The sequence below is a fragment of the Sinohyriopsis cumingii genome, chromosome 5, assembly GCF_028554795.1.
Source record: "Sinohyriopsis cumingii isolate HCF-2022 chromosome 5, ASM2855479v2, whole genome shotgun sequence".
NCBI classification, from domain to species: Eukaryota; Metazoa; Mollusca; class Bivalvia; order Unionida; family Unionidae; genus Sinohyriopsis; species Sinohyriopsis cumingii.
The window spans coordinates 54102141-54174229 of record NC_142965.1 but is presented as its reverse complement, the minus strand read 5'-3'; the positions used below and the strand labels follow the sequence as shown (position 1 = coordinate 54174229).

Sequence of the window (72089 nt, the reverse complement as noted above, 5' to 3'; positions counted from 1 at the left end):
GGAATCGAAACTATGATTTACTCGATTTCTCTGAGTCTCATGAATGGTTTAATATCATAATGCAGAGAAAGCATGAGCATTTCCAGAACACGACTACATATAAACTAAAAATGATAGTTATTGCTACCAGCAAACATGTAACCCCTGCCCCGCCCCCCCCCCCCCCCCCCCCCAATCCTCCCGCATACTTTTTAAGCCTTCCTAGATACGTTTAATATAATAGGGAGAAGTTGATCAACAAGGTAAGATAATACAAAAGTTTACGTAGACTGGAGTGGTTGGGCCACAGTGATACCTATTTTCGAGCGGCATTGCACGTGTTTACGATTCAGTACAATAGGCACTGAAAGCTCTTATGTTCACTTTGAGCTTTCCTTGCACACTAAAATTTGTTTTCCAAGAACAATATGACCTTTTACAGTAAGTGTGTCGTTACTATTGTTTTGTGACCTTCTATTTCATTCCTGTATGTTTCATTTTCTTATCTCTCCTTTAGCCTTATACTTGCCGCCACTTTCTCCTCCATAAAACAATTTGTGTTCTTTTCATCCTCCTGTGTTTTACTATCAAATTGTTTGTATTTTTGTATAGATCTATGCATAAAGGTTTGTCTGCACACATAAACGTTTGTCTGCACACTTATGTGTAAGGCATCTTCGCTAGCCAAGGTTCCGATATAATAACCCTATATACACCTTGGCGAATAGAAAAGACATTTTAGTGCTTGGTCCTAGCGACATCAATTGGATTTCGTGAGGTGTGTACCTTAGTATGTAATGCCAACTAACCAACAGTGTCTAACAGCGGTGCGTTGTACACCGGCCGAAAATGGTGGAGGCAATTGACTGGAAAAGGATACTTTGTAAGTTTAACATCGAAAGTATGACTAAGTACCAAAGGGAAGCTATTACAGGTGTATTTGACTGAAAGTAATTTGTACAAACACAGACCGGCAGTGGAAAATGGCTTATTTACCAGTACATTCAAGTTGTGTGCTCCCGTTGTCTCGATCGTGTAGGAAAGGTGGGCAAATGTGAACAACTTCATTTTGATTGGATGCGTTAGCTTGCCGCCTCACCCAATAAAATTCACAGACCCGAAGCACATAGCTATCTGCTTGAACCGCTAAGGTGTATACAGGTTTATCATATCGGAACGTTGGCTAGCGAAGAGGGAGTGGAAGAAGGGATGACAAAACCATTAAAATAGTAATTACGTAAGAATTTGAAAATATTATATGCAATATATTCGTATACAACTTTCTCTTTGTCTCTCTCTCTCTCTCTCTCTCTCTCTCTCTCTCTCTCTCTCACGAAACAAGTTGCAAGTACATGAAACGTACAATATTGCATATTTAGTTTTCCGGGATGGATGGTGAGAGATTATTAAGTTTAGAACCTTTTATGCTGCGAGAAGTTATGTATTCAGTTCCACGTTTAACTGAATCGAGGTGATACGTAGCAGTGTTGTGTTTCCATTAATCATAACAAAGAATTGTAACAGTTAACTTGATAAACAGTTGCAAAGATAAAATACATATTCTTGGTTATATAGCTTATGTTATCTGTCAGCATATATATATATATATATATATATATATATATATATATATATATATATATATATATATATATATATGTTTGTGTGTGTGTGTGTGTGTGTGTGTGTGTGTGTGTGTGTGTGCGTGTGTGTAAGAAAAGCATTAATCATTAAGCATAGGAGCAATTTATTGTTCCGGCACGAACTGATTGACATTTGAATCAATCTTCATGACGTGATTGAAATAAAATTGCATTTTGAAATAACATTTTTTAAGTAGGTTGGTGTAGTTGATTCTGTGGCAACACATTAAAATATAGCAAAGTTAATCGCAGAAAACAAACTTTCGAAGTCATCAAAAATATTATATCACCACATGAAGGAAGATAAAACAATAGTATATTGTTATGAAAATAAGTATTTAAGATAAAACAGAACATAATTAATTCCCACAATCAACGTTAAAGCAGCAAGTAATGGATCTCAATGGTATTTCTTGTAATGATCACACAAAATCAATGGATAATTATGATCAGGTGAAGGGCTATGTAATCTTGTTAAACTAAAGCTTACTCATTCTTGCCTTAGCATCTTGCTGCAAAATGAATCTTATTGTTGTGAACAGATTTTCATTTGAGTGGAATTATTTATTCAAATTATTATTCACTTGAAATGCAGGGTGCTCCTAAATACTATTCTTGGATAGGAACTTTAAATTGGAATTATAGTAAAGTGTGACAAGAACATTATTGGATTTTATATATATATATATATATATATATATATATATATATATATATATATATATATATATAGTGCTACGAATCTATGGGATTAAGCTAAGCACCGGAAAACAGTGAAAACGAACAAGTTTTGTCAAATTCAATAAATAATCGATTTCACTTGAATGCAAAGTGAAAATTAAAAATAACTTACGGAATATTGAATGAAAACATAAATAGTCCTAAAAGATGTCATAATTCCAAAAGTATCGAGTATTCCAGATGAGTACCAGTGGTGTTCCGAATGAAGTTCAACCTATTGTGCTGATGTGCCAATAGTCTAGAATAGTTTGATATGCGAACAGTCTTAACATATCGCAACGATATAATCCAAAATATCTTTAAATGAATTTACATTAATTCCAAAATAGTTCTTAGTCATGAAGTTTATGATCAAATTGTAATTCTAATGAATAATTAAAATAAATAAATAAATCCGTTCAAACAATAATTAAGCACAACTAAAATAACTAATTCTTATTCAAATTTCAAGCTAGGAATAACTAATTCTCAGGTAAACACCTCTTCTATATAAAAATAAAAAAAGAAGACGCAATTTCAGAACCAGAATGATCGTCAAATTTTTATTTCTCGATCATTCCAGCTTGTCAACAAGGTCAAGGTCTTTAGCAACTTACCATTCAGAAATAAGGTCATCTGGTTTTCCCAGGGGAAACCCATAGCTTGAATTCAAATCTCAACAAACAACATTTCTCTATATCCACTATGGTCCAAAGACAATAAAAGCGTGTTTACTTAAAATAAAATGGCAATAAATAATAATTATATATATATATATATATATATATATATATATATATATATATATATATATATATATATATATATAAAGCAATACAGTACTTCTACGCACGTGAAAGTGCGTCCGCAATCAGATTATCTTATTTCTTGGTGTGCTTAATATCAGCTTTTTATTCGTATAACAATAAAAGCCATCTCAACAATCATCTATTCTTGTCTCAGTTTTGTTAATGAAAGTAAGGCGTTGTGATAGTAGAATACAAGTATTGGAGAAAGAGTGAACCAACATACACTTCAAGTTGTTGCAATGCCAATATAAAAGCCAAATTTTCCTTATCGATTGTAGAATAATTTATATGGTGCTTGTTTAATTGTATTTAGGAAAATAGCACACTGGATGATCCACACTAGTTTCGTCTTCCTGAATCAATATTCCACCAACCCGTACATCGTATGCATCACCATTCATTTAAATGATTAACTGAAATCTAGGGTTGAAGAACTGGTGAACTCTTATTGTCAGACCTATGAAACTTAAATTTTTACTAAAACATACTGGTCAGGTGTCAGCAATTATGGACAATTCGAACAAAGTTCTGATAATATCTAGTTATACCGTAAATTGGTACCAGTTGCTTTGTATCGATAGGCACTGGTAAATCAGAGATAGCCTATACCTTAACGTGTATAGAATTAACTTGACCGTGTCCCACAGTTATGTCCTAAAGATGTACCACAAGCACTGCCAAACTCTCCTTTACTTGTATTAATTGTCACATTTGCATTACTTTGGTGATCAAAAGAACTTCCGAATGATTTCCAATTGATCTTTTGATGTTTCAATGTACAGTCAAATTATCAATGCCAGGTCTTAACATGTTCATTATAGGTTGGAAAGTTGACGACAAACCTTTAATACCAAACAGCATCAATTTATTTTCATAAAGTCCATCTGAAGTTAGAAATTTATCAAATCTCATCGCTCTTTCCGTGCGTGGAGTTTTCCAGAATGCTTGACAACTGTTTGACATATTTTTATCAATGCAGACATCGATTTCGCTATGGAAAATGGTTGTTTTGGTGACACTGCTCACTTTTCTATAATCAGTAGACATGCAAAAAGTATTATCTGGTTTCGGCAGAAGAATACATCGTAATCTCAAGGGTATGAATTATGGCGTGTTGTCCATCGTCTGGCGTCCGTCCGTTCTTTAATCAAACCATTTTGAGCATTTCCATACAATTTCACACAAAGAAATGCACACGCATATTTCTCTCAAGATCTACTTGGTTTAGTACGATAATGGCCTGTTTTAACACCAAAGGTGACAGCCACAAAAGAAACATCTTGAAAATCATGTTAGAGCTAATTCTCTTGAACGGCAAAGTCCTATGACACTGAGTTTTCACTAAAATATTTTTCTAATACCTGGCTGTTCCTAAATGAAATTGTGACGCTAAGACACCCAAGTTCTGCCCCTGACTGAATGGTCATATTTGCATGACATTTACTTTGTTTCAATGAAAACGGTACCGATCTTACATCCAATATGACCGCCACTATGGTTAATTTGAAAAACATGTTATCGCTCAAGCGTATCCGACATGATTTCAACGCACAGGAGTTAAGAAAAAATGTTCTTATCTTCAGTTCCTGTAAATTCTTTTCGGACATTAGGAGGGTCAGCTTGTATGACGGATTCCTGCTTAAAACAAGGGCGACTCGTGCAATTGGGCATCCTCGAACAGATCTGCAAGATGACAAATTCTTTTCCGACGTAAGTTGCAATCTTCAATCTGTTATTTATTTTGGAAAGAAAAAAAAAGCACTACTTGTTTCGTTACTAATTTGTATGTTGTAAAAGCGTAACATAGTATCCACGTATAAATGACTGCATTTGCTGTGTAAACATGTATACTCACTGAAAATACGTGTTGCTTTTACATTTTATTTAGATTTGAGCTTGGAGACCAATTAAGAGTATGCAAATATGAGTTGTTTTAGCAAGGTTGCCTCAGAGTTATTTAAATTATAAAGGATGAAATAAACCAATGATTCGTGCGAGGGTACTTTATTTTCTTTTTACTTACCGATGTCATTGCCCTTTTCTTCGTATGTCTAAAGGTATATTGTTTTGTTTATCGTCTATGGTTTCTCTTTCATCATATTTCATAACATTGTTTATTGATTTTTAATGACAGCATCAATCTTATGGATTATTGCCTTTTGTTTATCGTTCATCGTGTATTATTGTGCGTTTATTATTTATCGTTGATAATTTTATTCTTAGCGCATCAACGCTTCGCATATGATGCTTTTAATTCGGTCTGTATTCATTTCGTGTTCGTTCATCGTTCATCTTCGGATTCCATTATCACTCGCTGAAGTTTATTTGTCCCTTTTGGTCAACATTCCATTTGCATTTCAAAGGAGTATCTATATACTTTAACGTTTGAGGTTCTGGTTTTTTTCTCGGCTTTTGTGTTAGGTGTTAAATTACTTATGCATGATGATTATTTCCTTGATGATGAGCTTGATTAGCTCCATCTGTTGGAAAACTGCCTATTAACTTGCCTTCTTACCAATACCAATATGAACAACATTTGCATATTGCGAACGCTTAGCTTAAAAAAAAATGCATCAATTAAATTCCAAGCCTTCATATAATTATTTTCCTCAGCCATGGTTCAGTAGTAATTTCTGTAGCAAAGCATGTGATGTAAATTAGTTCAACAATATCCGACTTCCTCTGATGCATATAATGAACAATATATCTAACTACACGCTGAGTTATACATATTTAATTTATATTGTTTGCTTGACCTGTGTCCGTAATTGAAGGTACAGTTCACGACCTTATTCATTTCTTTAAAAATGTTTTCTTCAATTTGAGCTCAAGGTCTAACAATTTGTGCGAACTTTGAATGTTCTAGAAACATAGCCTTGTTTACAGATTGGTGATATTTACCAAAATATGCCATGCGGTGTAGGGGTTGAGACAGTATATATATATATATATATATATATATATATATATATATATATATATATATATATATATATATATATATATATATACTCATTCCTGTTTAAAATTCATTCAAGGACCTAGGTCAGGTTTTATATTGAGATTGTTCTCAACTACTCCAGATACTTAACTTAGAAGTTATCCTTTGCATCGCAAATTTTACTTCAACCCAAATGTTCTGAACAATTTTATCGCATTGAAAACAAAAACAAAGTAGTTAATGTCACCTATTTTGGCATTGCTATTTGAGGTAATATTTTGCCATTGCAGCTTAAGGAGGGTAATTATTTCGTGTCGCTATAATAGTGCGAATATTATTGTCATCTAAAACCTTTCCAAATCTTCGTATCCTTTTACTACAAATGCTACAAACATAGCTTGATCTATATTTAATAAGGTCAGTAAACATCATTAGTTGTACTACAAATCTCAGATCTGCACTATACACGATATATGAGGAATATTGACTTTTAATTTCATGTTACACACAGATGGCAAAGAGAGATATCAAAATAATTAATAAGAGGTGAGGTTATGAAACTGTCATCCATATTAATTCAAAGAATATAACAAGAACACAGAAAAGTGAAAAATAATTTGCACAGATACATTATGAATTGTTATTAAAAAAGAGAACACGAAATATTTATATTTTGTAAACTTGTGTGCGCCTTTGTCTTTTAACATCAGTGCTGGAAAAATTCCGAATTGTAGAAAAAATGAATATGATATACATATATGGTGTAAATATTTATTTTTAATATACTGAAATGGGAATGGGTAAATTAGTAAGTAAATGATATACTAGTCTCAATTAAAACAAATAAACAAAATGTTAGTCCTAATTGCTGCTGCATTGAAGTTTCGTGTTGACTGTTTTGTCTTGCTCCCTGTCAATACTTGATACGACTTGTGCGCCAAAGTCATGCAATAAAAAGTTGTCGTTGCATATATACATTTTAATTATGTATTCTTGTCCCTATCAACATTTACTGGTATCAGATACACACTAAATGTATCCCATACATAAGTGGCCGTTTTATATGTGCAACTTCATTGTTTCATTTGGTCTCTATCAGTACTTACATGTATATGATACACACGAAATTCATACCATACATGTTTAATCTGCGTGTTAATTGTTTGATTTGTCCTTATCAGTACGTTCAGGTATGATAAATCACACTATACTGCAACAGGTGTGGCTTTCATTGTTCGGGTTCACCTGTCCGAAAATCTAGTAGTTGAGGTGGTGGCTTCTTACGCAATGATATTTTCGTGTTTGTATACAGCAGCAGCAATGCAGGTGGCTACATGAACATAATTTGGGGGTTTTACAGTTGTAAAGCAGTTGTCACTTTGATCGCATGAACATATTTGGCGTAAGGTCTACATGTTATATAAATAATGATTGAATGATAGAGCAATAATACAATAATATGGATTGATAAGTAACAGCGCGGGGGGGGGGAGGCGAACAAGCTCTAATTGATTTACTCGTATTTTACCAAATTACGACCTCCTGGGGATCGCAAAAATCGTAAAAAATAATGCGATATTCAGCGTAAAACGACTTCGTCGATGACAAATTAGTTTACGTGTTATCGCTGATAGGTTTTTTTTTTCTTCGATGCAACTTAAGAAAATACGCGCGGTTGTCGGTGACGCGTTGAAAGCGTCGCCCTCCCTGCTGCTCAATTAAAAATTATTATAACAAATAATGGCCAACATCGGAGAAGCGTATTCCACTAGATTAGCTCGAGAGCGGCTAGAAGCAATTAAAAATATATACCGCTAAGAGACGCTGTCAAAAAAAAACTTCGAACAAGACAAGAAGCGCAAGCTGAGTTTACAGAAGGTGCAGAACAGTTATTTAAACCCATTACAAAAGATACCAGTAAAATTGTGACGGGTATCATGGGAGATATCGAGGCTGACAAAGATGGTCTTCTTCAATTATCAAAAAAAAAAAAAACTGCGGAGGCTACGGCGGCATCGCAAAATGTTATCAAAACCCTGCCAACCCAAATTGCTGAAGCTGTGGAAGCTGCTAATCAAACACGCGCCGAAATCAATGATGTTAAAAATATTGTCGATAAACTACCTAAACCAGAAATAAAAACTAGATATTTTACTCAGGATGGTTACGCGGAAATACTAAAGGATCCTGTTAATATCGCGGCGGTGGGATATCAACTAAGAGGTCAGCTACTAAAACTAGAATTTCATAATACTCCAGAACACGAGTGGAACGCAAGAGTATTTCGTGAGCTTAAAGATATTCCAAAAATCATCACTAAAAAACAAAAGCAAGAATACGAAGATTTTGTTCGTCAGGTTAATAAAATAAAAGGGGTTGAAACACCGTCAGCGAAATCTTGGTCACAAAGACGACGACAAGAATCGCCCGACCCGGGTAAAAAATCCGGTGATGGGTTTTCAGGAAGTGGTTTTATTGACTGTCCTAACAATATCATCAATGACGTGCAACGGTTAGAAGTTCTCATAGGAGGAAAACGAGCTGGAAATAACTCACCAGAAATAATTAATGAAGCGGCTGATATTTGTCGACGATTATTTCAAGGTAGTATCATTGAAGTTGATATTTACCGAGAATTTATTGATGAGCTCGTTGACGATTACAGCGATTAGATAAATAATAATTAGATAAGATGATCACTCATGACTCTCATCATATGCCCCAACGAGTTAGGGTGGTAAATTCGCGATATCCTGTCTACAGTGCGTATTACGGAGATGGATTTGGAAATGTTATTCAAGGATTATTTACAAGAATAGTTTCAAAAGGCGGGGCCAATTGCAAAACAGTTATCGGCAAAAGCTATTGATATTATTCGTGAAAAAGCTCCTGGCGCGATTAGTGATGTTGCTGGTAAGGCGTTTTCGTCAATCAAAGACAGAATAATGCAATTGTTACGACGGCGAAAAATGATTCGGCAGCAACCAGTAAAATTGCAAAGCACAGAGGTTATGCCTGCGGATGTAAGTAGAGTAATAAATCAGGCTGCAAATCAAAAACTAGCAGCACTAATAAATCAACAGGTTGGTGTGCCTTTCTCCAAAGAAACAGAAAAAAATATAACTTCGAGTTTAATAGCAGGAAGTGGTCTTCGTGTTAGACGATGATTTAAATCAACACAATTACAATAAGATGTTTCAACATGTATCCAACGTAGCATTCGATATGGATAAACCAGTTAGAAAAGATGAATCCTTGCGCGATTATCAATATTATTCCTATGATGCAAAAAACCTAACGCGCAGGGGAGAATTGAATTTCAAGTTCATGATACAAGTAGATATTTTCTACCCAGTGAAACTTATATTGAAGTCGTAGGTAGAATCGTAAAAACGGATGATACTGGATATGGAATAGGTGATCGTATTGGTTTTGTTAATAACGGTGTGATGGCGCTATTTAACAGAGCCACATACTCGATTGATGGAAAAGATATTAAATCGTGTTTGGAAAACGACGTTGCCACGACGATACTTGGTCTTGCAAGATATTCCGATGACTACACAAGATCGGCTGGTCCAACAACGATGTTTGTAAAGGACACAACTAATCATCCAGGAAACAGAAATGTAGATATGAATGCGGCTGGGGATGCAGTTGCATCAATGAACGAAAATTTCAACTTGGGTTTTTCCGTGCGTCGAATGATGTTAAACGACAATGAAGAGTTTTCATGTGCGATTCCACTATCTCATATTTTTGGATTTTGTAGAGATGTCCGAAAGGTTATATTCGGTGCTAAACATGCAGTAGTACTCGTCAGAAAAAACTCTGATAATGATGCAATATGGCGAGCTGATGGAGTTGATCCTGGTAAGGTAGTGTTAACAAGATTATTTCTGTGAATGCCAACAATGACTCCATCGGTCACTGAAGAACAACGGCTACTTTCTTTTATGAATCAGGGTGGAAAATCAATATTATCGTGGTGTGCAATGACAATAGACAGCACTTCTGTTAACGCTTCTGGGTTGTTCACGTGGCAAATAGGATCACAACAGGGGGTGTCAGCGCCACGACATATTTTTATCGCGTTTCAGGCAAATCATAGAATAAATAACCAAGAAGAAAATCCAATGATATTTGACACATTTGGAGTTTCTGAGGTTTCGCTAAGAATAAACGGACATCAAGAATCCGCTGAAGATATAAATCTGGATTTTGAACACAATGATGTTGTGCGTGCATATTATCGATTGATGTCTTATGATGGGCGTGATCAAAACGTTGACACTGGGTTGCAAATATCTCAGCGTGATTTTACAACGTTGTATCCGATCTATTACTTTTCGTTGGAACATTTAGATTTATTCAGAAAATCTGTCGTTGATATAACCGTTCGGGCTCGCCTAGCTCGAGTACCAATAAGAGTAGTTGGTCCACCGGAAATTCCTAGAGGCGCTAGAGCAATTGCGGTTATACTTTGTGATAAAACAATGTTACTTGAAGGTGTTAGCGGACGAATGAGAGTTATTGATGCACCAGTAGAAAACATGTAGTTTTCAAAAACATGTAGACAATTAGATCAATCGCGTTTATTATAAAATGTCATATATAATGTCACTTTGACTTCTGGTGAGATAAAGAAATTACAATCAAAGAACGCAAGTGTGTGTGGGGCAACGATAACACTAAAAGACGATCAAATTGTTAATGGTGGCACAAACAAGTTATCGCTGACTAAAACCCAACCAAAACATTTCAATAAAGCAAAGCAAGCAAAAACTGGAGTTCAACTTGATTTCGCTCTAAAAACTGTCAAGGATATGATTAAAACCGATGGTATATTTCCACTTCTCGCAGCAACACCAGCGCTAATAGCTGCTGCTGCCCCAACTGTCGCAAATGCAGCCGCGTTAGGAGCTGTTGGAACCGCTGCTGGGATGACATTAAAGAAAGCAACTGGAAAAGGATACAAAAAAAGGACACGGCCTAAGATTTCCAGGAACCCCGCCTTCATGGTACCCAAAACGGTTTTGACACAATACGAAGTATTGCACACACCGATGTCAAATTTTGATTTACTCGATGCTGTTAAACAATTAAATATAAAAAATTTCGAAGGCGTCTATATAAGAGATCAGTTACCACAACAACCGAATAATCCAGTAACCGAAATTATTAATCTCGATAACAGTGATGGTCCAGGAACTCACTGGGTTGCTTACGCGATCGATTCACGTGGAATTATCTATTTCGATTCGTATGGGTTAGCACCGCCAGTTGAATTTCTCAAATATGTGCAAAGTGCTCCAACTCCAACTCCAATCTGGTATTCAACGCTACCAACACAAACATTAACCGATCCGTCAGTATGTGGCCGTGAAGTATTAAATGTGCTTGATGCGATATCAAAAATCAACCAAACCACCTCACAAAGTCGTGCACGAGTATACCGCGGGTCGATTTAAACAATCCTTAAGAGAATAATGGTAGATATTTACGGAAGATCTCTCATCGAAGCAAACATAAAAAAACGCGGCGAGATAGATTTATCAAAATATGCGACCAAAGATGAAATCGAACATGTTTTAACGTTAACCGGGATAGACCCAGATGAGGTTGTTATTTTTCAGGACCGACATGGCAAGCTAAAAACCAGTAATATCAAATGGAATGACATAGTTCTCAGGGTTCTTGGAGCTACCCCGGATAACATCCCTGTGTTTACTGACAGCGGAAAAATCAGGGATTCAAGTGTATCGTTTACAACCATCAGAGACGAGATGAAAAAAGTCGTATCAAATCGTTTAAAAAATACCGGTGACACAATGACAGGTGAACTCAGCATGAACGGAAACAAGATAACAGTGTTAAGAAATCCAACATCCCGGAAGATGCCTCAAACAAACAATATGTTGACGCGCATTTCGCAACCCTAGAAGCGTTATTATCAAATCGTTTAAAAAACACTGGCGACACAATGACAGTTGAACTCAACATGAACAGGAACAAAATAATAGCTGTAACAAATCCAAAATCTGACAACGATGCCACAAACAAACTATACGTCAACAACGTAGACATTAAATTATCCACGCTGCGGGACGAGTATGACGTTCACGTGGGTGCTTTTGCAATATTTCGCTGAAATCGTCAAAAAAACCGCAGAAGAATTCTTCGGCGCCCCCCACACCGTTGACATAAAACTTTCTGATATCAAAACCCACCTGGAGTTACTCCTGGGCATATTACGAACATAGTATACACGGTATCATCTGGGTTCGCAACATGGTCTAAACAAAATAAAACTATCAAATACACCGCAACAGTTACTGGTGTGTATAGACTGTCTGTGTTCAGTGCTGCAAAATTTGAGATGTTCACAAATTATCCCTGGCGATATTCCACCGACAGGTTTTCCGGGGTTGTTACTATCATATTAAACAAGGGAACCGAAGAGGAATTTATACTGGAAGCAGACGATAAGAAATTAACCGCAACATCTTACTGGTGGTGTTTGGAATTCGTAGCTGAAACACCTCAGTTGGTTACTGCGTAAAATAATAAATGACCCTCTTGACGAAGTCAACGACGACAGCATCAACGACAACATTAGATGCGCAACAATATAGATACGATCAAGTGCGCGAATGGCAATCAGAGTTAAAAACCCAAATACAACCTAAAAGTAAAAAAATATAAACGACGAGCAGTCATCGTTGATGCGTTGGTATACTCAGTATCCGCGTTAGTTGCATCCACTGGAGTAGTATTATCAGCGTTAACGCCAGTAACAATTGCAGTAACAATCGTCTCTTCATCAACTGCCGCGGCTGGGGTTTTTAATATAATCGCAAAAAAAATATCGTGCACGAGCACAAAATTGCACGATTCCGTCATACAACTAAACATAGACACAGCCGCATACTCAAAATTATCGTCGTTGATATCATCAAGCATCGATGATACAACAATATCAGATTCCGAATTCGCGTTAATGGTTAAGATATACGAAGACTGCACCCGCCATTTAAAAACAACAAAGATAAATAATGACAGAATTACTTCATCGAGCTCTGCTCGACATAGTCGAAAATACAACCGCCCAGAGAATTTCAATGATAACGGTAAGTTCGACTAACCCTGAATTTAGTATTTAGTATTAATTTCCTAACTGCAATTCCCGTGAAAGAAATCGCACTAGCACAATTACGAGTATATCACAGTTGGCCCAATATCAGATCAAAATCGTTTGGTGGATTACCAGTGAATAATTCGTTCGTGTTTTCACATAAAAACCGACCCGATGGTGCACCCGACTGGAACGTCATTGGGTTACCAACCGGTCTTATCAAATTGATGAAATCAATGAGAATTACAACGTCGAATAAAAAATATCACAGGAAAAGAATCCAAGATAAAAATAACTGTTCATGAACCAACGCTGTCTTCTGCGATTGAAATAAGCACCCCAGACTACGCCGTAAATATATATCAGAGTTCGATCAGAACAGTGTTAGGATGGCCTGAAATCCCACCACCGGCACCACCAATACCACCAGAACCGAAAAAGTCTGATTATGTCACGGACAATAAGTCATACCACGGAGTTCAACCATTATACGAGGGGTTTTTATATTGTTTACAACTGGGAACGTTAGGTAGTATATTGGAACTTCGCGGTTCTGGTTTCCAATGGTTCTTTGCTTATGGATACGATCGACAGGAAAAAAAACAATATACCAATATGAACCTGAATGTGATCGATCGATACTTTATGGTTGATGATCAGGATCATCAAGCACAACTGCCGTTTTCAGGAGCATCTTTTCGATATGATAAGTTCACGCAGCGAAATCATTAAACAAATTGAGATATTAAATCAGATTATATTCGATGTGGAAAATTTTAAACAGCGATTAATTCAGGCGATAATCGATCATGTTGACAGCGATAAAAATAATTTTAAACAAGTTTTTAACTGCATATAAAATAACAGAAGCAGATCTGCCGAATTTTAAACTTCCCGGGTATAACGAAGCCGAGTTAAGAAAATCAGTCAATGATGTTATTGATGAATATTTTCCCGACATACTTGCTGCGTGGAGAAAAACACTACCACCAGCAACTATCCTCAGACACAACAATGACCCCGAAGGGACAGGCAGACATGTATCTCCGGGTATCGTAAATATAACTAATGTGGTCGCGGTCAATCTTGTGTGTGATGTAATCGATGGCAGCTACAGCACGGACACGACAGTATCAAATCAAGCCCAGCAAGGAGTTGTTCTTTATTCATTCACCCCGAAAGACCCGCCTGGATATCTGATTGTGCAAGAGCCGATCAATCAGGTTTATTTGTAGTGTTATAATCCACTGTTATCAAGAATAAATTTCAAACTAACAGACCAATCTGGTCACCTTCTTGATTAAGAAATAAAACACTAAATATTAATCTACTTGTGAAATCGTAAAGATTTCAATCCTAAGGATTTTCATCCAAAGGATTTCCATCGCAAAGATCTCATCCAAAAATCCTGACAGTCAGCGTGGATATTTTTTTACTGTCGCTCAAAATTATTTTTTCCTGACAGACCCTGATTTCCAATTAATCAAACGGGTATTATATATGTACCACCATATGAAGGTTTTTATTCACGACAAGCAAACACTTGAAAACTACATCAAAGAGGTGTTTATGCAGTCCCCGGTCAGCACAGTTGATTTAGTTATTGATGTATTCGGTAATGAAGACTTTTTATTAACGCAGGAACAGTTAGATGAACTGCGGCAAAAACGTATATGTGTGATCACATGTGACAAAGATCAGATTTTAAATTACGCGCATTCCTGCATTACATTTGATCGGCTTAAGGAAATATTATTTAACTCATCAGATGCAGATCCAGATGCAGATGTAGATGATACAAATGAATCAGATTGATTGATATGCGTCAGATTGATGTAGGTTAGATCATACAAGTGAAAATAACTTATCAGATTGATTGATGCAGGTCAGATTGATGTGGGTAAAAAAAAACCATGCAGGTCAGATTGATGTGGGTGAAAAAGTATTTTTTTTCTGTCAGTACGAGACTTTCAATTTCATTTCCCAATCACCTTGATTTCATCAAGGGGATCTAACTCTCCATCTTTTTTCTCAACTGTCTTGCACGAGTATTAATTATATTTTGATTCGTATTCTTCAGATAATGCTAATCTAATTTTTTCGAGTGCACGGCAGAGAAGGATAAATTCATCTAGTTGATGTTCTTCTATTGTAGCTAGTGATTTATATAACGCTGTCTGGATTTTTTTTTATAAATTTGTACTGAGCAGGCAAAATATACCGACCTTCCAATTTAGCCTCATATAGTGCTTCAAAATCAGACATGATTTTTTTCAGGATTTAATTCATCACATATACTAATTTTGTTTTCTTCTAATTTTTTAATAGCAGCAATCACATCATTGATATTTTCGTAATTCATTATTTCTATAAATATATATTTAAAAGAACAAAAAGAAATAATAAAATGTTGCGCAATCACCTTGATAAAATCAAGGGAGGGTAATTCCATCATTGACTTTTACAGGTATCTAACACCAGTGGAATATAAGAGAACGAAATCAAGGCATTATGCGAGCGTGAAAAAGCCGATTTGGTTATATTTTCTGCAACATAGCGGTTTTAATACCGAAATGTTTGCCAGCTACGCCCATTGACTGAAAAACTATCTCTGCGCCGGTCTCTCTATTGAAAGATTTAACTGCCTTAGGTTCTCTCTTCCCCCAGCACACCCACGTGTAACATTTTGGTGTGGTGTAATAGCTTGCAGGTTAGATACATTATTATTAAGTTTATTTCCGTCAATATGATCGATCACAAGACCGTCTTTGATCTCTCCAATGAACACTCGTACACAAAACAATGACAGAGATAATTTTTCTTCCCGGCACCAAACCTCAGATAGCCAGCATTAGTAACAGCACCAACTGTTTTTTCGACCTGCAATGCCTAATTGTGCCATTGCGTGACTCTTCGTAATTCTTGATGACAGGGTGTCGGACAAATTCCTGATTCATTTTATATAAAAATGTATTTGTCTAATTTATAATTTGTCTGAAAACTTAGTTATATAATCGCGCTCACATTTCAACGCGTTATGATTATATTGTTTTGTTATAATATCTTTTAAGTTCACGGTATCGCTTACCGCAGCAACATGCGCACAATTGTGTTTTACCTCTGACTCCAATACCACATCGCAGACACGGTATTGGTCCCAAACTCCCTCTTCTAACACTTTGGGAATGTTCTCCGCAGAATTCCTTTTTGCATGATTTGTTACAAACCGTTACAGATCCCACTTTAAACCACTTGCACTGATTAGCTTGAGGCAATATATATATATATATATATATATATATATATATATATATATATATATATATATATATATATATATATAATTTCTTATTTAAATGTTTGTCTTAAATATAATATGGAAGAATTTGAGAGATTATCTGCAATCAAATCCCGGAAAGCGTCTAGATTTGATCTTGACAGACTAACCCCTGATTCGCGAAGGCGAGCCCTGACTGATCTGTTTGATATTATCAGAGACGCCAAAAAAGAATTTCGTAATGATGGAGCATCGCACGTGTGGTCTACATCCAAATTATACACGACGACGATGTCAACGTCGACGATGTCATTGATGCCACAATGAACGATACACGAGTTAAAACAATTATCGATTACCTTAATCAGAAATACCATTTCAGAATAAAGTTTATTGTGCAGGCGGATTCCGATACGTGGATTATCCGTGACAAACGTGACCCTGTCCTTGCTAATGGAAAAACCACTCTGTTAAGTAAAGATTCCAAACCAGGAATGTTAACTGGGATTGATAAACCATATTACGCTCGAGCGTATCCTGTGACCGCGGTCATTTATGGAATCTATCAGCTAAATGATATACCTAACATTAATGATCTTACCCCGATGAGATTTTCAAAGCTGAACTGTGTAGCCGAGCGAGTAATAGAACATTTTAAAAATGCGAAGCGTGGAAACGGTTTTACTGATCTGCGACGTGAAAAATAAACAAATGGGCTGAATCGGTTAAGGATACAGGAACGTCAAAACGATGTCGCTGAGTTATCAAGTAAATTAAAATTTCCAACGGTAGTAAAAACGTTAACGGGGGAGGTTTTATATGAATCAGTAAATAAGAAAAATGGAGCGCCAATTGAAATTATTGACCATAACGCTCACGCTTGGACCTCCGCGGTAACAATATTTCCACGAAATCGTGTTGTGAGATATTACTCGTCAGAGCTTTCGGAGTGGAATATTTGATGCTATCAGCCGAATAAGCAAAAACGACCCTGTGTCAGTATGGCTATTTAAAAGTTCCGAAGAAGGTAAGTATGATCAATTTGTAAGACCTAACGGCGAATTATATCGTAAAGAATCTCTCCACGAAGAAATGAGAAAACTCGCACAGAGGTACTCAGAAAATACTGAGCAGTTATTAACTAATTGTTTAACAGTCCCGTCAGTTGCTGCCCATGCCGCGAGAGAGAAACTCATGGAAACCAACACACGCTGAATTCCTTGAAGATGTCCAGGATAGTTGTATCGAATACGGACACGGCGGTTTGTGGAACACCAAGTATAATATCGGTGAGATGATTTCCGTAGACATGACCGCGTGTTATCCCGGAAGTTTTCTTGGGATGGGCGAGTGTGCCGGATATTTTGCGAGGTTTGGTCATCCTTGTCATGTGATGGTAAGAGTATCGATTAATGGTCCATTACCCGATTTTTCCCTGACAGGATTTGCTCGTGTAACGTCGTTTTAATTCACTATGAATCTTCATCCGATTTGTTATGTTTGGTTTGGCAGACACTTCTCGGAGAAACGTTGGGTGCCAATAGTGTTATTACGATATATGTTTGACAGTAAAATATTGATATCGTTGGTTGTCAGTGAAGCGATCATATCATATCGGCCGCAGACTTCGGCTTGGTTACCAACACCGGAGCGTATCAGTCTCGATGAAGTCATCGAAGAGTATTCGCGGGAATATCCAGATCTACCAGCGGATGTCATTGTTAATGATGCTTCTAATATTCTTAAGATTAAACTCAGCAACAGTGAAAAAACAGCAAAAGATCTCGGTAGAAGAATAATCGGTAAATTTACTCAGGGTGGTGCATATAATCATAAACGGCATCACTCACGATTGATTATGGATGATGCTGAATTGGATTTTATAATTAATGATACCACTACGAGAGATATACTTTGTAATCGGGAGGACGCTTACTTGTCTGACGGGAAAAAGTTGGGAACAATTGTTAGTTACATTGATGGAGAAACACCTCAGTACACACATTTAAGATCTTCGATGCTCGCTTAAGTTTCTATAAATTTGCTATCGATGATAAATAGATTTCCTGACACTGCAGTTAGAGTTGCTACGGATTCATTTTATATCGATAAAAAATATTCAAAATTACTGGCTCGTTTCACAAGCAATGATGAATCATCGAGTTCATGGAGAATAAAAAAGGAAATGTTACATTGTTATTGTGAATCCGTTGATGTTGCGGTTAAGGATAGTTATTGCAAATCAGAATTATCAGAAATGTCGAATGCACCATCTGTGTATGATCCAGTATCCAGACACAAAACCGTTTATTTGAACGGGGCGGGAAGTTCTGATAAGACAACTCGAGTAATCGAATTATTTCGACAGAATTCAGATATGACTGTGCTAACACCAACACACAGACTTGCCAGGGAGATGAAACAACGAGGAGTCAATTCTTGTTCTTATCACAGCTTTTTCAAATACAGCGGTGGTGTGTGGACTCCAGATCGAATGGAAGAGAAATATATTCCAAAAACTATTATTTGGGATGAAATATGTACGGTACCGTTAGAAATATTAAAAACATTTCTCGATTGGTTATTAACACAAAATACAGCTGTGATAATGTGCGGCGATCACGGCCAGCCACCTCCGTTTGTTGGACCATCCCCACACGATTGGTTGAAGAATTTTGTTGATTATTATTCGGAGATAACTGATGATCACAGATCTCTTGATGCAGAATTAAAGGAATTAAAAAAATAATCATACTACAACCGAATAAAATTCAATGTGAAATTATGCGCGAGGTGATTTCAATAACTTCCTTGAACGACTTTTGGAAAACGTGGAAACCAAACGATTTGATAGTGGCAAGTAGAAAGATAATCAGAGACACACTTCAACGGCAGTTATTTCAATTACACAAGAAAAAATTTCCAACACTGCCAGTGCCATTGTGTTACAGACCAGCTGATACGCGGTTACAGAATATCGACGTTGATATACCAGGACAGTCAGGGGGAAAGCAGAATCTTGTTGCTGAATGATATTGTCACAGTTGATGTCAATGTTGTTGAAGATGCACTGCGCGCCGATAAATCCCCGTGGACGCTAGGATACGCAATGACGATACATTCATCTCAAGGACTGACTATTACTGATACAGTTGTTTGGATCATTGATGATCGTATCGAGAGGTCAAACTTAGTCTTCTTGGCTGTGTCCAGAGTCAGAAGAATATCTCAACTGCGAAGGATTGTCTTGGATGAGCCAATGGCTGACGAAATTAATAATGAAAACAACAGTGATATAATCAGAAAAAATTAGCCGGTTACAAACAGAGTGACAAAAAAAATAATCGAGAATTTGACCTTAATGTTGAATTTATCATGACACTGAAACAACAGCAGAATAATCGCTGTGCAAGCTGTAATTGTATAATGTTGTGGCAGTATTCGGATAAACATTCAAGACAATTCACCGTGGATAGAAAAGATAATCGTCTTGGACATACACGAGAAAATGTGATGCTGACATGTCTTGAGTGCAACCGGCGTAGAGGCGCTAGTGAAGTGATGTGGGCGGTAATTGTGTGTCCTCGGGAATTACTTGTAATTGTTCACGTGTAAACCCACGTTGAGGAGCAGTTCAATCCAGTCTATAAATTGCTGGTCTACCAGTGGATCTAGTTATGTTAGATATCTCGTGTGTAGTGATGCTCCAAATAGGATCAGTCGCTCTTTTTTTACCCTTTTCAAGTTCACCTGGTTCATATAAATATCTGACAGTGACATCACCCAGTATCAGCTGTGTTGAAAAATCACGTCGTTGTGGTATATTTTTTGGGGATATTGCGTTAATAGGTTTCATATTGGTTGTTCGAGTAATCTCGTTATTTAATGCAGCTATCACGCTTGGTAATCTTGCGACCCATTCTCGAGATCTTTTATCTTGACTGAATTCCTTCGCGTACTGATATCCAAATAACCGCTCAGCAAGTGTTCGATTAAATCGCTCAACAATTTCCTGATCACGGTGAATTTCAGTATGTCCTCGTCTGATGGTAACGTTATGTTGTTTCATCAACGATGATACTGCACCCTGAAATTCTTTGCCGGGATCAACTTGTAATAGATTTGGCCATCGTAGAGGTCCTCGTTGATAAACTCGTTCAAAACCATTGGCTACTTCAGATGCTGTTTTAGTCGTTAACGGTTCCGGATCTTTGTATCTACTTGCAACATCAACTACAGTTAACGCGTATTTATATGTTATTTGACGTCTTCGGATTTTAATGGTATTGTGTGGCAGAAATAATATGTCAGCCTGGTGAACTTCATTTGGCACACTGACATTGAAATGTACAAAGTGAATTTGTTTAGGCCGTGGTTGGTAAATTTGCCATATTGCCTGTTTGGATAACCAGTTTCTAGCAGTAACGCGCGTAACTTTTGCTGCTTCAGCGAGTTTACTAATTGCTGCGCTACCCCTCCAATATCCTTTTGGCGAATAATAAATCGACTCCATTTATAATTAACTAGCAGCACCTAGCGCTAATTTACCTTTCATCGCGGATTTTATTAACCAGCTAGCTAATTTTTCCTTGAGAGATTTATCAGTGATGGAATTTAACGAGTGAATAAATTTCACATCCGCGAGATGTCTGTGCTGCAGATCTTTACTTTTATAAGCTACATCATGCACATGACACGCCTTATCAATAGCGTTTATCGGATACTCACCTGGTTTTGGTTCATCTTGGTCATCAAGTCTGATATCAAGTCGGGTTCCTGGACCGCAGTAACTATATCCTGGAAGATGTTTTTCTCCTGGGTATTTAGCCCACCGAGTCCCAGGTAGTTTTCCTAATTTTGCTGCGATGTCACCCCCGTGTTGCTTTTTTTTTACTTGACGCTGGCTTTGACTTTGACTTTGGTTTTGGTTTTTCACCTGACTTGCCAGTGGAAATAAATTTAAATTTCTTTGTACCGCATCGCTCACACTTGCCCGTAACCGCAGATCTATTATTTTTTGTTGTAATGGTTGTTAGATCACTTGTCGATGTGCGCGCCCTGCATTTAACACAATATAAATCCATATTCTTTTACATATTTTCTAATGGAAATCACTGAATTTTCTGCAACAAGGAAACGAGAACCAGTTAAGCATCATGCAGCGCTACCAAATTCTGTTCGTATGATTATTATAGGTCCATCTGGAAGTGGCAAGACGCAGTTGTTATTTAATTTAATAATGAAGTGGATGAAATGGGATAAATTATATCTGGTAGCTCCATCTGCAAACGATCAACGATGCTATGATGTAATAAAAGATTTTAATGAAAGCGCAAAATCGTTAAATGAGAACGGGGACGATGTTGTTGAATTTATTACTGATATGTAATGCTGGATAGACAATCAAATCCAGCTAGGATATTTTCCAGAGGTAGACACAAAAACACAGATGTCATTTATGTAACCCAGCGGTATACACAGATCCCTAAAGTGATCAGGGACAACTGTAATATTCTTACTGTCTTTAACGGAGTTGATACTCACACGTTACGAAATATGCATCAGACCTGGTGTAGTGGTGATATGGACATAAATAAGTTTAGAAATTTTTTTAGTCGTGCTAAAATAAACCCATATGGGTTTGTAACAATAAATCTACACGATCCTGGAACACGGTATCGAGTTGGTCTTGATAGAATTTTTTAATTCAGAGCAGCAGGGAGGGCGACCCTCTCAACGCGTCACCGACAATCGCGCGTATTTTCGTAAGTTGCAGCGAAGAAAAAAAAAAACTATCAGCGATAACACGTAAACTAATTTGTCATCGACGAAGTCGTTTTACGCTGAATATCGCATTATTTTTTACGATTTTTGCGATCCCCCAAATGTATTCAACTAAATTCAAACTGGCTACTGTTTTTTTTTTAGTATACTGAATTTAATGGTCTTACTAAATTTACACATAAATTTGTAATAATCAAATTTATATGGGAAATAAAATTATGAATTTGTTTTCTCTACCTGGTTAGAATGTGTGACGACTCCAGATCTTAAAATTTGTAACAGAGAGAAGAAAAACCAACAATTTAAATAAACTCAACAAGAATTTTTTCCTTAGGATAAAATTTTAAAAATTGCAGGGACACATTTATTATGAATTACATTCTTAATGATCCCAAATGTCCACTTCTAAATCCCAAGACATAGAATTCTCTGAATGAAATGGAACATTCTGATATATCACAACGATGCAATTCATAATGTCTTTGAATGGTCCAGAAAACCTCCACAGTAATACATTACTCAAAGTCAATGAGCACTTTAGAAATTCTAATGAACGTATTAAATAAATAATTCCTCTCAAATTTCTATACCACTATACATTTTGATCATTAAAGTTCCATCGACTGATATTAAACAGCAATAAATAATGTATTCACCAAGTCCTTTGGTAATAACAAGGCTTAGAATGTTCTGAACTCAAATACCATGTAAACATTCTATTATCTACTCAATGAAGTATATAGGTTATCTATGTAAAGATGCTGTTTACATTATCTACAACTTACAATCATCGATAAACATTTTAACACTTATTAAAACAGTATTGGGAATTTATACATTCCATAAGTATGTAAGTGTTCTGGTACACCTCTATGAAAATCTAGAAATTGAGTAAGTGGTCTCGTACAGAATGGTATTTTTTTTCTTATACAGCAGTAAGGTAGGTGGCCACGTGTACATAATTGGAAGTGTTTCAATTATAAAGCAGTTGGCATCGTGCTGTCATGCACATGTTGGCGCGTTAGTTATATATGTTATATAAATAATGCAGCATGATGTAACAGTAATTTTAATTGATAAGTAAATCATATTATTCTATTTGTTGAGCACGGATGAGAGTTAGACTCAAAAGATCACACTCTTGTAAACCAGCTATCGTCCTCGTGCTCTCAGTATGTACCTGCTATACGGTGCCATGTACATATGTGCAGTCTTATGTAGTAGAGAGCTGGTGGAATTAAATGTGTATATCTACGGAAGTATGCACTTCATTTGACAGTATAACAGGATGGGGATATTTGAATGTAGCAGCTGAGTGTTAGAGTTGCATGTACTTCCTGATGATAGGACATTGAGTCCTTGCACATGCATACGCCTAAATATACAATGGGACTTGCTTCGTCACCATGAACAAATATATTCTGTTTGTGAACTGACTTCAAATAAACCATTCAAAGATCCGAAAAACTCTACGCAACAATATGTGGCTCACGAGGTGTTTTCATCTTTTTGTCGTCACCAAAGTGATCACTGCTGCGCCGTGCGGTAGAGAAAATGCTATCAGTATGGAACTTAGATCTCGAGTCATCGGAAGATGTCTCGAATTCCAGGCAAATACGAAGCTCAGTGTTTCATGTGAAGAACGGTAAGAAGTTATTTTATACAATTTATTATTATGCGCACAGGAACTTTACGAGTGATGCCAGGTCAACAGTAGCGTTTGTGGTGGTGTTGTTGGTGTTGGTGATTGTAGTAGAAGTAGTAGTAGCAGCAGCAACAGTAGTTGTTGATATATTGTCCACTAGTAGGGGACATACCAGTCTGGCACTAACCCAATTTCAAATCTAGTGACTACTCTGGGGCATCATACAGAGGAGCCATCAATACATGTCAGGAAGGCAAATAAAACCTTCCTTCCAAGGTTCACACGTAAGCGTTTGTAAACGCCATAACATCGATAAACACAGGAGGAGTTCTTTGGAGACAAAAATGCTGGACCAGTGGATGGAAACCAAGTACATTGTAAACAAATATGTAAACGGTAGGACCTCACAACAGCAAACGGATGAAAACATTGTAAAATATATACAGCTAAATACACATTGACTACTATGGACCATTGAAAGCATTCTGGAGTTTATTTTAGTATACTCTGTTTGATGGTCTTACTATACATATATATGTAAGTATCAAATTCTTACATTTATTTGGGTCCGATGTGATTGTAAACATGAACAAATACTATAATACCGTAAGTCTATCTCACCTAGACGCTCTATACTCATTTGTGTGTAACGAGATTGCGTTCTATATACATGTGTGCTTGCATCTGTGGGTGTATGTGTGTGTGTTTTCTGTTCTTTTTCTGTGCATGATATTTGTTGTTCCTAGATTATCTGATGACCAGAAATGTTCAATTATAAGGGGTCCATGATGGTGTTTCCCGACTCAGCTGTCAACCTATTACGGAGACATGAAAACAGATTTTAAAAATCTATTGAAATGTAAACGTATGAATTTGTTTTCTCTGCATGGTTAGTCTGTGATACTACTCCACGTCTATAATATGTAATATCAAGAAAAGAAAGCAAGAATTTAAGCAATCTCAGCAGGTGTTGTTAATTAAATTACAAATAATCCTAAGCTTCCTACCAAAAGTAAAAAATATAGAATGTTCCGAATGAATTCAAATAGTCTTGAATGTCCTGATATACCACAATGATGCAATTCAGAATGTCTTTGAATGGTTCCCAAAGAATCCATAGTAATGTTTAAATCCACAGCTCAATGACTGGTTTAAATGAATAATTCCTATCAAATTATAACACAACTGTAAATTCTGATCCATGGATTCCCAAAGACTGATATAAAACAGGAATGAAGAATTTGTCTTTCCAAATCCCTATTTTTACTAAACTTTTATTTGACCTACGACGTAACTGATTAAACATCTCTCCCTCGGGGCCTGTGTTTTGTTGTTTTCTTTTATATTTTAAATTTGTCTTCTTGTTCCTACTTAAGTTATAAATTATACTATGTTACTGCATATCGTGCCCAGGTATTTTTTTTTGTGGTTTGTTTTTACATCCAATAACTCATGGTGTGTGCTTCGTTCTCCGGTGTTTTTATATTGTGTGTAATTCTGCCTTTTCCTGGCCGTTATAAGGACACATTCTTAGCACATGTTTGAGTATTTCCTGAGCCTTGCAGTGGGGACAGTTTGTACTTGCTGTCCTTTTTCTGTATTTCCTGCACATCTGCTTATCCCGCAATTACGTCTTTACCTGTGCTAATTATATTTGGTGTAGTCGTATCGTCTGGCTCTTCATGGTCGGGTATTTGATTTCGAAGTTACGTCATTGCGTCTATTGTATAGGTGTCTACCTGACCAAAACGTGTCCCACAATTGTTCCATTCTTAGGTAACTTTTTCCGGATATAGAGGGAACAAAATAGAATAGGCTGCCCTTTTATGTAAAGCTAGACTGCCCAGTGTTTGAGTCAGTTGCACTGCCTTTGTGATTGGACTTTACACGTGTATACACCTAAAAATACATATGTTCTATTTGTGAATTGACTTCATATAAACTATTCATAGGTCCCATAAACTCTACACAAGAAGATGTGGTTCACGAAGTGTTTTCAGCTCCTTATGTTCACCAATGTGGTCGCTGCATCGGAAGATGTCTAGAATTTCAGGCAAATACGATGTTCGATATCCGTTGTTTTCACGTTACGTCACAAAACGTGTGTACTTCCTTATCCGCCATTTAGAGCCTCTAGCCCCTCTCATCTGCACCTAATAACATTGTTCTTCCCGCATAATTACGAAGGCACGTCTCATTTTGTGAGTAAAAATATAATAATATAAGATAATAATATATCACATTCTGTTGTGCACGTCAACTGCACGAGATCAAATGCTTGACTTTTCTACTTGTTATCTTCAAGTCAAACAATAAATTTCAACCATCTTTGTTATTCTTTCACAAACGAATAGATCGATCGATAAACAAATGCATACACAAATGGATACACAAACAAGTAGAAACATTTAATGATTTTCAATTTTCATGGGCTGAAATCAATAATTTGATTCTTTTTCAAGTTAAAAAGCCAATTGTTAATATATAATTTCATATTTCTAAAAGCATTTCAGGAATACTTCGTTTTGACATTCGACACAAAGTCATGTTCCATTTTGCACGTGTTTCGTTTAAATACACTTAAGGCGGCCCCGAGTGGCCGAGTGGTCTAAAGCGCTCACCGTTACGGATCACTGCCATCTCACCTCTGACTGCGTGGGTTCGAGTCCAAGGCTCGGCTAGCGGGGGTACGTGGGAAAGCCTGCCAGTAGCTTCTCGTGGGTTGGTGGTTCTTTCCTGGGTATTCCAGTGTTCTTCCTCCACCAGTTATACTGGCCGCCATGTATAGCCTATCTTGTGCTGAAAAATGGCGTTAAACCCTAGAACAACAACAACAACAATAAATACACTGAAGATGAAATGTCTTTTTGAACGGTTATCGCTTTCATTCAGTATCATCCTACGTCCATCATCTCCACAACAAATACAATATTTGACCATACTAATTAAACTGGTTTGTCAACTGTCTTTGGCACAAACACCTGTTGTCGCGAAAAGTATTTGTACACAAAAGTTCTGGCATAAAACACATGCTATGAAATTTTAATTCGTAACTGATATTATATCCTGAAAATCATTGTCCGGAAATACTCTTTCAAGATGACAAGCTTAGGGATATGATAGGACACGCTTTTTAAAAATGTCAATATTGTCTGTTTGTAAAATAAGAATGCATTACTATTTGATAGCAATATACATGACTACGGTTCAGATTCACTATTCTGTCTTTCGATAAAAGCAAGGGAACTTCCAGCCTTATTTTTATTTTCGTTCTATAGGGCACTTAACTTCAAGTTTAATCTATGTATTGTTTCAACGAAGTAAATGTCCTTATCGACAGTTAAATTATCATCTTGAATATACATGATGACCAATGTTGACAAAGGTTTATTAGGAACTCAAAATGGCGGCGCAAGGTGTGCGCACATTGCATTGTGGGTATTTGCGTACTCCATCGTTACGTCTGTGAAAACAACCCATTTCATGTGAAGAACCGTAAGAAGTTATTTTGTACCATTTACTATTGTGAATACAGAAAAGTTTCGAGTAAAGCCAGGTCAGGAGTAGTGCATGTAGTGGTGGTGGTGGTGGTTATGGTATTAGCAGTAGTAGAAGTAGTAGTAGTTATAGTTTACCTCTAGTAGGAAATGATGTTGATTGTGTTAGTGAACATGTAGGAGGTGGAGACGCATGACTAATATATTTTATTAGTCATATTTATAATCAGCTGTAATTGTAGTAGTACTAATACTAGTAGTTACTCTTGTTGTTTTTGGTAATAGTAGTTGTGATAAACGGATTATTAACAGTTGTTCAAGTTATTTCTCAGTAGTGTAGTAGTTGCAGTAGCGGCTTTTGTTCTTTTAGTTGTGGGAGGAGGACGAACATGAAAGGGAGGCCAGAGGGTGGCGAAGGAGCATCAGTTGTTTTCGCAGTTTTCTATCTATCTATCTATCTATCTATCTATCTATCTATCTATCTATATATATATATATATATATATATATATATATATATATATATATATATATATATATATATATATATATATATAGTTGCGACTCTATGGTCTTAAACAAAGTAACATAAAATGCAAAACTAGTAAGTTTAGTAAAATTCTATAAATAATTTCATTCTCTTAGTTAAAAATGAAAATTTAAGCAGAACTTGCAGTATTGTGAATTAAAACCCAAATCGTCCAAAACATTATATCACAGGTCTTACTTCAAACTGTATACAGGTTCAGTTTCTAGAACCTAATAATGTCATATAATTCTAATCCAAGAAAACAGCCTATTTATAGCTCACTATGTTATAACAGAATCTACCACCATGGAAAACAAATCAAACACACAATACAGACAAACATAACTATATATATATATATATATATATATATATATATATATATATAGAGAGAGAGAGAGAGAGAGAGAGAGAGAGAGAGAATCAAACATCTGCATGCACTTGGCTTGATACTCCATGTTAACTTTTTCCAATGACGTTCAAGAGATCAGTCATTGCCAACTGAAAGGCCCATAACGCGGAAATACATTAATTTCGCTCTTCGCATGTAGTGACCACCCTTCGCGAAACTAAAACTTCAAACCCACATATTTTGTTTTTCTTGTTTCACATTTGTATATTAAGCGAATTATAAACAAATCTAAAGAAGTAAATACGTATATATGAATTACATCTCATACTTGCAGAAAAAAGATGACCAATGACAACAGAAAATATCTTAATGAATTAAGTCTTGTATGATAAACCGATTTACCACAATTCAGCCGTACTAATTCATATGAAATTGTATTAACAAATATTAAGACTGCGTTTAGTATTAGTTTATCTAACCACAAAACTACTAATATTCTTTTTGGTCAAGAAAAATGAATTTTTAAGTCTCTGTTCCATACATGTAAATGGTAATAATGTTACTAAGAATTCGTTCAATATTCAATCAAATTATACTGATATTATTGCGACATGCAATATTCAATAAAATGCTAGATATTGGTGATAATGCGACGTGCAATATTCAGTAAAATGCCAGATATTGGTAATAATGCAACCTGAAATATTCAATAAAATGCCATATATAACTAATAATGCGACGTGCAAATATTCAATAAAATGCCAGATATTGATAATATTGCGACGTGCATTATGCGGTCGAATTTCAGACTATAACACGTTGAAGTATGATAAGAAGTTGTATTTTGTTGAAAAAGGTCTCAATGAAGTTCAGCATTTGATATTTATATGTCCTACATTTGTTTTTTTAAACCTGACAATCTGAACTGTCATTTGGATGATAATTCTAATTTCTTTTAATGAATTTGTACAATGATCAACAGTAATTTGCATTTTGTTGACTTCGAGATGGTCGAGGTATTACACTTGCTTATTCCGTTCTTGATGAGAAAACCAAACCCAGATTAAGTCGAATTCATTTTGTGCATTTTTCGCACAGGTTTTGTATTTCCCTTTTATTTTTAAAAATTGAAAACCGATTGTAAATACAAAACAAAAACTGATCGCAGTCACTGCGTTTCAGAGTTACTGCTGAATATTTATCAGCAAAATTATACACATAGTGACGCTAACATTACATAACAGGGGCGTTTATATCCAAGGTCATTTGTTGCTATTGTGGGTTTAACGCCTTATTTCAGCACACGTTAGCTATACATGCCAGCCAGTACAAATCCGCACGAATAAATGTGAGATGGCAGTGTTCTGTAGATCTGAGAGCTTTAGACAACTCGGTCACCTGGAGCCCCTCCAAGGTTACTTACGTAATTTATTGTTTCCCATATACATATAAGGAAGATTAGACCTGATTCCAACCTTATCATATATGCGTAATAGAACCCCGCGAAATATTAATAACATGCATGCACATGCATAAGAACATAAAACACGTTGTATGTATGTATGTATGCATGCATGTATGCTAGAATAGACGCTCTTAAAGAGCAAAGGATATCATTTATCAATGGTTTAAGTAGCTAGACTTCAACTCATAGTGAACGGCAATTTAATATCGCAAACTTCAAAATGATTTTTTTTAAACAAAAAGAACAAAGGCTGAAATATACAATCTGTTGATAACACTGCAAAAGTTATGGCATGTTTCTGCATATTCTGTTCTATGATTTATGAAATAACTCATTTTTTTCTTCTTTTAGTACGAGAAACTGTACTGAAATATGGGAGAAGTTCTCAAGAGGTTTTGCTTTTACAGATCCCTGTAACGTCAAAAATGATACCTTTCGGGAGTACATCATGGCCACTAATCATTCTGTCCCTAAAGATAAGGTGCGTATCTCTCTCTCTCTCTCTCTCTCTCTCTCTCTGTGAAATAGTTTAATGGTCAGTATATGGTTTGCCTAAGAGGCGTTAGAACATGAAACACAATATTTTTTTAACAAAAAAGCCTAAACAATAATAAATATCTTAGCCTTAGTGCCACCCTCCCCATTTTCGTTTTCTATTGCACTTCAGTTGAATGTGATCTTAGCAGCATCCTCCCCATTTTTCTTTTCTACTGGACTTCAATTGACTGTGATTTTAGTAGCATCCTCCCCATTTTCGTTTTCTATTGGACTTCAATTGAATGTGATCTTAGTAGCATCCTCCCCATTTTTCGTTTTCTATTGGACTTCAATTGAATAATGATAGCAGCAGCATCCCTATTTTCGTTTTCTATTGGACTTCAGTTGAATGTGATCTTAATAGCATCCTCCCCAATTTCATTTTCTATTTGACTTCAATTGAATGTGATCTTAGTAGCATCCTCCCCATTATCGTTTTCTATTTGACTTCAATTGAATGTGATCTTAGTAGCATCCTCCCCATTATCGTTTTCTATTGGACTTCAATTGAATGTGATCTTAGTAGCATCCTCCCCATTTTCTTTTTCTATTGGACTTCAATTGAATGTGATCTTAGTAGCATCCTCCCCATTTTCTTTTTATATTGGACTTCAATTGAATGTGATATTAGTAGCATCCTCCCCATTTGTCTTTTCTATTGGACTTCAATTGAATGTAATCTTAGTAGCATCCTCCCGATTTTCGTTTTCTATTGGACTTCAATTGAATGTGATCTTAGTAGCATCCTCCCGATTTTCGTTTTCTATTGGACTTCAATTGAATGTGATCTTAGTAGCATCCTCCCGATTTTCGTTTTCTATTGGACTTCAATTGAATGTTCACGAATAAGCTTAAGAGGTAATGAATAATAGCAAACTGGAAAAAATAAAAAAATATTCCTTGAGTTAAAAAATACACACTTAAAACAATGACGGGCACACTATGTAAGAAACACTATCCAGGATGACAAGCTCGGATATAACATAAACAAAGAACATTATATCTGGTCACATTTGTAAATCTAAATATGACGTTAGAAGGTACAGGATCGCAAAGCAAAAAATGACAAAGTGTTTTTATTAGATACGTAATATGATGTTCTGTGTGTAGAGACATAAAAATAATGCTCACTGCCATGCAATGCGACAAGAAGCAAACATACGTAATTACTACATAATAAGACACGTGCGCTTCCAACTTAAGGTATCACTAAAGAATATTCGCCACGAAGCGAATGCCTGCATGTACCACGTCAGATGAAAATCCAGCCATTGCAATATATTTAAACGCAATCAGCAGGGTGTACAATAAAACATCTGCATGGCCAATATTTCATGAGGTAATATGGCCCATTATTTTTACATCCACCCTCCAACAGCGAGGGAAAATAGTGAAATACTTCATTTTCAATAATATTACAGAGCAATAAGAAACAAAGTCGCGGAAATGACAGTAGCAAAATGATTATTAAACGAGATAAACAAATATGTTAAAAGATTAAGAGAGTAGGGTACAATGAACAAACATATATTTCTTTTTTTCTTCTTTTTGTGTGCAAAAGGTCAACTGGATAATTACCAAGCAGGTGCTTACGCAGTTATGTCTAGTAAAATATCCGCCCATCTCAACTCAGATTTACTTGATATAATATGTTTCTGCACAAACGGACTGTCCACGAGGCCTAGAAACAGAATTTATATATTCATGTCACTGTTACTACCAATGACTGAGATACTGTTCGATTAATTATCCATTTTGCGATACGATATTTCTGGTCTTCATAAAATGTATCCTTGATGCCACGTGGATTGGTCACCTTTGGTGTATAAGCGCTGCGGATAGTTGCATGTCTTTCTCCCGACACGGGACTGCAACTATCTAAGTATATGCTTTGGCGGGAATAGAGATCGTGACGTCATCAAGGCAAATTGAGACTTTATGGTGTCATTATCAATGAGTACCTGACATCATTATCACAACATTGTGTCAGCCGGTCCCCTGCCCTTGCACTATAAAATAATCAATGGGTGCTATACAATCACTTAAACCACCAAAGAGATATTCAGAACTGAAATGATTATACCTATTTGAACCTTTAGTTTATATATGGTTGTATTTTCATTCAAATTCAAACAAATAATATTATTCTGTAGTATTTTAAAGAAAGTTTTTCTGCATTGTACCCCCCCCCCCAAAAAAAAGTACGATCTTAGATTTGAGTGGTAAACGTATTATTTGGATTCAAGTGCTGATAATATGCGCTATTTGTCGTCTGATGAGACAATGATGATGTCTGCGGTTGGAACACATATTTTTTGTGTGCAGATTTACTATTTTTAGATTTAAGATGATAATGTGAAACAGGAACTTCCTTTGGCTTGTGTTCAGTGTTTTCAAGTGCTGACTTAAAGATTCATTTAAATCCAATATTATCTAACTGTTCTCAATTTCGGCTGCTAAAGATAATGTAATCTTACTTTTGATGGTAGCTTTCACTCTGATTTGTTTTCAAGAGTCTATTCAGAGTTTGCAAAGATTCAAGCAAATTTGTCATCTTGGAATGGAACATTATGGACTTTGAGGTGTAGCGATGACTTCGATTTCTCTATTGGGTTGATAATGGTGGATGTTTTGCTAAAGCAACACTACTTCCGATTTTGATGATCTTGATACTCTATATCACGCTCCAAAAAACTCATATCCTTTCAGAGTATTTTGCTGCAGTAAGACTTTTGTATTTATGATTCAGCTGTATATTAGTACATCGACTCAGCGCATTAGTACACAAGTAAGTACACTTGATCACACCTTACTTATACTATCACGTCGTTGAAATCCAATCATAAAAAGCCTTAACATGACTGTGTGGCTGCTCTGATGCACTTCATGTGACATCATTGATTTATTGTGACACCTTATAACACGATCAGCTTTGTGGCCTATCACATAATTTCTTCCTTTTTCTGCATATTATTTGGCAAACTCGTTCCCTTCCGTCCTAAAACAATTGAAAAGAAAATATCTCAGCAGCTACAGCCTAAATTGAATGTCAAGCAGTTTTCAAAGCAGAACTTTTTCGTCAAAATCTACGTCATTGTGACAGTGGTGTTATCGTAATTAACTTTGCGATAATGTGCGATAGTCTGTCACCTTTTTGGCTGACTTTCTGAACAACCGCCCTGGATCCAGATAGTCGTGTGGTTCGTCACAGCAAGTAAGCAATTTTCCTCTTCTTATTTTCGTTTTTCAAATCGTTCTCTTCCGCCCTAAATCCATTGAGAAGAAAATATTGCAACAACTGCACCCTAATTTGAAAGTGATGCAGTCATCAAAGCAAACTATTTTCTCCAGGTTTATGCTACCACCAAAATTTACGTCAGTGTGACAGTGGCGTTTTCGTACACCAAAGGAGGTAACCCACCTTGGAGAATAGGACTTGTGTATCATTGTCAAACTGGAATGCCACCCATATATCTTTTAAGGACAAATATCTTATAAACATGACACTTCAATTTCTTAATCAGGTACGATAATTCGTCGCTTTTCGATTGACTTCTGGATCAAGTTTGTCCTTTATTGTCATATAGTATCAGCCTGCCTCGATTGTATCTGCAGTTTGGTTTTGCAGACATCAACATTGATGAAAATATCGTAAAAACTGCACGCCTAGAGGATTGCTGGAAAAATTTGATCCCATCCATTGATCACATCTTACGATTAGAAAAATACTTTCATCATATGTGCATATTACTCTAACGGTTTGAACTTTTATTCAATTTTTGCGTTAATGGAATTTGCCTTCGGCCAACAGCTGTAGAACCGCATATCCACTCAATAGTTAAGTGCATAGCTTTGTTCCTTTCTCTTTGGTTTCTTTCTTTTTGTTTTACGGTTTTTGTTTTCTTTTATGGACAGGAGGGTTGTTCTTGGCCCTGCTCTCTCTCTCTCTCTCTCTCTCTCTCTCTCTCTCTCTCTCTCTCTCCATTTACCGCAATGAAGGCCAACTTAGACCGATGACCTAGGCTATTTATTACCAGGATTTTGTACTTTCAGGCGATGTTCTGGGGAGGAGTGTATGATCTGGTTCATCGCTATAGCAACAGAGGACAATCTAAAGTAACTCTCGAAGACACCATGCCCGGTATGTTATCTAAATTCAAAATTGAATGTAATTAACCAGTCGTAATGAAAGTTATTTACAATTCAAAAGTCTCAATATGCGCTGAACGTTTTGCTTGAAACCAGACTTAATAACAAAGAGATTTCTTGGTATTTGTATTTTATAACCTCTTTGGATAAAATCGACTGAATACGAACACATGCTGTGTTTCCTTAGTGTCCGTATTCCTTGGAGAAATCTTCGTTTTGTTGTTTTGTCAGGCATACACATAAGTTGAAGAAAACGGAAGCACAACAAACAATCTTTTTTGATAAGAATTTTAACATGTTGCTAACTTTTTATATTCGTATTTCTAGTGTTGTATGCAAAAAAACAAAAACAAACCCGGACTTACTTATTTACTAGCACTTTTAACATTGGACTTAATATTGTTACAATCCAGAGGTCTTTGCTTTGACCGAGCGGTGTCAAACCCTGGCGGGATTCCGCTAGAAGCGATAAGTTTTCCCCTATTTTTTCAAAGATTTCCATACAGCTTCTATTGTAAATTAGAAAGCCTAAGATTTTCATTCTATAAATAATATTACTCTAATCAATACAAGACCACAGATTTCACAACTTATAATTGTCTATCAACCGCACATCTGCATGACTTCTCTTCATCAACTTTCCATACCGTCATCATTTCACGCCGTAAAACTATAGAACGTTCCCAAACACTGGGAACTATCTTTTGCTACGCCACCGTAGGCCAGTCAAATGATGGTTTTGAGCCACATTTCATCTGTAAACTTGCATCATATTTGCCACCATGGCGACATAAACGGTATCTGCCAAGGACGGAACCGTCCCTTCTTGTTTATTTCATTGTATATAACCATAAATACTGCAACCAATGTACACCACTAGATTTTAATAGGGACTATGGAACGACAGGGATACTCATGCGACTCTGACCTGATTTCACCAAAAGTAAATCACGGCATCATGGAAACTCACTAAAATTTCATTCCATTACGTTTGCTTCTAGTAATTGGCTAATTATTTCGGGCTAAGGAATATTTCCACTGGGCCAGTAATCACAAACATCTAATAATTCCTTAAAACGAGGCGCTATAACCAAATGCGCGTACTCCAAATTTATTACAATATCTCAGTAATTCAGAAGGAATGGAAAACCCAAATGTCATATGGAAAAATACCTTCTGGAATTGACCAGACGCAAGACAACAGCCTACATCGCGAAACAATCACTTGGTCCCACTCATTTGAAATCTCTGACAAGCTACACTATAAACATTGCGCCACTATCTGACTACACTCTCGCCCAAAGGTTTATCGGAAATATTTTTTTACCTTACAAAGCAAACCTGTACCGGTGCATAAAGCAAGAGTTGTTGAAAAGGTGGGTATGTCAAGTGCGTGAAAATTCTTAATGTTTGAGATAATTAATAAGATCCACATTTCCGGAAAAATATTTTGCGGTCAACTCAAGTTCTAGGAAGCGCATACCGTATACATGATCATACAAGCATCGAGCATAATAAATCACAGACGTTTATCATATATGTGTCACCCTTTTAATATAAACCGCATGAAAGTCTTGAATTAGATTTATTTGTCTACCTTTGAAGAGATCACCCGCCTTTGTTGTTAAATACTAAGCAACCAAGTGAGTAAAAGATAGCATTAATTGATTAAGTGAAAAATATATAGTTAAAGATCTATGTAAGTACATTTCTTTCTGCTGTTTTGAGTGGACTATTCGTAAATAAATATTAAAAATATAGTGTAACTTCCTTCCAATAGTGTTATGGTCATATGGTAATGGGGACAATTGTAAGTTCTGATCAACATATGGAATTTATGTAAACGCCCACGTCCTATGGAGAAAAGAGCGAATTTCACACGAGCAAAATGTGCGTCTGTGTATCTATTGCCCGAGTTATAAGAACTCGGGGCACACATTTGCAACAATGTGACAAGAGATATGCCCTTTATAGCGGGAATCATCTGAACAAACGAACCATTTGTTAAGACACTGTTTTAACAGAATGTCGATGAAAATGGTGATGGACTAAGCAGCTGAAAATGTGTCGCTTAAACTGTGCGCTAATTGACCAAGTTCTTTTGCTTGACTAGTAGCTTGCGTGTGGTCAATAAACAATTACATTCTTTATTTTTTCTCGAACTGAGAAACTACTTCTGAATATACTTATATCTACCTCTCTGTTCCTTCTCGTTTTTGTCTTCTTTATTTCTTTTAACCTCACTTCTTTAATATGTACAATTATTTTATTCTATCTACTTTCACCACAACTGTGTCAGGTTACGTGGCCGATGGCTTGAGCTTTTGTGGGGATAACAGCACATCAGACGGCATAGCACGAGAAAATTTTACCTGTCCATCCACCAACCTGACTGCAAATTGCTCGTCTACTGTCAGTAACGTTTTCTGGACATCAGCGTCGGTCAATGTACGCAACGTTTTCAGCGTATTCTTTACATAACGTTCATTTATTACAAAAAATAACTATGAATATTTTGTCATATGGTTTACATGGTTATGGTATCATAATGTCTTTTTGCTACGTATTTGACGATTACTTTAAATAGCAATAATCCTGCATAATACGATATTTAGTCTTTTCTCTCGATGAGTATATTGCATTTATGTTTACCGTTTGTGAAATCATTGAGGATATCATAGTACATTAATCTAATATAACGTAAAGAATATATTTATTACGCCTTATTCATATATATAAGATCAACTAACTGAATGTGAGCAAATAAAAAAGTATAACTATTTTGTAGTATTGTAAAACTAAGTAATAGATGATAATACATGCTTACAATCATATTTCGTCTCCATGAGTTCGAATTTGCCTGCTATCATTAGACGAAATAGTTCGATTATGATAAATTTGGTGGGTAATACGACAATAATAAATAAAATAGGTTTAAAATTTATATAGATAACCATATAACCAGTTTCAATCTTATGCCAGTAGCTCATTTATACCGTGATATGTAATGCTATACGAGAGGTATTTGAAACGTCATGAATATTTTGCTGTATCATTTTTGTTTCTTTGAAGCTGTCAATAAAATGTAATACCGATCAATAATCAAATAATTTACTTTAAATTAATCTGCAACTGCACTACAACGCGACTGGCATCCGTAGATACATCTGTATGACGTAAGATGGGTAAATGACAGTGATATAAATATGGCGGGCATCCGTAGATACATCTGTATGACGTAAGATGGGTAAATGACAGTGATATAAATATGGCGGGCATCCGTAGATACATCTGTATGACGTAAGATGGATAAATGACAGTGATATAATTATGGCGGGCATCCGTAGATACATCTGTATGACGTAAGATGGGTAAATGACAGTGATATAATTATGGCGGGCATCCGTAGATACATCTGTATGACGTAAGATGGATAAATGACAGTGATATAATTATGGCGGGCATCCGTAGATACATCTGTATGACGTAAGATGGGTAAATGACAGTGATATAAATATGGCGGGCATCTGTAGATACATCTGTATGACGTAAGATGGGTAAATGACAGTGATATAAATATGGCGGGCATCTGTAGATACGTATGTATGACCTAACATGGGTAAATGCCAGTGAGATTACAGTATGACGGGCATCTGCATATATAGATTTACGACCCAACCGGTAAATAACTGTGACATAAGACTCACGTGCATCTGTAGATACATTTTACCAGATAATATTGGTAAATAACAGAGAAGGAAGATAATTATAGTACTAAGCTAAAAGTATACTGTACAATTCGAGCGATTTTAATACAGTTAGGAGGTGGTTTCATTATTTGAGGTAGATGCAAATACAAATGAGATGACCAACTGTTACTAGTCTATACTTTTAAACTATGTGACAAAAAAGATTGAAGACAACAAGCTTTGTAAAATTTAACAAATAATTTATTTCCCTAGAATACAATGTGAAAAACGAGAAAAAAGAACATACGGTATTACATATTAAATCCAAAAATGATCCGAGAACTAAAAAGACAAGTCCTAGTAATAAAAAGTTCTGAATGAAACTGAGTTCAAGTCCGGAAGCGATCAAAATTTGAAGGCGATGACGTCTGTTAAAGTCAGCGAAGTGATGTTGTGTCAACAGTCTCTTGTTGAATCACATACATATTATTCCAGATTTGAATTCAGTATAAATTCCAATTAATGTCTTTATCCAATAATTTTGTCAGAGCACTTATTTATTTCCAGTGAAAATAATCACTTGAATTGAGTAATTTGAAGAAAATAAAATTCAGCCCAAACTGGACACCATATAATATAACTTAAAGTGCCAGATGCTAAAGCACAACTGACAAACCTTTATCAAAACATCAATTATACGACTAATTAAGACGCAAAACAGATTCCCGGATGAGGGTCAAAATTTCATTCTCCTGGAAAAAAAATAGAAGTTTGTTACCAATTGGCACATGATACTTGTCACATAGTATAGGTATGACCTTGACTCAACTTAACGATTCTTACTCTGAGAAAGATAAAACAAATTAAAAAGTTGTTTACCAAAACTGTCACTGATTTTGGAACAAGGTCAGCAAGTAGGTACAATGTTTCATTTCCCGTAGAGGATAATGAAGCTATTATTAGTTGTTTACATCAATGAAACAAATAAAAAAAAATAACATAAAAACAAGTAAATTAGGTCAAACAGAACTGAACTCAATTCTGGACAAGGTCAAGTCCAGTAAACAATGTTACATTACAATATCATGTAATGAAATATTAAAACTTTAAACACAGACAATTAAATTAATTATACATAACACTCACGCTGTGGAAGACCGTTCTTTACGACTGGTGAGTGGGAAGGGAAAAATCGATGAAGATACTCAATACACCGTGAAAGATATATCTGTTATCACGTGCATTGATTTTTCAACTGTTTTCCTTATATACAAGAATGCTTTGAAGGTGAGAAGGGTTTTCGCGAAATGGATCCTACATTTATTGACGGCTAATCAAAGACAGACGCAGATAGAAAACGCCAAAACCGTCACTGTCAAATATGAAAAGATTGACCGGAGACGGTTTAATAAGATAGGCACAAGCTATGAAAAGAGGATTTAGTTTTTGGAACTCGGCGAAGGAAACAAGAAAGGTTGCACCGGTAATAATGAGAAGAGTCCAAAAGTCAATCAATGAAATCAGATCGTGTTTTCACGCATTATTTTTATTTGCGAAAGAACTGTAGTCAAGGTATACGTGACTGACTGTTTGTTTGACTGGAAATCTTGCTTCCAAAGTGTTTCCATATTTTATACGGCCATGGTTTAGCTCAAGGTGGTGTTGTCTGAACGATTTCCTGACTTAAGACGATTGAAAAGCATCCGTGCAGTTGGAAGTGCAATTTTTCGGTTTATGAACAAATTCCGAGATTGTGACTACAAAACAGCATTTAATTATCATACTAAAAACGCGTGCAGAGGTATACGAGGTGTACATTAAGGCGATGCTTTGACTTAGTGGTCACTATTAAGACGTTGTTCTAAAGCGTACGAATATTCAAAACTGTTTTAAAACCCACTTCTGTGGCATAATGTGTTGTCTCATTAACATCTTCACCATTGAGAAGACTAAACACTGAAGAGTCTATAATGCGCGTGCCATTTATTATTTTATTTGCCTTTGAACGCTTGTACGCAAGAAGGAAAGTGCCATATTTTCTACATTTTACTACTGCTTATTCGTTTCCAGATTGGGTTTATTTCAACAAGACTCATTCAAAGGTTTCTAATATTTATCAAAAGATTTATTCTTTGGAAACACCTCACACACCCCAACAAAATTAATTACAGAACATGATGAATGTTTCCCAGCTCATAATATAACTAATATCATGTTCAATATGTTCTATAATTGTATTGTCTCCAATTCTGCTAAAGTATCTATTCTTTTTTTCCAGTTTGCAAAAAGTGTGACTGGAGAAATCTTCGTAATGCTGAATGCAAGCAGAAATCCTATTTATCGTAACAATTCGTAAGTTATCTTCGTCATTGTTGTACATGTATATGCATTTGAAACTGCTTTCATGCCCCTTAAAAAGTATATTATCTGCTCTTGAGAAAAGACTAAAGACATTGAATCTAATGTAATATCTCCAAGTAAAACTGTATCACAACAAAGATGAATGACCACGGATCTAATAAAATATCACCAAATGAAAGTGTACATCAGCAAAGATTAAAGACATTGAATTTAATGTAATATCACCAAGTAAAAGCTCTGGGATAGGTTTTCTTTTGTACAGGACATAGTTGTACTTCTTGCACATTGCATGAGAAAGAATTGGTTGCATCAATGTCTTTGCAGAGGTTTAATTTGTCAGTCCAAATGCTAAAATCTAAAGTTGGATGAGGTTGTTTAAAATTGGTTTGTACCCAAATTCTGTCAGGATTTTCTTACTTCCGGAACAGAAGCTTAACAAGAGCCTATGCAACTTTTGTTTCTTTAATTATTGACCGATACTCATCAAAAGGCCTCAGTCTTGTACAATTTGTCTACAGGAATAGACACTTATTAAAATATCGACTCGCAGTTGAAACTTAAATATAATATATTGATGGATACGGATTGCGCGAAAAGCTTTTTATAGAAGTATATTGCGTACCTGTTCGACATGTTACATTTTCTGTTGTGTATATGACGATTGAAACCATAACAGTCATATATCTGACCTAGACGGCTCGCTTGTGTAAATGTCGAGGTATAAAATGAGAGACCGAGAAATCACAAGATTCCAGTAAAGTAGGGGGTTATTTTTGGAGTTTGGCCCCCAGTCACCACAATACTTCTGCTTGTCATGTGATCTAGAAATACCGTATACATTTTTCTTTTATCTTGTGTCATCCTTTAGAGATTTATATTATTCACTTACGCTTATCTTGGAAATGAAATCATAAATTATAGTTTTAGATGTTGCATTCGTTAAAAATTGAATGTAATCTCCTTTCGTGAATGAAAAAAATAGAATGACCTAACAACAAGGTGTATGAGAACTTACAAAAACACAAAGACGAATAAACACAACAAGAAACAAGTTGTATCAGCGATAACGCCTATACAACTGAGTCGGTAATCTTCATTATGGACGTAGCAGAAAAATGTAATACAATTTACTATTGTATGTATCAAAAGGCCACGTTTCGATACATCGGTATTTCGTAGTAAGAGTTCACGTAAGGATTAGGTGTAAGACCTGTAGTTTGCAAAATGCTTTGTATACGTCATATTATGCCCGAGTCCGCTTTATAGGCGTCATATTATGTCCGAATCGGCTTTTAGGCGTCATATTAGGCCCGATTCGGCTTTGTACGCATCATATCTCATATCAGGCCCGATTCGAAATTCCTGAGATATCACTGCCTTGAAGTTAGTTCCACTGAGTGGAATCCGTAAGCTATTTCAGTATCAAATACGTATGAATTGATTAAATAGATAAGTTAGCATTTTTGTGAGAGCTCTCTACGTCGTTACAGTGTGTACGTAATCTTCTTCAGATACTTCCGAATGTACGAAGTGCCAAATCTAACCAGAGGAACCGTAACCAAAGCAACGGTTTACATCGTCGGTGAATCACCAATTTCGAAAGGGTAAGTAAAATAATGCGACAAAAGCTTAACAATTTGATTCACGTTTTCTTTTTCCATTTCAAATTCTCTACTAAAGGTTTATTTGGAATAATAAGATTACTTGCACCATGTCAATAGAAACAGAAAAATTCCAGTTTCTTTTTCGTGTTTGATTTGCTGACGTGTATTTCGATCGCGTCTTTCACCAGGAATGAATCTTACCACACACACACACACACACGCACACACACACTTCATAATAAGTTACCTACCTTCTTTCTCCTATGTATAATTAAATAATAATAATAATAATAATAATAATAATAATAATAATAATATCAAGACAAGTACACGGTGATAAAGACAATAATCGCCCCTGCGACCCTAAATAACGACCCAAAATATCATGAAATAGGAAAACACAGAAAAAAGATATAAAATCACTTTCCTGAACCCATGCGCGCATAACCATTCCGCATATTCCATCTGCTCTCTCTCTCTTTCTCTCTCTCTCTCTCTCTCTCTCTCTCTCTCTCGCTTTTTTCTCTCAGCAATTAACTTCAAAGCTTAGATTGATTGGTTTGATCCACTGTCTTTATTTAGAAGCCTCTGCGGTTCGGAATCTATCTTGGAGTTGAAGACTCAACTGGCCGAAAAGGACATCGATTTTGAATGTCAAGAGAATCCCAGGTTTGTACTCCTGGTCACTTGCATACATGATAACGTTGTAAGGGTGTTAAGCTTCTGTGTTAATAGACCTACACTCGACAGAAGCTACAACATCCTTTATATTTCGCCCAATCTTTTAGAAGTTTTGATGCAAACTTTAAATAACTGGGTAGAACATTATTCGAAAAATTTGAATTGGAGGATGATAATTCAGTCTATTGCAGTATAGAAAGCATTCTCCGTTGGCCTAGTGGTTAGAGCGTCCGCCCGGATGCGGGAGGTCGTGGGTTCGAACCAAGGGCGAGTTATACCAAAGACTTATAAAAATGGCACTATTAGCTCCCTCGCTTGGCGCTCAGCATTAAGAGGTTAGTATTACGACTGGTAGGCCTGGTTTCAGGATAATGTAACTGGGTGAGACATGATGCTACATGTCTGCGGTATGATGCCTCAGTGCTCGACATCACTATAAACGACCACACTGCAGACATTGTAGCGATGTGACTGAAAAAATGTTAAAGCTACGCTAAAAATCCAGATCACACATACACATTCGAATATAATCACTCACTTTTTACATCGTAATCACATACTCACCCTCCGTTAAAAAAACCGCAGAGCAACAAATTACGACTTTTGTCGATAGGGTACAAATCATAGTAATCAGTGAAGATGGTACTAATAGTTCCGACATCTTCGTGAAGTTCACTTACCACCTTCTTCTTACAATGCACACTGCCAATAGGAGGAGTAGCATCAAAATACGGGTTTTGCCCCATTCGCCCTCTTTGTGGCCCGTCCTCGTCCCTATCCACCATGACAGTTTAACCCCTATGTGAGCATTGTTTTTTGTTCACTTATAATTTTGACCGCACACACGTAAGCACACACGTAGCGCGAGTGATCCAGTCATAGTAGGGAATAGTCTCATCAGAACGGAAATGACTCAAGGAGCTCCAGTGGTGACACAACACGTTTTTTATGCTCTTTTGGTCTGCAATGATTGCTGAAACGAAAATCCCTGCACTTATTCAGGCAAGCCTATGGTAGCGATCAGCCAGCCTAGTACAATGAATGAATGAATGAATTAATTAATTAATGAACTTATATCGGCCTCTGCTGTGTATTGATTTTCTCCACAATGTGTTATAATCTATATCCCTGTGCTTGAAGAAATATAAAGCTGATTTGAGTTTTGAATATTCTCATCAATACGTGCCTCGAAACTACCAGCGAAACGTGGGTAAACTCAACTTTGGTGATATCAGATTTCTCGCGAGTAAGATACCAAAGCAAAAGTTGAAGAAATCTGAAACACAACCCAGATATCACAGTTAATATATTCACATATGACAAAGCTTTTCATCCGCTCTCCCATGGTCATCGCAAGCGAAATCAGAGTGTAAAACACTGTCAAATTTATTAGTACAAAAAAAAATGAAAGTCCCGTATATCATATATGCATATTTTGAATGCGTGAATGTTTCAATAGTAAGCTCAGCTATAAATAAATAAATGCACCCCATATCTATCGACTTGTGCCAATCACCCATTCGCGGACCAATTTACATGCGGATTCTAATATGAAGCCGTCGATGTGATGCACAAAAAACAGAACAGTCAGTCCTTTATGATAGGCCATCATCGCATCATGCGACCATTTTCAGTTGTTGGATTTCAGTGGATCATTCCTTCGTACATTGATTTACAAAACACTTACACGATCATAACACCCACGGTGGCCACGAATACTTCTTTGAAGTTTATTTGAAATATCCCAAACATTTACACGAGACACTCAGTGATTATTCGATTGCCCAAGAAGCGCTATCTGTGCCAAGTTCGCAGTGGCTCCTGTATCAGTGCGTTATCGTTGATGAGTCAGGATGCGAACACACTGAAAGCACCCAACTAGTACAGAGTCTTAGGACCATATACAATTATGTATTGCACGTGCGAACTCTGCAATTGTACTTGATAGTGGGTATGCATGTAACCAACATCCATCGAGTGCTTGGATTTCGTTGGAAAGCTTGGATGGCTCGGTATGTTCAGATGAATGCCATCAATGAATGTGAAAGTACGTTATAAGTTCATGTTCAATACCGTCTTTGGAAAAAAAATGGAGAATCCGTACAATCAAATTCGAGCTAATCTTGTCTGTGATAATACTGAGCAAGACAAACTTCGGAGGCTCATTGAGGACCCGGCCATTTAGTCCAGAGAAATCATTTATGGTGTACTTGTTGCCGTTCACAGTAAAACAATCCTCAAAACTCAGACTCGAACAACCAATCTACTTTGATACGACTGTGCTGGATTTGTCGAATCTGCTCGACACGTACTTTTTCAACTATGACAAGATCAAACCGCTGTATCAGGATCAGATCAAGATACTATTCACAAACACTGACTCGCTCATATGCGTCACGAAAGATGATGTGCAAGCGAACATGACACAGCCAACCACAATTAAATAATGTGATACCAGCGATTATCCGAGGGGACATCCATTGTTTAGTGCCTTCAATATAAAGGTGGTTGATGGTTAACAAGCTCAAAGACGAATGTTGGGGGTAAACCAATCGAAGCGTATGTGGGACTGCTACCCTAAATGTACTAGACAAAGGTTGGGCCGCAGAGCTCTGCGAAAACATCAAAAAGGACTAAGGTACCCTAGAGGTATTATAACTAGATACAAATTTGGGTAAGGTAGAATGATAATGCTGATATATAATCAGCGGCATCTTGGATTTTTTTCCACATATTTCACGTATCGACAAATCTGGCCATGTTCTAGATTTTTCACATACACATTATCAAAATCATTAGTAGCCAGGGATGAAATTTAATTTTGAAGCACTCAACGTTTGTCCCCACCGGTATTTAACCGTCTTTGGCGTTTGTGTTTACGAATAGATTTCATCATTAATACACACACAGACACACATACAGATACCACTTCATCACTTTGGTCGAATTACATTACACACACACACACACACACACACACACACACATATACACACACACACACACACACACACACACACATATATATATATATATATATATATATATATATATATATATATATATATATATATATATATATATATATATATACAAATCATATGACGAATAACAATCTTTTCAAGTGCACTGGGTTCGGCAAGAGATCACAAGTATCCGGGATTGATTAAGTTAAATGTAATAAACTGACAACGAACAGTGAGAACCTATTATCTAGCTATCCTGGGCGCTTTCGACTTTTTAATGAGTCTTTTTCAAAGGCAAATGCAAAACATATTATGTATAAACTAGTTTATTTCAGCTTGTTGCTTTACTGGAAAATATTTGTATCAAATACGAATACATAATAAAGTTAAAAGGTTGAATTCCTGTAGAAACAGCCATTTAAAATTTCGCAAACATAACTGTTTTTCTGTTTTATTTGTTTGTCTTGTCTATATTTTGTATTTGCCTTTGAAAAAGACTCATTAAAGAGTTGAAAAGCTCATGCTAGCTCGATACTAGTTTCGCATTGTTCGTTGTCAGTTTATATATATATATATATATATATATATATATATATATATATATATATATATATATATATATATATATATATATACATATATATATAATGGAATTTGATCGAAGTGATGAAGAGGCGGTAACTACCGAACAGGTGTTGGATCAAATGGCATCAATAACAATTTCGCTCCATTTCTCAATGCACATCTGCTTCAAGGTGGTGTTACCTAATCCTTGTATGAACTGTCATATGATAACGTTAAAAATTAAATAGATATTGTTATATGATATGACCCTGATGTGCCACTGCCAACTCTAGGCCAACTTGGAATCATCTCCAAGCAAACCTCCAAGTGTTGACTACAGCAGCACGTGTAGAACCACTCCTGGATTGTTTCTACGATTTTGAAGTAGCATTCACCGCTATATTCACCCTGGTTACGTGCACTAATGAATTATTTACAGCAACATTGACTCAGCTGAGACAAAAACGGGGTAGACTCTTTTTCAATAACGATACAATTGTTCGTGTAACATTTATTGGACAAAAGACGATCGTTAGATGTCAGGGGGTAGCATAATCGTTGTTTTTGAATGAGAGGGGTGCCTTAACACCAGAACAACTGCCAGATATTTCAGTATTCCAGAAGCAGAGTTTTTTTTTTTTTTATAACTGATTGACAATTGTGCTGGTAAAAGAGAATAATTGGCTGTAAGTGCGCGTGCGTATTATGTCCGCGCTTGACGATGAGACCTGACAAGGTCTGCCTCTCGTGCAATTAAAATTCGTGATTGTATTATTAATAAAACAACTATGACAGACCCTTAGTCTTACCGGCGTGAAAAACTAGTCGAATCAGAACAACAGCACAAAATGAAATTACCAAGAGATCCGCGCCGATCGTGAAATACAAACGTGTTTGATCGTAGATGCTATTTGCGGGCTTGCTGCAGCAGCAAATGCGGATTTTGGTGTTAATGGAATCACGACAACATCAGATATTGTAGGTGCACTAATCGGTATTATTGTCGGAGATATATGGATAGCAACGGTTATCTCTGATGGCACTCCTAAATACTCGTCTATTCCGAATTGTTTGCAACTGCACAGAAAAAGTCTCGATCAGTATACTGTATTCAGTTGCAATCGAAGGTGTACTAATCAGTGCCGCTGAATTTGAAACTGTGCTAGTGGGAATGGAAAACGTAAGACAGTTAAGAGCACCAATAAGACACAGCGCAGATTTACAGGTAGTAACCATTTGATTGATCGAAAACAGATTAGCTAGTAGTTGTGTATATTGATCGCTACCATATGCTTGCCTGAATAAACACATTCCTCTGAGGGATGCTCGTTTACACAATCACTGCAAGCTGAAGTAGCATAAAAGGCTGGTGTTTTGCCACTACTGGATCTATTTGGGGCATTCCCATCCAGACGAGACTCTTCCACACCATGACTGGAGCGCTCGCGTCACGTATGTTGCGAGTTTACGATCAAAATTAAATGTGAACAACAGCCATCACTCACATACTGGCTGAATTGTCATGGTCAGTAGAAACGAGGGCGGGTAGAAAGGCTACAAAGAGGGCAAGTGGGACAAAACCAGTAGTCTCCTACTACTAGAGGATCATAACTTTATTAATTGTTCCATGTCTATCAACGTCACTTAGCACCTCCTTTTTGCAATACCTACTCCTAATAGCAAGGTCATAACTGTATTGATGGTTCCGACATGTGCATCAGCCAAACTTAGCACCTTCTTCTAGATATACCTACAACCAAGAGGAGGGATATCACGTAAGGTAGGGATATCACGTACGGTAGATCGATTAGTGGAACAGATCGCACACTGAGAACTAAAATGTAGAGAAATATATTGTATTAATGAGAATAAATAATTAAGTACCAACTCTTTTGGCTTCCAATTTAAATTCTCTCTCTCTCTCTCTCTCTCTCTCTCTCTTGCTCTCTCTCTCTATCAACTCTTTTGGCTTCCTATTTCAATTCTCTCTCTCTCTCTCTCTCTCTCTCTCTGAAATTTCTAAACGCGACCTGCAGTGCATGGTTGACTTGTTCAAGAAAAATCTACTACAATTTTCATAATCTGTTTTTAATTAATTCTTTTACCATTATTCTTTCAGGGAAGTGATGTATATATTATGTGGAGATAATCCTGGAGCAGACGTGTGCTCTTCTGTATGGGTAACCTCGACGAGTTCACGTTCAAAACTAAATTACTATGTTTTGCTGTACATCGCTTTTTCTGTATTTACGTTTAGAACTCGGTTTTAAATATTAAAAAAAAGATGAATGAAGAAAATATACACTATTCTCATTTTGGCTATACCCCTGTGTATTGCCTTTATACGTGATGCATCTGTGCAAGTAAGACATAAATGCAACAACAAATATGATACAGAATGAAAAGTGCACCTTTTATCTTCATATGTGAATGAGGAATTAGTTGATGGTCTGCTTGTAGTAGAACGAGTAAATTCAATATTTATAAAGAAATAACATTCCTGATGTATTTATTTGTATGCAAACAAATTGCTTTTAAACAATCCAGGACTCGACGTATCATTCAAAGATTGATGTGATCCACATGCAGGAATGGTTCTTTTACTTCCCAAAACAGGGTGTGATAACATGCTTGTCAAAAAATATAAATCAAAACTGTATCTGCAAAAATTATTAGCTTCAAGTTAACAGCAACTTGAAACACGATGTGCAATGCCACATATGAGAAGGCAAGCTCAGTAGGGTTTGTAAAGGTTAGTTATGCTGGTGACTGTTTCTGCTTAATATATGATATATAAAGATACTATACCAGTGCATTTATTTCACTAAGATTTTGAAAAACCTGTGCAATCTACTGAGTGAAGGTTAATTTAAAAAATAATTGTTTGGGTGCGATCTATATGCTATGTATTGTTTTACTTGCTTTTGTTACAATTGTTTTGTCTGCTTCTTGTATAATAGCTAGCGTCCATCTTCATTTCCTATTACTATACATGTTCATGTATTTTGCTAGGATCATTAATTGGTACACATGAGAGAAGTCTTGTTTGTTTTTGTTTTTTTGTTTGTTTTTTTTGGGGGGGTGGGTGGGTGGGCACTTGTAACACTATATTTTCTAGATCATTGCGGGAAATGAGATCTAAATGCTTTTCCCAACATCAAATTGATGTAGCCGGTCTGGGTTAGCCTGCGCAGGTTTCAAAGCCACTATCCATGTATTACGGATAGGATGCTTGATCGTCTAAGGCGCTGACCTTGATTATGAACCAGATTACAAGCCATTGTCAGGAAACTGAAGCAACATGGATTGATTACTTTGGGGCGAGGACGATGACTTCAGAAAACCGAAAGACATAAGATTTGTGAGGAAACCTTCAAGCAAGATGGCTTGATTACTTTGGGGCGGGGACGATGACTTCAGAAAACCGAAAGACATAAGATTTATGAGGAAACCTTCAAGCAAGATGGCTTCAAGTAAAGTCTCATCATGCAATTTTATTAAGGAAGTACAGTTGATTGTTCAGTAAATTAACGCCTTTTCATTTAAATTATTTGTAGCGTGAAAAGATATCAATTGCATTCATTCCTCTTTTGCATTAAGAGCAACTTACAATGGAATCGGATATGTTTGCGTCATTATTTTCTGAATGTACGTATTTTCAAACTAAATGTAAGTAAAATTTGTCCCAGTGCTATTAATTGCAACCACTACCATGAACAAATAATGATTTATCTTATAACTATTCAGACCCTGCAAATTATATTAAGACAAAGCCAACTATCAACAACATCCTCACTTGACTGCATATAATTCAGTTTCTGTTATACGTATGTTCTTGTGTGTACACCAAACATGTATTTCAATTGCAAATGCTACAAGCAAACTTTGATCTTTATTTCCTAAAGATAGTATACAGAATTAGTTCACTATACAAATCTCATATATGATTAATACATGACATTTGAGGAATATTGACATGTTACTTGCATGTTACACACAGATGGCAAAGAGAGATAAACATAACTAATGATAGTTCTCAATACTATAAAAACGTTATCATTAAGAAGAGTGGCATATTCAATATCATATTCAAACATTCTTATGCACGAAGAGATTTAGTAACAAATGAACGCTTTGCAAATTCTATTATAAAAACTTAGAATTACTTTGACATTTTCTTTTTAACTTTACCACAGCACGTACTCAAATAAATAACAGGCGAAGTTAGCAACTGACAGACGTTAAGCAGTGTTGTACATATCCATTCAGGTAATATTGCAAGAGAAAGACATGTAAAAATAATGTACAAAGAAAAATTAGGAATTGTTATTAATTATAGGATAAAAAATACTTACATTGTTTTAAACATGTACTTCATTATCTTTCGACATCAATGTTGCAAACACTGCAAAAGTCTGGAACAAACTGAATGCGATGTAAGTACATGATGTAAATTGTTACTTTAAATGCAATCACAATAGGAAGGGATACATTATTATGTTGATGATTAACGCGTGCGGTCACTGGTCACAATTACAACAAATAAACAATGATTCACACTTTAATTCACATTTTTTACTGCATCGAAGTCTCGTGTCAATTGTTTATTTTGTCTCCTATCAATACTTATTAATACGAAATATGCACTAGAATCGTACCATGAAAGGTAGCTGTTTCACATGTTAGTTGTACGATTTAGTCATTATCAGTACTTACAGTTATGCGATACACGCTCAGTTCATAATTAGGCTTTTCATATATGTTGATAGCTTGTTTTGGTCCTTGTCAGTGCCTATCGACATTAGATATGCACTTGTTATGTATATTTAATTTGTATTGTTTCTACTCTCTCTTGCCCATACCTCAAAATCCTCTTCAGGCTAAGTAATATGGTCCTTGCACAATTGTAAAGATAATGAGTGATTTAAATTATATCATTATTACTCCTGGGAGGCATAAAAACAATTTTGTTATATAAAACATGTTAATGGAGTAATTACACTGTCAATTTAACTGTATGTAACATAGTGAAGGTTTAGGCGATGAATCTAATCGGACTGTAGCAATTTTGATGTAACCAATATTTGGAATTCTGAAACTAAGAATAATCTGGACCAGAAGCTTTCACATCTGCAGCAACAAGAAAAGAATGAACTATACCAGATTTTACTTTAATATGAGCACTTGTTTCCATATGTTCCTTCACCCACAAAAGAAAATCTACCATGACGTTGCAATTGTAAATTTCACACCTTTGAAACAATATCCGTAAAGGATGAACCCGTATAATATGAATGTTTGACAAACGAAATTCAGTATTTGTTGGAGAATGATTTCATTGAACCGGGAAAAAGTGACTGGAGTTCACATATATACTTGTATCTAAACCTGATAATACTTTACGCATGTGCACATACTATAAAAAAGTGAATAGTGTGACTAAAACAGATTCATTTCCATTGTCAAGAATCGATGACTGCTTTGATATAGTTGGAAATGCAAAATATGTCACCAAGTTTAAACTTTTGGAAGGGTTTTTGGCAAATTCCAGAGACGTAAAGGGCAAAGGAATTTCGACATTCTTGACTTCTTATGCATTTTATCAGTATAAAGTGATGCCGTTTGAGATGAAAGTTTCGCTTGTATTTTTCAACGTTTAATGAACATGATTACCTCGCGAGGTGTTTTCATCTTTGTGTGGTCACCAATGTAATCGCTGCTGCACCGTGCGGTAGAGGAAATGCCACCAGCATTGAACTGAGATCTAGAGTCATCGGAAGATGTCTCGAATTCCAGGCAAATACAGTGCTCAATATTTCATGTGAAGAACGGTAAGAACTTATTTTGTACCATTTATCACAGGAACTTTACGAGTAAAGCCAGGTTTATAGTAGCTTTTGTGGTGGTGGTGTTGTTGGTAGTGATTGTAGAAGTAGTGGTAGGAGTGGTAGTAGTAGTAGCATCAGTAGTAGTAGTATATACATTTTGCCTCCAGTAGGGAATGTTGGGCATTGTGTCAGTAAACATGAAGGAAGTGAAGAAGAAGGACTAAAATATTTCTGTTAGTCATATTTATAATCAGTAGTAGCTGTAGTAGTACTATTATTAGTAGTAATTATTGTTGGTAACGGTGCTTATATATAGTTACACGCAGGGAATCTCCTGCCGAACTTTGTCGAGCCAGATATTAGTACTTTGCACCATATAATACCAATCTCGAAACAAATAACTAGCACAATGAATTAATCCTATCTCAAGTTGCTAAACAAGTACGCCTAAAAATAGCCAGTGAATTCTCCTTTTACGATATTAGGGATGGGTCATTTTACAAGAGTAAGCCATAAAGTCTCGTGAATACTGTGCAACATGATGTCTGCTTCAAGAAATTGACTAATTGCTCTGGTTGAGAATTATCGTCCCAACACCGACTCTCCATATTTATTTTTAAAAAATCTCAAATATAACGAAGCTACAATATAACTTGTTGTTACGATCCATATTGATGTTGTTAGTATCCAGATTAATGTTGTAACGTGTCTGACATCATAAAAGTAATCAGTTTCCAAAACGGAGAGAAGTGGTTGAAATATCGATAGAACTAGACCACTCTTACGTTTGTTTTATTTTCAAATCACTTGTGGGGAGATGAGAACATTAAACAAATCAAAATTAAAATTTAACTAGACCAAGGCCTGGCGATGTTTCGAAAAAAAATCCAAATTAATAGACTAGTCATTTTTCGTATCACAGTCTCTTGCAGAGTTAAGAAAACATTATGCATTAAATTACAAAGTTAGAGTTATTCATTTCAAATTTGGAAACAAATCTTAGACCAGTCCGATTATCAATACAACAAGAGAACAGAACACAATGATTTTAACTTTTGCACACATCACAAATAATGAATCAAAGCTACACAAAAATTCAGGAGGAAAAACGATATTGTAACATTTTTAAAGCTTATATGAAAATAAATATAACGATAAAAGATGCAAAACCTTAAAATGCATATAAATATTGGCTATACAAACCGAATTTCCTGAAAACGTCTAAAAGTTTCTTGCGGGTATGACATCATAAAATTCATAAATTGAGCTTAAAATGCTTCTGTCGCATATGGACACACTCGACACAATTTGTGGTCCATTAGCAGTGTACGCTGGCAGGGTATGTACTTCCGTCGAGGTTCACTCACCGATTATTAAGATGCATGTACTAGTAGACATAGCAGTAGTCAGTGGAAAAGGATGGAAGCAGTAGTAGTAGTAGTAAAGTAGTATTAGTAGTGGTAGTAATAAACAGTACAGGAATTATTGTCATATTCTTTGTAAATGTTATTGCTGTGCTAAACATTTTGTAGTTATTGTAAATATAAAAGTTACGTTTTTCAAGGAACATATGTCTTATCTATAGATGTATCTTCTGAATGTATTTTTTGAACTCTCGTCCAAGTTAACGAAAGAGCCCATATATATTAACTTTTTCTACTTGCAGCAAAAGTATGGACACTTATACATTCTTAATGAATTAAGACTACTATGATAAACTGTTTTATTGCAGTTAATCCATACTAATTCATATAAAACTGTAGAAGTAAATTTCAGGATGGCATTCAGTACAAACTTATCGAACCACAAAAACTATTAATACTTTTTCTTCTCGTTAGTGAAGAAAATATGACATTTTAAGTTTCAGTTCCATACATGGAAATGGTAATAATAATGCTAATTATGCGTCCATTATTCAATCGAATTCCAGGTATTACTAATAATGCATATATTATTAAATTACATTCTAGACGGAAGGATAATAACAAATTATATTTTGTCTGAAAAAGTCTCAAGTTCACCGTTCGATACTGATTTGTCCAGTTGAATGAGAATTCTAATTTCGTTACGATGAATTCGATCTACTGTTATTTGCATTTTGTTGACATGAAGGCGGCCAATGTACCCCTCATAATTATTCCGTGAAGAAACCATCCTTTATTAAATCGACATCATTCTCTACACAGTACAATTTGTATCATACGTTTTAGTATTGCGCTGACCGTTGTTTTGAATTGCAAGCCTATCATAAATGAAGCTCAAACAAAGCCATTTTCTGTTTCCTATTTACTGCTGTCCATTTATCAGCTGACATATACACCTAGTGACGCTATCATTTTCCCTGAATTATACACCTAGTGACGCTATCATTTTCCCTGAATTATACACCTAGTGACGCTGTCATTTTCCCTGAATTATACACCTAGTGACGCTATCATTTTGCGTGTTACTGCTGTACATATATCAGCTGAACTACACACCTAGTGTCTATCATTACCTAAAAGCAGCGTTTATCTCGAAGGTCATTTACGTGTTTGATTGCTTCCCACATGTATGACGAGAGTCAGACCCGATTTCCAACCTTTACATATATGCATAATACAACTAAACGTATGGAATAGATACTGATATGTATGCAGATGTATGTATGTATGTATGTTTGCGTGCGTGTGTGTGTGTGTGTGTGTGTGTGTGTGTGTGCGGATTCTGATATGTATGTATGTATGTATCAATGTGTGTGTGTGTGTGTCACTGCAGACATCGTAGCGATGTGACTGAAATATGTTCAAGCTACGTTCGAAATCCAAATCACACACACACACGCGTGCGTTCGTACACACAGAGGTATTACTCAAGACCGATGGGACACAATACCCTAGGGGACCCTGAGGAACGTTCTAAGTGAAAAATTGGGACTTCAGAGTAGAATCGCAAATCACTCCTTCTATAAAAAAAAGAAATTACCACACTCACAGAAGCCGGAGTGTCACCAAATAAAATCAAGCAGACCACAGGGGAAAAAAAAACCATTTTATGAATTGTTTTTCTTATCAATGTCTCGTTGTTTTTCTTGGCCACATAACATTTAATTCTCTTTAGAAGGCAAAGTGTTGTTCACTGCTGAAGCGCGCGTTCATAGCAGTAAAATAGTTTATATTAATGCACGGTGTTACGTCTCATTCATAAATTGAAGAAAACGGAAAATAAAACAAAATACTTTTATTGTTTCAACTGTATTATTCTTTTCATATAATAGAACGATTAACATGATTGTTTGAGATATATAATAAAATATACAATTAAAAAGGTTATTGACTGAGTATTGAAAAATATCAGGCCCTTGTTCTAGTGGCATAGGATGCCCTCGCAAGCTTAGGCATCCTTTGCCACATGCACTCGGAATCAATATTTTTAAACAATACTCAGTCAATAACCTCTCTCTCTCTCTCTCTCTCTCTCTCTCTCTCTCTCTCTCTCTCTCTATATATATATATATATATATATATATATATATATATATATATATATATATATATATATATATTCTATGTTCTATAAACGAGCGGCACTATTTGTTTTTCTTACTTTAGCACAAGAAACTGCACCGACATATGGGGGAAGTTCTCCAGATCCCTGTAACGTCAAAAATGATTAATTAAAAGGAGTACATCCTGGCCACTAATCATTCTGTCCCTGAAAATAACGTGTGTAAACCAACCAACCCCCGACCCGCCTCTCTCTCTCTCTCTCTCTCTCTCTCTTCATTGTCAGTACAAGTCTTGTCATTTTGTTGATCTGGATTTAATACCATTTATCATGACATGATATGTTTTTCATAGCGAACGCACGCGGACAGAAGTGATTTCGACGTGATCGGTATAAGTTTCCCTGACATGTTACTACTGCATGGTTGTTTTAAAAAGCAAACACAACAAGCAAAAAGGCCCCAGTACACCCATGAAAAAAAAAAACAACATATGAAAGAAAACAAGCTTGTTAAAAATGTTCGTTCAAAACACCTCATCTTCTACATTTTCGATTTGGAAGGAAAAGGTGAATTGTTATAAGGATTTGGTTTAAGATATATTGAATAATAGTACCTCGGGTAAAACAGTAAAGGATTAAAACAATGACGAGGACGCCATGTACAAAATACTAGACATTATGAAACGTTTGGATAGACCATAAACAAGGAAGAGTGTATCTAGTCACATGTGAAAATATTTAAATATAAAGTTAGAATGTAAATGATTGCAAAACTAAAAATTAGAAAATGGTGTTAATAGAGACGTAATATGATGCTCTGCGTGCAGGGAAATAAAATTAAATCAACCTGTCATGCAGTGAGACAAGGAGGGACATACGTCATTACTACATAACATGGTCCATAAGTTTCCAAGTCTATTGTAATTGGGTCACGTCCGATTTATCTCCAACCACTTCAATATACTTAAACGCAATCAGCAAAAACGGAATCAGTAAATACAAATATTTGCACGACAAAAATTTCATCCATTTATTTGTACACCCCCACCTTCCAACAGTAACTGAAACCAGTACAGAACTCCAATTTCAATAATATTGCAGGGCAATACCAAATCGCGAAAATAACAGTAGCAAAATGCTTATAAATCGAAACACAAATATGTTAAAACATCAAGAGAAAAGTGGACTACGAACGAACATATTGTTTCTTTTATTATTGTGTTTTTCTTTATTGTTCAGAAAGAAATAATGAAAATTACCAAGCAAGTACTCACTAAGTTATGTATAGTTCCACCACTACTCATAGCATATTAGGACCTTTAATTTAATCACAGTCTATGTGGATATAAACGTTTTCTGCACAAAATTGATGGTCCGCCATACCTACTTAACATTCATCTCTCCTTTTCTAATAATGATGGAGATACTTTGGGATTAACTACCCATAGCTCTAGTATAACAATTGTTCCCTCATGACTAATAATATTGAACTTTATTCCCCCCTAAAGGATTTGCAAAATGTCTGAGCATTGTTCGTCTTGCTTTCCAACAATTGTCCATTAGGAAGCAAATATTTGGCGTAGAGATCGTGGAAATAGTTTGAAGAAATTTAAACGGCGTGTCTCTAGTTTTACTTTCCCACTGAAATGATACCTTATTTTTACTTTCTTACTTCCTATTTGTTAATATATATTCATAATAGCACTGGTATAACCTCGGGGCCAGCTAATTTGATTCAAAGTTGCCCAGGATAATATACTGATTTTAGAGCTTACATATTGTGTTGGTAATATTGAGAAAACAGGGGACATTACTCATAAAAATGTACAACTATTGCGAGTAACTCTCACATGTGTCATACTTTGACAACTTGGGCTTCTTTTGTCTTCAGACTTTGCATCACAGAGTGGCTTGTTAGATAAACCTCTCTTGTATACCTTCCGCGAAGGTCATGCAAAATACTTGGTGTTCTTGTATTGCTCGTCCGACGAATTAGAAGATGACCGAATAATCACTAAATAGTTCTATTTTGTGAACATGAGGGTGGCTGAACAGGTCGATTTGAGCAGCAGAGGGGGCGAATCGGACATTTTGTCCAATCGTTATTTTGCTTAATTATTACTTTCTGCAACTCAACGATCTAGTGTCGTCAGCGCCTGGTAAAAAAAAAACGACGTCGTCGTTGGGGGATCGTCCAAACGTCATTTGGTTTAATCAACACCTTCTGCGCGTCGATCCCCAGCGTCGTCAGCGTCCGGTAAGCACATCGACGACCGCGTCGATGTCATCGCCCCCTCTGCTGCTATGATCTTACAAACAGAGTGATCACTAACTCCTCCTCTTGCAGATCAATTAGGTTATTTGACTGATCGGTAATTCTAAAATTAATTCTCGTTAAAAACCGATCATGGCATCGCATATAGACCGGATTAATCGGACTCTCAACGATTAAGTATCCGGGAGGGGCTGTTGGTGAAAACGAATAAAGGATATACCCCTGTTGAGCCTGATTTGATTGCTTGGTATCCACCTGGTAACTCCCTTCGATAACATCACACACTAGATTAATCGCTATCACCGATGCGATATTTACGTTGTACGGGGCAATATGCCTACCACCATCTCCGTTATCGTGTTTGAGGATATAAGTTGATGGACCGAGAAAATCATTAAGAGACTTTCTTAGTTCTGGCGCGTTGTATCCTGGAAACCTGAAATCGGGTAAATCGGCTTCTGTGATATTATACTCGGTTAGGAATTTTTGTTTACTACCATCGCTGTTATCGGATATTATTTTAACGACTCGTTCATTGATATATTCCATGTCTGATATAAGTTGATTTAACACCTCAACGTGTTTTCGTTCTTTTGTTTCCCGTAGCTGTTCTAGTTGTAATTGGTAATAATGATTAATCTCGGCAAACATATCAGTGATATCACTTAAAATAAATGTTAATATGGCGACCGATTCAGTAGTTTTCTTATGCTGAAAATACCACTGCATGATATTCCTGTCTTGAAATAAAAACCAACTGGGTGATAACGTGCTTTTTATAGTAGATAAATTACCTAGATACCGGGGGGTAATTTCATGATACGATTTCGCATTCGTGTGCAAGTCCTCGGGTGGATTCTTAGGCCATCCTAGTATGGTTCTTATTGAACTGTTATAAATATCAACCATATACCCCGGTGTGCTTATTTCAATCGTCGACGATAACGTCGGTTCATGAACCGTAATATCGATTTTTGATTCCTTTCCTGTGATCGATTTTATCCTGCGTTGAAATTCCTTATTGATTTGTTCTATTTGGTATGACCCAGTTGGTATTGTAACCTCATTCCAGTCTGGGGTCCCATGGGGCTTATTTGTCCATGCAAAAACCAGCGAGTTATTAGGTTGTTGTCCGTTAAATGCGTCCGCTCGGATATTAGGCCAACTGTGATATACTCGCAATTTTGCCAGCGCTATTTCCTTCACTGGAACCGGCGATGGGAAGTTCACACTAAATTCGGGTTTCGTTGACGTTATTGATATCATATTTGTTTGTACCGGAGTGGTGTTCTCCGCGATCCGCTGAAGTAATTGAGACCCTTCGGGGTTCAGCGACATTATTATTATTCGTTGTTTTTAGTGTCTAATTTTAACAACCAGGTGGTTTCGGCTTCCAGTTGAAAATCCTCGATTTTTGACATCGCGGAGCTATATAACTGGACCATCGTGGAGAATTCAACATCGGATACGAACAAATTATCAATCGATAACGAGATCAACCCGGATAATTTCGAGTACGCGTCGGATACTATTTGATGTTTTACTGTATACTCGTTGAGTTTTTTCTGAAAACACGATGATATCTTCCTAGTGATTGCGTTGGCGACTCCAGCAATTGTTGTCATCGCGGAGACGGCGATTGGAACAGCGATCGGGGCTATCGTGGTCACCGTGGATAAAACGACGCCGGTACCGGCCACTATACCCGACACCGAGTACACGACCGCGTCGATGGCGGTTATTTTTCGGCGGAATTTTTTTATTTTTGCACGGTATTGTTCGGAAAGCGTTTTCAAGTTTGCGGAGAATTCTTTTGCGGTATCGAATCGATATTGATGTGACGTCGGTGATACCTCTGATTCAATTTCCTTGGTGGTCATTTTTATTTTAAAAGAGCTAGTGTTTTTAATTACTTAGATCCGCTACAAATTCCACATACCATGTGATGTTTGTCCTAAATAGACTGCTATCAACGGCCTTAATCACAAACCGTTCAATTGTGTCCTTGTCAATGATTGTTGACACTGTATTGTTAAACCCGGATGAACTCGACGATGATATACTAAACTGCATCGCCGAAATCAATGTCAATCGATAAATGCCCTTAACAGTTGCGGTGATATCTACTGTATTCTGTGTAGGAGTCCAATCGAATGATCCATGCCGAATTGTGTATACTGTGTTGATGATGTTCTCATGAGGGATTTTTATTTTTTTGAATTGCTCTTCTACTCTCGGTAGTCCGTCTTTAATCGCTTCAACAATAAATTTGATTATTCCTATTTCCCGTGTATGCCCGTCTATACTTTTTTTGTTCTCTGTAACCTTAGTAATGAGTGTATTTATTTCCTGTGTGTGCCCGTCGATATTTTGTTTGCTCACTTTAGTATCAAAAATGATTATTCTTATTTCCCGTTCATGCGAGTCTATACTTTTTTTGTTCGCTTCAACCTCAGTTTTGAGCGTTACTATTTCCTGTCCATACGCAGTGATATCATTTATAGTTGTTGTAATCTCATCCAGCTTGGTATTTTTTTTACCAAAGAATTTATCAAAGTTGTTATCGACCCTGTTAAAATTTTTTCGCAACGTGTAAAATTGACCCGACAGCGTTGTAAACTCCGAAATAGTAGTTTTTATCCCCGCAAGATTCGGTTCGGTTACCGTCGGGGTCCCGAAAAAACTAGCGGTAGTGAGCTGTATATCGGTGATAGATTTTTTCACCTGCGCGTCAAGTTCGGTCACCGATCTATCTAACCTTGTAAAACCGTCCTGGACTAATGTTACCCTATCCGTCACCGCTGATATATGTTCACCCGGTTTGAGTCGTCCGTCGACGGTATACAACGCGATAGTGCCCTCGCCGGCATCACGCTGTCGTGTTAAAACATCATTCAGTGACACATTACCGGATTTCAATTTACCCTGGCGGTCTTGAAATACAACTATTTCGCCCGGGTCAACACTTGTTAGATTCAACATATCAGTGATTTCATCCTCAATTAGTTTTTTTATGTCGGCGGCGGTCGTTTCCGTGGATTCTTTCAGCGCCGAAACCGGTCGCCCCCAGATATCAATCATTATTATTGTAAATGTTATTCTCTAAAATCCGTTGAGCTTCTACGACCCCACTAGTGTATTCGTTTACAACCACATGAGGTGGTTTTCGCGATGATGAAATCGCCGCAAGTACGTTCAATACCTCACGGCCACATATCGGTGGGTCACTCAATTGCTGTGTTGGCAGCGTGGAATAAAAAACCCGGGCTGAACACGCCCGAGCTGAACACGCCCGGACATACCGCATGAACTCTTTCGGCGGGGCTAACCCGTATGAATCAAAATAGACGATCGCGCGCGGATCAATCGCGTACGCAACCCAATGAGTTCCCGCTCCGGAGGACCCATCGAGGTTAATTATGCCGGTTTCAATATTTCTTGGTGCCGCCGGTAATTGATCCCTCATAAAAACACCTCTGAAGTTTTTTATCGCTAACGCGTTTGCGGCGTCTATTAAATCAAAATTAGACATTGGAGTCATAGACTCTTGCGTTAATAAACGGTTCCCGGTAGTCTTAGACCCTTTCCCGAGTACCATGAATACGGGGTTCCCGGTAGTCTTAGACCCTTTCCGGCCACGGGTCGTTTTTTTTTGTAGCCTTTCCCGGTTGCCTTCTTTAATGCCATTCCCGCCGCGGTACCAACGGCTCCTAACGCCGCCGCCTTAGCCACTGCTGGTGCGGCCGCGGCAATCAATGCCGGAATCGCAGCTAACAGCGGAAATATCCCACCGGTCTTTTCCATGTTTTTAATTGCTGCGGCTGAAAAATCTATTTGAACACCCTTTTTATTCTTCATCGCATCATTGAAATGTTTTATTTGACGCGCCGTCAACGATATCTTATGATTACCACCCGCCATCTGCGACGGCTTCAGCGTTATTGTGGTTCCGCATTGTTTAGCCGACTTTGATCGTAATTTCTTGACTTGACCATCAGTCAACTCTACACTGACGACACTATACGACATTTATTGTAAACGCGTTTTGTGCTTTCAATTACATGTTTTCCACTGGCGCATCAACGATTCTCATTCTTCCACCAACACCTTCTAGCAGCATTGATTTATCGCTGAGAATGACAGCAACCGCTCTATAATTAACACCACCCGGGGCTATACGAGCTCGGAAGTGTATATCAACGACGGATTGTCTCGTTAAATCAAGATGTTCCAGCGAAAAATAATAAATCGGATACAGGTTTTTAAAATCAAGTTGTGATATTTGCAAACCAGTGTCGACGTTTTGATCACGACCCATATACGACAGCAATCGATGATACACACGTGCGATATGGTTGTCGCCGTAATTAAGCTGTATATCCTCGGATGGTTCCTGTTGTCCGTTTATTCTCAGTGAAACATCCCTGACTCCTAATTGATCAAATATCATATGGCTGCGTTCTTGACTACCCAATCGTTCCCTATTCTGTAGCGCTATGAATATATGACGCGGGGCTGAAACACCCTGTTTTGATGCCAGGTGCCATGTAAACGTATCGGCGACGTTATCCTCTTTAGCATCAGTTGTTACCGCTAGCCAACTCAACAACGATTTCCCTCCCTGTTCCATAAATGCTAGCAATCGTGCTTCCGTGGTAACTGATGGAGTCAGCACCGGCATCCACAATGCCATTTTAGTTAAAATGACTTTACCGGCAGCGACGCCAGCAGCACGCCATATTGCATTGTTATCATCGCCCCTTCGCGTCAGCGCGATTGTATGCTTTGCCCCATAGACAACTTTTCTGACATTTCTGCAGAATCCAAATATGTGATGGAGTGGAATCGCGCATGAAAACTGTCGGCGTGGTCCTTGCAACATTCCTACTCGTGCTGCGAATCCCATATTGTAATTATCGTTAAGACTTTTTATAATATTGAAATTAGCGCCTGGTCTTGCTCTGCGGTCTGGATTGGCTGCTTCAGCCTGTGGGTCAACTGCGGTATCTCTTTCCGCCAGCACGTTGATGTACTGAATATGGTCAGCGTTATTGGTGGTGTCCTTCGCAAACATCATAGATGGGCCCGCCGATCTTGTATAATCATCCGAGTATCTCGCCAACCCAATTATCGTTGTTGCAACATCAACCTCGCGTTCTATTGATTCAATTTCTCGCCCGTCAATAAGATATCTGGCGCTCTCAAATAACGCCATGATACCGTTGTTGACGAAGCCAACTCGAACACGATGGTCATCTGCGTATGGTGCATTATCGGCGGCATTTGTCACGAGTTCTCCCTCAATTTCGATAAACGCTTCACACGGCAGAAAGTATTTACTGGTATCTTGGACTTGAAGTTCAATTCGCGATCGTAGGTCGGGTTGCGCTGCATAATAAGAATAAAATTGATAATCACGGACAGAATCATCCCTGCGCACTGGGGCGTCCATATCAAACGCGGGATCAGCGGTACGCGCAAACATTCTATTATTTATCATGTTGATGTTTTCAATTGCGATTTTTTCGTCGTAGACCACTTCCCGCTATCGCGTTCATGAGCGCGTTGGTTGCCGCATCGGCGGATGGCGAAGTCGCCAACGACGGAGTCGTCGCCAACGACTGAGTCGCCGCCAACGACTCTAATTTTTCTTCCACGGCGTTATTTATTACTTTACTGACATTTGCAGGCATCACTATCGTTGATGGCATCTGTTTTCTTTTTGAGAATCTCTTGGATTTCACCAATGACATTAGTTTGTTCCGCGCGGCTGAAAGCGCCTTTCCGGCAACATCTCCAATGGCACTAATACCCTTATCACGAATAACATCAATAGCCTTCATTCCTAATTGTTTGGCTAACGGCGCTACTTTTGGAGCCATTCTTGTAAATAACCCCGTAATGGTGCTACCGAGACCATCTCCATAGTACGCGCGGTAAACAGGCAATCGCGAGTTTACCACGTAGACGAGTACTGGTTTATCGTGGTTGTAGTGTATGATCATCCTTATTAAAAACACCAGTTTTCCAATTAATCATCCACGAGTTCGTCTATGAGCGTTCGATATGCATTAATGTCCATAATACCGCCTGCAAATAACCGCTTGCAAATATCAGCGGCCTCATTGATTATTTCCGGGGAGTTATTTCCGGCTCGTTTTCCTCCGATTAGTACTTCCAGCCGTGATATATCACTGAGAACACTATTAGGGCAGGTAACGCCGTAGGATTCTTTACCAACAGGGTATCCTTTTCCTTTTTTTGGTGTTCTACTCTTAACTTTCTCGAGGAATTCATCGTAATCGGAATCACCACGATGTGGTAATGCATCTTTATGTTTACTCGCTAAATACACTATTCTTGCCCAGTTCTCCGTCGAGGTTATTTTTTTCTTGTAACCTTCATTGATATACTCATCTCGAATGCTCTTAGTTGATGTTGTAGCAACAAAATTAACTAATTCTTCATCGTCGTCGATGTCTCTAATTTGATCTATTGCGGACTTTTTAAGAACATTACGGGGTATATTTCCCTCTTTCTTTTTTTCTTTCGGTGTTTCTTCTTCTGGTGTTTCTTCGGGTATTTCTTCTTCTGGTTTTTTCGCAGTAGCGCCTAGTTCTTCTTCGTCGGCCATTGTAACATAAGGTTCTTGTGGTTCGGTTATAGCGAGTGGTGGTGGCCTCCGTGTTGTAGCAGCCGCTATTTTTGCAGGGAGTGTTTCTAAAGACCTTTTTGTTTGTTTTGTCTCTGCCGCTATCTTTTCAAGTGCACCAAGAACGGGTACAGTTACCGCCGTAACATCCTTAGTCGCTTTAGTTACCGGGGCAAATAACTGTTCACTTCCAACAGCAAAATCAGTTTGCATTTGTTGTCGCGTTTGAAGTTTCTCTCTCACTCTGTCTCGTAACGGTATAAACTTTCTAAGCGCTGCTAGTCGCTCTCTGGCTAGCCGAGTAGTAAGTGATTCACCTACCATTATTGCAAATTACTCCGCAAATTTCTAATTTTCCGCCGAGTGTACCATCGGGGGCTCCACGGAGTTTTCGTCTATAATCCTTCTAATGTTTTTGATCTTACTAGAAATCTCCCGGCGTCGTTCATAAACACGTCCGAGTTTTTTTCGTATTATTTCAACGGCAGTGAATAGTCCAATGAATGCATTTGCGTCATTGTGGTACAGGTTCTCATTAATCGTATGTTGTAATCGTTTTATAAAAAAGTACTCGCGGGCCAGGGTAAAACGCCCCCGTTTCGACTGTTCGTTAATAATCTCATAATCGGATAATATTTTTTCACTGTCGAGACCATCAGATAATTCAATTCCTTGATTTTTTAATTTTGAAATCTCAGTTAATATATTATTGATGTCTTGGGAATCCATATTCTTATAAACATCTTATTTCTAATATCAAAAATTTTAATAAAATTTAAGTTTAAAGTTTAATAAAATTATTGGGGGTCATTTTTGACCCCGTTTTTTGTATGGACAGTACAATGCCGTAAATCTCCACTCGAGTGTTGTGGCAGATTACAGGCATACATGGACAGTACAATGCCGTAAATCTCCACTCGAGTGTTGTGGCAGATTACAGGCATACACATATACTTAATTAAGGACATTCACATCTTGGAACCCCAAACATACATCTCCGGGAGGGAGGCCTAGGGTGACAAACGTCATCGTAGACCGCCCAGAAGATATGCTTGGGGGACATCACTACATGTACTTAATTAAGGATGAATATATTTACAATGAAATGATTGATGGATGATGGGACGGCACAAGACAGCACAAACATAAAACGGCGGGGCGGAACTCTACGGCCAATTCAACCAATCAAAAGCAACCCAATTAAATTAACCCGGTTGCATGATTGTGAACAAAAGACAACCACACGCCCGGGTCAAGAGCGTGGGTTAGTTTTGATTAGTTGAATTGACTTTCGAAAGCCCCAGGCTTATAACGAGTCATCTTATATATAAAGTGACTAATACAGCGGCGTCAGTCACAAGGTGTGTGTTAATTTGAATTCCCTTGAATCGTTGAATCCTTAAATACTTATCAATGGTGTTTCACGGCATTTAAATGAAACCAAATACTCAAATAAAACATTAAAAAAAAGAATACAGCTGTTAGATAACAGCGTGTATTTCATTAGTTTTCATCGTAAAATGATTAATTAATCGCAACATTAATTGGACTTCAAGGGACGTAACTCTTGTCATGCGACGCTATCACAAAACGAGTTATCTCCCTTTGATGTTATATATGAAAATCGAATTCTGTGTCCGGTCCTTTTTGAGATCGCTGTTTGATATACTCGTTCTGCTACTCTTCGTATTGAGGCGATATAAATGTCAAAATATTTTCCTGCCTCATTCATCGACTGAAATATTTTTTCCTCGTGAGTTGTTGTATCAAATGACTTTACGGGTTTTGCTTTCTTTGAGTATTTACCAGTTTCCCCTTTTTTGGTATTTTGACTTTGCGAGATAGCTTGCAAGTTTGTAAGAGAATTATCAGTCTTATTATTATTAATATGATCAATAACAAGCCCATTCTCGATTAATCCGTTAAATGCTTCAAATACCGCCCTATGAACAAAATACTTCTTTTTTCCGGCACCAAACATCAAATACCCCTGATTATTTTTCCATCCAACCGGCTTCTTCAGTCTACGATTTCTAACAATGCCGTCGCGAGATGCCTCGTAATTAACAAACACAGGGTGAGGTCTGAACTCTTGGTCCATTTGTATAATAATACTACTTGTCTAATTCATTATTTGGTTTAATTATAAACCTTTCAATGTAGTCTTGAGGAGTTTTGATGATTTTGTCGGCGGTGGGGTCGATGACGGCGTTTTTTATTCGTTTATCGTAATAGCGTTTTAGTTCCCTGTATCGCTTTCCGCCACAATTGATACACAACTGCGATTTTTCTCTTACACCGACGTGACAAACCAAGCACGGGAGGGGGCCAAGAGAACCATTACGAACGCTTTGTAAATGATACCCGCAGAATTCACCTCTACATGATTTATTGCACGGGGTTGTCGACCCAATCATCAACCATTTGCATTTATTCATTATACTATATTCTTTTATTTAAATACTTGTTTTAATTATATGGATGAGTTTGAGAGATTAGCAGTAATTAAGCCCTGGAAAAATATTAAGTTCAATCTCGATAGAGTCCTCAAGGACACACCAAAAGCGTTAATAAACGATAAAACCCTGTTGAGTAAAATACGCGATTGTATCAATGAATTCAAGCGTGATGGTGCATCTCATAGTTGGTCAACATTTCGAATTGATGGTGTTGTTGATGCTACCATGAACGACAACCGCGCAGCAACGATAATATCACAACTTGACGGTTAAAGGTATTTCTTCAGAGTAAAATTCATTGTCCGGGTGGAATCAGGCGATTGGATCATGCGTGATAAATTTGAACCAGTTCTCAGCGACAAGAAAACAGTCACTGTCAGCCGCGACTCCAAGCCGGGGTTGTTAACCGGAATTGATAGACCATACTATGAACGAGCGTATCCTGAAACAGCAGTTGTTTATGGAATATACCCGTTAAATAAGAAACCTGATATCGGAAAACTGAAACCAATGAGACAGTCAACGGGGATAAATTGTGTAGCAGAACGAGTAATAGAGCATTTTACAAATGCATGTCGAGGAAACAAATTGACTGATTTACGACGCAGCAAAATCAACCAGTGGGAACTAACCGTAAAAGAGCGTGGAGCGACCATCAGCGACATAGCGAGATTAGAAACATCGCTGAGATTTCCAATAACCGTTACAACGATAACCGGTGAAGTATTATACGAATCGAAGTATAAATCGAAGGGAGCCCCAATCAAAATTATTGATCATAACGAACACGCATGGACGCCCGCGATCACAATATTTCCACGGGATAGAACAGTAAAGTATATACCCGAAGAATTTTTAGGAGAAGAATTCTCCCGGGATGGTTTTCTCGCGGAGAGGAAACTATTTGATGCTATTGCCTACTTGTGTAAAAACGACCCTGTATCAATGTGGTTACTTCGCAGCGCTGAAAACGATGCGGATACCTTTGATCAGTTTGTAAGACCAAACGGTGAATTATATCGCACTGAAGCATTTCACAACAGGATGAAAAAAACCGCCATGGAATTTGAGGAGCATGATGAACAACTGCTAACAAATTGTTTTACGATTCCATCGGTTGTAGCTCATGTTGCAGCAAGGGAAAATGCGTGGAGACCAACGCGCAAGGAATTTCTGCCGGATGTACAATCCAGTTGTTTGGAGTATTATCACGGTGGATTATGGAACACTGAATACAACCGCGACGCTATGATCTCGGTTGATATGGTTGCCTGTTATCCAGCGAGTTTTCTCGGGTATGGATCCGCCGCCGAGTACTTTAGACGATTTGGACACCCCAGTCATGAAATGACTCGTGTTGCTATTAATGGACCACTGCCTGATTTTGATTTAACCGGATTCGCTCGCATAGTATCATTTGAATTCGCGGCAGGACTCCATCGCTGTTGCTATATTTGGATCGGTAGACACATGGCTGAAAAGAAGTGGCTGCCAATAGCGCTGCTACGGTATATGATTGATTGTAGCATGCTAGTTTCGTTGATTGTCAGTGACGCGATTATATCATACCGGGCGCAGACTGAAGTCTGGTTACCAGAACCGGAGCGTCTAGATAGCATAATTGACGAGTCCAGAAAAAACATTGATGCCGACGAGGAATATATCATCGAATGGTCCAGGAGGATATTTAACCAACGAAACCGCGAGGCAAAAGATCTCGGTAGAAGAATAATTGGTAAGTTCACACAAGGTGGAAAAAACTGCGACTACAAACGATATTGCTCACGGCTGATTATAGATGACGCAGAATATGATTTCGTAATCAAGGACGCAGTGGCAAAAAATAGATACGTGAACTGCAAAACAGCTTTCTTGTCCAATGGAACGAGGTTGGGTACAGTTGTTACCTACAGCGATGGAGACAGCCCGGCGTATCCACATTTGAGGGCGTCTATGCTGGGTTATGCCGCTATCAATTTATTCTCGATGATAAATAGATTCCCCGATACCGCGGTTAGAGTAGCCGTTGATTCGTTTTATGTTGACGTAGCGTATAAGGGAAACGTAGCCGAGTTTACTAGTCCGGACGAGAGTTGGGGTACATGGAGAATTAAAAATGAAATACGACGCGATTATTCCCCGTCAGCAGATGTCACCGTTGAGAACAACTACTTACGCGGTGATAAATTGTCAGAATGGTCTAATGCACCATCGTGTTCTGATCCAATTTGTAGACACAAGACGGTTTATTTAAGCGGCTGTGGCGGGTCGGGAAAGACGACTCGGGCAATTGAATTATTTAGAACGCGGGCAAGTATAATCGTGCTTACACCGACCCATAGACTAGCGCGAGAGATAAAACAACGAAATGTTGACGCCGTTACTTATCACAGCTTTTTTCGATACAGCGGCGGTGAGTGGACTCCTGATCGAATGGGTGAAAAATTTATTCCCGACATTATCATCTGGGATGAGATATGTACTGTTTCGTTAGATACTTTACAAATGTTTCTTGAGTGGTTGTTGCGCGCGAATACAGCGGTAATCATGTGTGGGGACCATGGCCAACCACCACCATTTGTCGGCGAGGGTCCACATGATTGGTTGAGCGGGTTCGTGGACTATTATGAAGAAACCGATACTGATTACCGAGCACTTGATGAACAACTGCGCGAGGTTAAAAAACTAATCAGATTACAGCCGGATAGAGTTCAGTGTGAAATAATCCGCGAGGTGATTCCGGAAACGCCGTTGAATGAATTCTGGGAAACATGGAGACCAAACGATTTGATTGTAGCGAGTAGAAAGATAGTCAGAGACACACTTCAGCGGAAGTTGTTTACGTTGCATAAGGAAAAGTTTCCAACGCGTCCAGTGCCGTTATGTTATAGACCCGCGAACACACGGCGGCAAAACATTGAAGTTGAAATTCCAGGCCGGACAGAAAAACAAATTCTCGTGCTGAATGATATCGTGCTCGTTGATATCGGTGTCGTCGAGGACGCGCTACGTGCTGATAAATCCCCGTGGACGCTAGGATACGCAACAACAATACATTCCTCGCAGGGACTAACCATCACGGACACAATTGTTTGGATAGTTGATAATCGCATCGAATGGTCGAATCTAGTCTATCTTGCAGTGTCCAGAGTACGAAGGATAAATCAGCTTCGAAGAATTGTTGTTGACGAAGTCAGTGACGAAGCCGGCGACAAAGTCACCATCGATGCAAGCGTCATTGATAGAAAACTCTCGGGTTACCGCCAACAGGATAAAAAAAAACAGCGGCGTTTTGATATTGATGCCGAATTAATAATCTCGCTACGACAACAACAGAATAATCACTGCGCGAGTTGCAATTGTATAATGAGTTGGCGTTATTCGGATAAAGACACTCGCCAATTTACCGTGGATAGGATCGATAACAGTCTCGGTCATGTCAAAAACAATGTGAGGTTGACCTGTCTTGAGTGCAATAGACGCAACGGCGCTAGTTAAGACCACGTGGGGGCAATTGAGTATCGTTAGGTATCACTTGTAGTTGCTCGCGTGTAAATCCGCGTTGAGGAGCAGTTGAATCCAGTCTGTAGATCGGTGGTCTACCAGTTGATCGTGTTATCGTTGATATGTTATGTGTGGTAACACTCCAAATAGGATCAGTAGCTCTTTTTTTACCGCCTTCAAGCTCTCCTGGTTCATATAGATATCTAACAGTGACATCGCCAAGAATCGGCTTGGAAACGCTATCTATTTTTGATTTTCCGGGTATATACTCGTATTTAATCGCGTCGCTGGGCTTCATGTTGATTGCTCGGGTAATCTCGTTATTTAACGCTGCAATTACACCTGGCAACCTTTTAACCCATTCACGAGATAGTTTTTCTTGGATGAATTCCTTCGCGTATTGATATCCAAATAACCGTTCAGCGAGAGTCCGATTGAATCGTTCAACAATTGCCTGATCACGATGTAGCGCAGTATGACCTCGTCGTATCGCGACGCTATGATGTTTCAGCGTTGATAAAACAGCGCCGCGAAATTCACTACCGGGATCAACTTGTAATAGATTTGGCCAGCGCAGAGGGCCTCTTCGATAAATTCTTTCAAACGCAGCGGCTACTTCAGTTGCCGACTTTGTTTTTAACGGCTCCGCTTGTTTGTATCGACTCGCAACATCAACTACGGTTAGCGCGTATTTGTAACCGTTGTCATGCGGCAAAAATAGTATATCAGCCTGATGAACTTCATTAGGTATGCTGACATCAAAGCGCGAGAAGTTGATTTGTTTAGGCGGTGGTAGATAGATTTGCCATATAGCCTGTTTGGATAACCAATTAGCCGCAGTGGTCTTTGTTACCTTTGCAGCGCTTGCAAGCTTACCAATTGCGGCCTTCCCCTTCCAGTATCCTCTCGGAGAATAATAGATGGATTCCATGTTGTTATTATAAACGCTATCGTTTTCAATTACCAGCGCGAGAAGCTCCGCTTCCAATCATTAATTTACCTTTCATAGCCGATTTTACCAACCATGAGGCCAATTTGTCTTTGACGGATTTATCAGGAATAGCATTTAATGCGTGAATTAATTTTACATCCGCGATATGACGCTGTTGCAGATCGCTACTTTTGTAAGCAACATCATGAGCATGACACGCCTTATCGATAGCGTTTATTGGATACTCACCGGGTTTGGGCTGATTTTGATCATCGAGTCTGATATCTAATCGTGTTCCGGGGCCACAGTAGTTATATCCTGGGAGGTGTTTTTCTCCTGGATACTTTGCCCACGGTGTTCCGGGGAGTTTTGCCAATTTGGCTGCGATGTCACCTCCTCGCTTTTTTTTAAAACATCTCCGGGTCTAATAGAAATAAATCTAAATTTCTTTGTACCGCATTGTACACACTTGCCAGTAAGGGCCGATCTGTTATTTCTTGTTGTAGCGGTTGTCATATCATTTGTGCCAGTACGCACTCTGCACTTCACACAATATAGATCCATAATTTATGTATAGAGATATGAATATAATTGATTTTTCGGCGACTAAAACAAGAGAACCAGTTA

At 37.3% G+C, this 72089-nt stretch overlaps 1 protein-coding gene across 1 annotated transcript; it reads left to right on the top strand.

Annotated features, from left to right (window-relative positions):
• Positions 1 to 23485: 23485 nt before the first annotated feature.
• LOC149799193 (ADP-ribosyl cyclase/cyclic ADP-ribose hydrolase-like) lies at positions 23486 to 49944 on the top strand. Its single transcript, XM_089958455.1, has 8 exons — positions 23486 to 23933; positions 30128 to 30257; positions 34367 to 34454; positions 36762 to 36910; positions 40430 to 40503; positions 42024 to 42116; positions 42699 to 42785; positions 48447 to 49944. The coding sequence occupies exons 1-8, from the start codon at positions 23770 to 23772 to the stop codon at positions 48595 to 48597; spliced, it is 936 nt and encodes a 311-aa protein (XP_089814581.1). The 5' UTR covers positions 23486 to 23769; the 3' UTR covers positions 48598 to 49944.
• The last annotated feature ends 22145 nt before the right edge of the window (positions 49945 to 72089 follow it).

What these genes read in the sequence shown, in the direction of transcription:
- LOC149799193 (XM_089958455.1), top strand. Translation starts at nt 23,770, where the DNA reads ATGTGGCTCACGAGGTGTTTTCATCTTTTTGTCGTCACCAAAGTGATC. An exon ending in TCTCGAAGACACCATGCCCG is followed by an intron (nt 34,455 to 36,761) that starts GTATGTTATCTA and finishes CAACTGTGTCAG; the next exon opens with GTTACGTGGCCGATGGCTTG. An exon ending in GGACATCAGCGTCGGTCAAT is followed by an intron (nt 36,911 to 40,429) that starts GTACGCAACGTT and finishes CTTTTTTTCCAG; the next exon opens with TTTGCAAAAAGTGTGACTGG.